Below are 72,089 nucleotides of genomic sequence, written 5' to 3'. Positions count from 1 at the left end.
TTCGTGAGTAGCGGTTTTACGTCACAGAGTCAGCTCTCCGGTGACGTCATTTTGTCTGAGTCGTGTCTAAGAGAGCAGGTCGTTTCAAAGACACCCACTCCTTCTCCCTCTTCCTCCTCCTTTTCAAAAACGTCCTGGTTACTTCTCCTCCCCAGTGCTTTCCCTCGCCTGCACTTCTCCCTTTCTTTAGACCACCCCCCCCCCCCCCCCCCCCCCCCCCCCCCCCCTTAATTCCCCCTTCTTTTTTCATTCACTTTGCTTTTGCTGTCCTCAACTCCCGCCTCCCTCTGTCTCTTTCTCTTGTCTAACATTTTTGCTATCCTTGGCCTGCAGGAAGCTAGTCGGTCAGGCGCCGTCTAAAAATAGTCCCCACCGAAAGACCGAAAGCAGATTAAAAAAAAAGAGAGAGAAAAGAAAAATGAGGGGTGGGAGTAAATAAGTAGAAATCAGTCAGAGGGCAGAGGCAAACCTTCACTTTGCTGCAGTCGACAGAAACATTGCTGGTCGTCGTCTTCTTTCACGTCTATTTTTATACAGTTTCCTTATCCATCCTTTAAAGCCTCTTTCATTTCTTGTGAGCACAAGCATTTACATATTTTTTTTTTTTTTTTAAAGCAGGGTTTGGGGCGAGTGCCTACAGCAAATAAGCAGGACCAGCTAAACTGTAAGCCAGGCAAGCTTATAATGTTTCCTCTCTGTAACCTGCAACCTGGCAGAGATTGTCAATCGATTAAAAAAAAAAAAAGAAAACACACACACATTACAGAGCTAATTTTCTATCGGACCGAGTATGGCCTTCATAGAAAAAAAACAAAAAACAAATCGTTGTTTTATGCATCAGATGTTGGTCTGGATGAGCAGCAGCGCGCGTGCACGAGAATCACGGGTGTTATTGGGTAATGATACTGTGATGTCAGAGACCTGATGTGATGTTCTTGAATCATTCTTCCTTAATTTCTGTGATTTCTACTGTGTTTGCTTTCGTTTCCGCCTTTTGGCTTTTGTGTCGCGACACGGTCGGTTCATGATTAAAAAGTACAAATGCACTTTATAAGATGGACATGTTACACATTGCACTTGTAAATGTCGAATGTAAAACCTTGAAGAGAAAGATTTATTTTTACTATTGTAAATAAATAAAAAGAATTTAAAAAAAGAGACTGCAAAAAAAGAAAAACTGGATAATAATTTGCCAAATAAAATTAAAAGAATAAAAAGGGGAGAACTGTTATGCTTTTTTTTTTTTCTGGAGTGGAGTAACGTCAGTGTTTGTAGGTTGTATGACATTATCTGCGTGTGGGTGTCATTTCGAGTGTGTGTGTGGGGATTATGAGTGCGTGTGAGTCAATATTGCGGGTCACTGTAGTGGAAAGGAAAGCCTGGGAATAAAAAAAGAGTGCTGCTGAATTATTAAACCACTCCCTGCTTGCGTAACAGCAGAAAAGGCGAGATATACCGGCAGGGAGAAATGGGATCGGGAAAGAAAAGGGAAGATTCCAATAAAATATGCGACACACACATACACACACACACGCACACGCACACACACACGCACGACATTACCGAAGAAGAAAACGTGAAGCCTAGAGGGAGAGGTGGACGGGAAAGGCGTGAGAAAGTGTGTGTGTGTTTGTATGTGTGACAAGTAGCCTAAAAACATAAAGAAACACCAATTTGTGTGCTCCTCGCCTCTTTAGGTGGGTATGTGTGTGTGTGTGTGTGTGTGTGTGTATTCCCTAGAGACAAAGCCAGCCGTGGAGAGGGTGCTGCGGACGTGTGTGCTGGGTGGGGTCTTAATAAATAATTAACAGCGCTGCGGAATCAGTGACGCAGGTGAGCTTGTTTATCGTTTAACCTTTAATTAAGTTTTCAATAAACACATTTGCCTGCTAGTGTGTGGGTGACAGCGTGACACTTTAAAGGTGATGCTCAAACTCCTTGACTCACCTCTATGCGGTCTCTACATGGTGGCGAAGAGCTCCACCGTGTGGCCAGAGGTGAGTACTGCAAGTCAGGTGATGAAGGGGGAAAAGACGCAGCATACGCCCACACACACACACACACACACACACACACACACACACACACACACACACACACACACACACACACACAATGCACTTCTTTTACGTCATTACAGCAGCTCTCGCAACAGGCACAAAGCAAACACCTTTTCTTATCCTTACTGTCTCCTCACTCTATGCATCCATATTCTCTGTCTCTCTCTCTCAGTGAGTCACTGCACTCTCTCCACCATCTGCTGCAGGATGCTGCAAATCACCTCTATGTGTGTGCATGTGTTCAAGGGAGAAATGAGAGCACAGAAGGTGGTGATATTCCTGCATCTGTCGTGTCTGACTCAACACACACACACACACACACCCTGACCCTGATGTAAAATTGTAATTAACATTTGATTGGAACCTGTGACGATGACTTTCGAGGAAATGATTCACGAGTGGAGATTATTAACAAGTCACTGATCTGACATGTTCAGACTTTTCCAGGAACTCTTTTCTTTTCCGTAAATGGAAACAAACTAGCATTTAATACATTTGATCCTGAAAAATGTGACGACTTAATTCTTGTTGATTAATGCTACTGTGGCATACAGAAACAATTCACCTTCGGGCTCACACGCAAAGGATTTGGTGTGATAAGCTTTAATTCTAAAAAAACAAAATGCAACTATATACCACAGAACTTTCAAAGCTTCATAAGCTACTCAGCTGCCTTCTAAATTCATGGCTGACAAGTTTATTTAAAGTGGATCTATTATGCTTTTTTCTATTTATTGTCATATATATTCTGCCACAGTGGTGGATGCGCAAAATAAACATGACCAAAATTTCAAATAACTGATCATAACTGATCAGCATATAGTTATGGTCAAAAGTTCATTGGTTCAGTACATCCACTCATCATGGGCATAAATGTGATGGTAACTTCGGGCTTTTAATGATTTCGATGAACTGTTCTTTTTCCAGGGTGGAATGATTGTACAGCACACATCTTCAATGTTTTTAGAAAATGAGAATTGGGTGCACACGTTTGGATATTCTCTAATCCACACAGGACCAAGTATGCATCCAGGCTCAAATATATACACACACCTCCACTAATATTTGGTTAAGTGTCTCTTAGCAAGTTGCACCTCAATCAGATGCTTTAGGTAGCCATCAACAAGCTTCTGGCATAATTCTGGATGGATATTTGACCAGTCTTCTTGGCAGAATTGGTGGAGTTCATTTAAATTGGTTGGTTTCCTGGCATAGACTCAGGTTTTAAGTATAGTCTACAAATTTTCAACAGGGCTGAGGTCGTGGTTTTGGGAAGACCATTCTGGAAGCTTAATGTTAGCCTGCTTCATTCATTCCAGAGACAGTTTTGATGTGTGTTTGGGATCATGGTCCTGTCAGAACACCCAGTTCTGTTTACCTGCACCCAGTTGAGTGCTGGTGAACGTGTCCAATTCAAACATTTTCCTGTTGATTTGAGGTGAAGCTGAAGAATTTGGAGGTAGTCCTCCTTCTGTATTATTCCATCCACTATGTGCAATGTACTGTACCAGTACCACTGGCAGCTAATCAGGCCCAGAGTATGATGCTTCCACCATCATGCTTGACAGTTGGTACAGTGTTCTTAGGTTTGAAAGCCTCACCTTTACTCCTCCAAACATATCTCTTCTCATTTTGGCCAAATAGCCCAATCTTTCATTTATTGATGCTTCAATCTTAAGTATGATCAATCTGTCTTTATTAGTTTGCTATGTACCACAGTCTTTTAAGGTGGAAGTAATTAAACCATTACTTAAAAAGCCATCACTTGACCCAGCTGTCTTAGCTAATTATAGTCCAATCTCCTACCTTCATTTTCTCTCAAAGATTCTTGAAAGAGTAGTTGTAAAACAGCTAACTGCTCATCTGCAGAGGAACGGTTTATTTGAAGAGTTTCAGTCAGGTTTCAGAATTCATCACAGTACAGAAACAGCATTAGTGAAGGTTACAAATGATCTTCTTACAGACTCTGACAGTGGACTCATCTCTGTTCTTGTCCTGTTAGACCTCAGTGCACCTTTTGATACTGCTGACCATAACATTTTATTACAGAGATTAGCGCATACCATAGGTATTAAAGGTACTGCACTGCAGTGGTTTGAATCATATTTATCTAATAGACTCCAATTTGTTCATGTAAACAAACTGTTCATAACTCCTCCTTGCAGTCCATTTATGAAGAGTCTGTGCTCAGACTTGCTCGGAGGGTATTGTCCGACCCCGCTCACATCCTCAACCCGCAATACGAACTGTTACCATCTGGCAAACGGTTTAGAACCCCGGCTTGTAGACTTAATAGATTTAAAAACTCATTTGTTCCTACATCAATTAGATTATTAAATAAAGTAGGCATATCATTTTTGTCATGCTCTGATGCTCTAGCTAACTGATTTGTTGGCTCGCTCACTGTAGGAATGTATGTGGGAATGCAACATGTGCAATATGTGTTCTATTGTTTTAGTGTTTCTGACTGTTTTTATTGAATTTATATATTTTTTTTTAGGGGGGGGTATTTATGCACTTTTGAAATTACTTTTATTGTTATACTGTATTATTGTGGTAGCAGCTTTTTTTTTTGTACGATGTCCAAGACAAATTTCCCTGTGGGGACAATAAAGTATATTTGATTGATTGATTGATAAATGGGGAGTCTTCTTCAGACAGTAAGGTTAATTATGGAGTTCCACAGGGTTCTGTGCTAGGACCAATTTTATTTACATTATACATGCTTCCCTTAGTCAGTATTATTAGAGAGCATGGCATACATTTTCATTGTTATGTAGATGATACTCAGCTTTACCTATCAATGAAGCTAGACGACACATATCAATTAGTTAAACTGCAGGAATGTCTGAAGACATTAAGGCCTGGATGACCTCTAATTTCCTGCTTCTAAATTCAGATAAAACTGAAGTTCTTCTGCTTGGCTCCACAAATCTTAGAAACATGGTGTCGAACCAGAGACTTACTCTGGATGGCATTACTTTGGCCTCCAGTAACACTGTGAGAAATCCTGGAGTCATTTTTGACCAGGATATGTCCTTCAATGCACATATTAAACAAATATGTAGGACCGCTTTTTTGCATTTGTGCAATATTTCTAAAATTTGAAACATACTTTCTCAGAGTGATGCTGAAAAGCTAATTCATGCATTTATTACTCCTAGGCTGGATTATTGCAATTAATTTTATTCTTTTTTGTTTCATTCAGGTCATCCTTCTTCGCTGTACTTGAGCTGCTGTAATGCAAAAATTTCCCCATCATGGGATCAATAAAGTTTTATCCTATCATTATCAGGCTGTCCTAAAAGCTCCCTGAAAAGCCTTCAGCTGATATAAAATGCTGCAGCAGGAGTACTGACAAGGTCTTGAATAATCAGGCCCCATCTTACCTTAAAGACCTCATATTACTGTATCACCCCAACAGAGCACTTCACTCTCAGACTGCTGGCTTACTTGTGGTTCCTAGGATACTTAAGAGTAGAATGGGAGGCAGAGCCTTCAGCTTTCAGGGGCCTCTTCTGTGGAACCAGCTTCCAGCTTGGATTCGGGAGACAGACACCCTTTCTATTTTTAAGATTAGGCCTAAAACTTTCCTTTTTGATCAAGCTTATAGTTAGGGCTGGATCAGGTGACCCTGAACCTTCCCTTAGTTATGCTGCAATAGGCTTAGGCTGCTGGGGGGTTCCCATGATGTGTTCCCATGAGTGTTTCTTCTTATTCACCTCTTTTTACTCTGTTTATACTCTTCTCTGCATGTAATCATTAGTTGTTATTAATCACTGGCTCTTTTCCACAGCATGCCTTTTGTCCTGTCTCTCTCCCCTCAGCCCCAACCAGTCGCGGCAGATGACTGCCCCTCCCTGAGCCTGGTTCTGCTGGAGGTTTCTTCCTGTTAAAAGGGAGTTTTTCCTTCCCACTGCTGGCAAATGCTTGCTCATAGGGGGTCATTTTGATTGTTGGGTTTTCTGTGTAATTATTGTAGGATCTTTACCTTAAAATATAAAGCGCCTTGAGGCGACTGTTCGTTGGGATTTGGCGCCATTTAAATAAAATTGAATTTGTCTCATCTGACCATAAAAAATTTCTCCAGAGGGCATACGGCTTGTCCATGTGGGCAGCTGCAAATTTCAGTGAAGCTCAAAGGTGTCAATTTCGGAGCAATGCAAAACTCTCTTCACTGTGGACGGTGACACTGGTGTTCCAGCAGTTTCCAGTTCATGGCAGGCTTCAGTCTTGGTAGTTCCTGGGTTGTTCCTGAACACCCTAACCAATTTCCTCTCATCTGATTTGTTTGGGTCTTCTTCCAGAACCAGGGAAAGTGGTGACACATCTGAATAACTTGTAATTACGTACAATTGCTAAAACTGATAATCTTGGAATCTGCAGTTGTTTAATGGCTCCAAGAGACCTGTTTGGCATTTAAGTATTTCTGTAAAGTCAAAGTATGCAAAAGAATGAATTGTAATCACAAGTCTGTGCTGTCTCTATAGAAAAAAAAAATACTCAGGAATAACAATCCAGTCAAGTTGTTACCACTGACGTTAGTCTTTACTGGGCTTCTTAGACTTTGCTTCTGTGATCTTTACTTAACCAGCATGAATGGAGGTGTCATGGTGGGCGGTGAGACAGGCAGGGATGGGCCCGGACGCAGGACTCCAAAAGGGGTGCAACTTAAAAGGTATTTATTAAAGAATAAAATAAATAACAAAAATCCACTTGGGAGCCAGACCAGAGCAAAAGCAATGCATGGGAACAAAAACACTCCACCAAGACAAACATCAACGACACAACAACAAGCAGATGAAACACAGGACTTAAATACACCTGGGAATAACGACGGAAAGTGGAAACAGCAGGGAGCACAGCTGAACGCGACACTGATGAGACAAGGGGAAGCAAAACTAAACGCACTGCACAAGAAACAAGACTTTACCAAAATAAAGCAGGAAGTGGACACCAAGACACCAGAACTTGACAAACCTGAACCACAATTACAAAAACACTGGGCACAGCCCAGGACCGTGACAGGAGGTTCCTGGTCCTATGTGAGTATTCAGAAAATGTCCACCATTGAGAGCTGGTGAACATGTTTTGGATGCTCTCTCACTTTAGCCTTCAGTTCTGGAAATGGCATGATTTAATGCTTATTCTCCATTATTTCCTTGCCCACTTTCATCCATCCATTTTATTCCACTTATCCTGTTCAGGGTCATGGTGGAGCTGGAGCCTTCCCAGCATTCACACCTACAGCAAACATAGAATCATCAGTTAATCTAACCTAGCACATGTTCTTTGGACTGTGGGAGGAAGCTGGAGTACCCGGAGAAACTCCTCACAGACACATGGAGAACATAAAAACTCCACACAGAAAGGCCCCAGCCAGCCGGTGGATTTGAACCAAAGGACCTTCTTGCTGTGAGTTGACAGTGCCACACACTCTTCATCCACTTATAGCACAAAATACATCTTTGAGGTACAAGTATGTATGAAGGTCATGTGGTAGTAGAGGGTTAGGAGGATGATGCATGTATGTAAGGGTATGAAGATTATCTCAAGAATTCCTCAACAGCATGTTATTTTAGGTCAGCTGCTGCTTAGTGAAGTCTCATTCAGAACTCTCAAGTGGAGTGTTACTGCCATTGCCATTTTGCTGTTTTCATTATGGACACAAAGATCAAGAAGGGTGGATGTTATTGAGATCAATCACTGCTTTAGCTTCTTTTTTCACTCTAACGGAGACCGAAACTTACAAAATGAAATTCATGCTCTTATTCAAGACTTTAAACTAGTAAACAAGTCCATAAACTTACGAGATAAGGTACTGAGGTCACAGATCATAAAGCCAAATAATTGTTCTCTCATAGGCTTCTGTACAACTGGATGCATTTTTGCAACCAGAGGAGTTGCCCCCTGTTGGCCATTAGAAAGACTGCAGGTTTAAGGCATCACTTTTGAGGCCCAGAAGCTAGTCTATGAAATGAACTTTTGACATGGTTATTTATAAACCTCTGAAAAACAATAAGGAAATCTTAAGACAACGTGATTCTTGATTGTTTTAAAGATTTGTAAATAACAAGAAACAACAGAAAATTCATCTAGGATCAAATAACTATAATACTGGAGGACTCTCCTGCACTGCTACAGCTCTCAGAGTTCACAAAAACTGTTGTTCAACTAAAAAAAAATGTATTTTTTCCTGCACTGATTTAATGCCTCTTTGTCCTCTCTCTAAAATTACAAAAATATTGCAGTGACTCACATCACTACTATGTTCCCTAAAATGATTTCTTTCTGCCTTTATATCAGTTAGAGAAGGAGACGTTTTCATCACTTGTATTTATTTATCTTTGCGCAGGAAAGGAATCAAACAGCTGCCCTCTCATAAACACAGTGTGTGCAAGTCACCCAGGGAACCGGTTCCATCAAGCGCATTTTTTATTTATAGACATATCTGCCTTAGACTCCTAAATTAGATCCGGACTAAAATTAGGTTCCAAAAGGAATGAATAAAGCAAGAAAAATATCCATCACTAGGATGGATGGAATCATGGGTCAACTGTATTTTTCACTCTGAAATAAAAGATACCTCTTCACCATTACAGCGTGTCTGCAGTGCTTGTTTTTTTTACCGTTAACCTCTCTCTCTCTCTCTGGCTTTTTCTCTGTTCTCCTCACTGCTGTGTCACCATCTGTGGCCCGAAATGACTCCTCTGTTTCAACAGCACCAGTCAGTTCCTCCTCCACCCTGCCAAGGACCAGAGCAGCACGGCGCTGGGACCAAACACGCCAACAGCAGTGGGCGTGTCACAGCGCTGAAAGCATAAAGTGATGATGGCTGGATTTACGTCATTGCTCTGAAATTTTATTCTCTAAGTGAGAAGGACTGGTAAGGTTTCCTTCTGTGCAACAAAATTGAAATGCACACAATTTGTTATGACGATAAGTGAATCCTTTTACCAGAAACCATCACATCACGTGCGTCAGAGAATGCCAAACAGCCATCAGTGTCTCAATATCTCTAAACAGCCTCCACATCATTTTATTTTTTTCCTGTTATGAACGTCGACAGGTCACCATTATGGAAGCCAAAACTTCCCAAATAAATACATACATTAATGAATGTGACTTTAATTGGATCATAATGAGTATATATTAGTTTTACAACTTCCCTCTTTTCTTTTTAATTGTATTTATCAGTCCATTATGACTTGTGTATAACTGCTTGTTGATGCAAATATAATCAGCCAATCACATGGCAGCAACCCAATGCATTTAGGCATGCAGAGGTGGTCAAGGCAACCTGCTGAAGGTCAAACTGAGCACCTGAATGGGGAAGAAAGGCGATTTAAGTGACTTTGAATGGCTGTTGGTGCCAGATGGCCTGCGTATTTCAGAAACTGCTGATCTGCTGGGATTTCCCCACATAACCATGTCTAGACTTTACAGAGAACAGTTTGACAAAGAGAAAAATATCCAGTGAGCTGCAGTTCTCTGGGAGAAAATGTCTTGTTGATGTCAGAAGTCAGAGGAGAATGTGTGGACTGCTTTGACCTGATAGGAAGGCAACAGTAAGTCAGTACAACCACTCATTACAACTCAGATATGCAAAAGAGCATCTCTTGAATGCACAGAAGCAGAAGACCACACAAGAACAGGAAACAGGCTGCAGGTCACATGGGCTCACTAAAATTGGGCAATAGTAGACTGGAAAAATGTTACCTGGTCTGATGAGTCTCAGTTTCTGCTGTGACATTCAGATGGTAGGGTCAGAATTAGGTGTAAACAACATGAAAGCAGGGATCCATCCTGCCTTGTATCAGCGACTCAGGCTGCTGCTGGTGGTGGTGTAATGGTGTGGGGGATATTTTCTTGGCACACTTTGGGCCCCTTACGACCAACTGAGCCTCTGAGTATTGCTGAATATCTGAGTATTGTTGCCGACCATGTCCATCATAGCGTACCCATCTTCCAATGGCTGCTTCCGGTAGGATAACACACCACGTCACAAAGCTCACATAATTTCTTGAACATGAGTTCGCTGTACTCAAATGGCCTCCACAGTCACCAGATCTCAATCCAACAGAGCACCATCGGGATGTGGTGGAACTGGCGATTTGCATCATGGATGTGCAGCCGACACATCTGCAGCTGTGCGATATTTTACCCAATATTGTGCCCTGTTAATCTAAAGCGCTAACTTCACAATCACAAGTAAAGAAAGCATAGAAAGAAGTAAAAGAAGTAAAAGTTAGAAATCAGACTTGCACCAGGGTGGAGCCAGAATTCTGAAGACTGCACGTTTCTCAGGTGTAATGTTAACACTTTAAGACATCAACAATAAACTGTGATGTCCGCTGGTGTTTTCATCAGTGTTGCCAGATCTCGCGACAGAAACAAGCAACCAGCTCTATGAAAACAAGCCCAACGGGCAACCCACCACATTGTGTAAAACTGAGGCTGATTTTAAACAGCATAGCTCTATAGTAGTATAGCTCACTTCTTTGTTTTGTCTCATTGTGTTTTGGAGCAGTGAAACCCATGGTTCTTAGCCTCATAGAAGAGAAGGGTGCACAGTTTTGTTTTTGTGTGTGTGCTTCTCTGTATTAGCATGTTGAACTAAATCAGCATGGTGAGCACATGTTTCACACTTGCAGATTCTGGAGAATGCCTTTGATACGTCTCCCATCAGGACCGCAGCTACTTTCAGAGGTGTATGCGGGCACAATTTTATTCCCAGGGGGACAGCAGGAGGGAAGGTGAAGGAGCACAGGGGTGCCTCTGTTATTGATCATATCATATGCACAGCTGTTAAATACAGAAAATGCCCACTAGAGAAATAATTTCGTAGCATCGTTTTGGCGCACCCCTCTTGTGCGGCGCCCTTATGCACTGCATAAAGTGCATACCCACTTTTTGCACCACTGTCTCCCGTCCTAGCTCGGATCCATTCTTTAAGTGTGCTCTCTTTCTCCCACTCTTTATTATATTTTTTTCTATATTTTCCCCACTTACTGGAGCTCATTCTTGCGCTGCCTCCTCACTCTGGGCTGTTATGACTGTTTGTTTGGGTGTGCGCCCCGTCAACTTGGGCGGGAACGATAAACAGGAAACGGGGGCTTGGAAGGGACAAACTACCCACCTACCTACTTGCTTTATTATAGGGCGCCGAGTTTCACTCGGAAAGAAAGTCAAGCCCAAATAAGCAACTTCATGTTCAAAAACAAGCCCAAAAAAACCACAACCCGCGAAAGCGACTTCAGGAAAAAAACAAGCCCAAAGTCACTTATAATAAGCGGACTTGGAAACGTTGGTTTTCATGTGTGGATGAGGCAGGAAAAAAAAGTGGCATAAAAAAATGTGATTCACAAGTTTGTCTACGTTAATAGCAAGGGGACCCCCCCCCCACTGTGACTAATACATTAAATGCAAAAAAAAGTTCAGGATATACAATTTTATTCACCATTTATTAGCTATAGTTACATGCATACTTGCTTACAGTTGATTTTAGTGTGCAGTACACAATTTTATTTTGTCTCATTGTCTAGGTTATATTACCCCAAATGTATTTTACTTTACAGGCTGCCTTACCAAAAAGTCTATACAACGTAGTTCATTTCTCACATTTTCAACACATAACAAAGTTTTCTTAGAAGCTGGTAGCCATAGATACACAAGGTACGCTTGATATGAGATATCTCGTGTTTTTGTTGCCAGGACCGGAAAGCTGTCAGCACATCAAAGAAGATGGGGAGTAGCAAAATTTCGAAGTCACAGCTTTACATTCTTAGACGCTGAGCCTTTGTGAGCTACTCCGGGTAAATTTCGTGACTGAGTATATCTGTGGCTCCAGCACAACAACACAACCATAGAATAAACAATCAGACCTGGGGTCGCACTTTTCTCCAGATTTTGCATCCCGCGTTACAATGCAAACATTTTTTTTCTTTTAAATCTAAATCTTCTAAATCTCAACCAGTCGGATTGCAAATCCACTCTCTATCTCTTCATATGTGCTTTTTTTTTTTTTGCTTCAGTAATAACGACCGTAAATGCAGGCCTTGGCACAGATCCTTAAATCCTATTCCAAACAATCAGGGAGAAAACCAAGAACCTGTCGACACGTCGTCCACTCTTTATTCCAGTTGTGATTCTTCAGCAGAGTCCAGTTATATACAACAACAACAACAACAAAATAATAATAATTTTGAGCCCTGTCCCTTTCAAAATCATGCCATTACTGGGCATAATCCAATACAGTTGAAATTCTCAAATGGGCCAAATCACTAAGCAGTTTAAACAGTCTCAGATACTGAATGAGGCTAATACATCTGTATCCATGGGGGTTAGAATGAGGCCAAATGTGGTTGAAAATTTTACGTGTAAAAGCAGGATGTAATTAGACATTAAAGTTAGTGGAAGAAAATTTAATTTACAGAACGAAGATAATTTTGGTCCCACCAAGCACCTCACGTCCACGGATGTTGTTTTCTGAGCTAAATACGACCGACCAGTCATAACCGAGATGTTGAAAATTCAGCTGTGTAGTGAACAGCACTGTACAAGAGTCCTGAGCCACCCCTCATTTCTTTGTATTCTGCCTTGAAAATAGAAGTAGGTGCAGCGATTTATTGAAAAGTGCAAACAGACATGGAAATACAGCATATATAGAAAAGTCAGTTTGTAATTCTAATGAGCTTGAAGGTCAATATTTGGTGTGACCACCTTTATTCTTCTACACAGCCTGAACTCTCTTGGGCAGCTTTCTTGACATTGTCAAACAAAAAAAACATACCTCTGAAAATGGTCAGGTGCAAGGACTGAACTGAAAATGAGTGAAAAGCAGCCAATGTCAAAGAAAAGACTTTAAAAGATGTTCAGAAAGCTGGAGAACCACTACTGAAGACCACTTCAGAAAATTACAGGAAAGTCTGGAAGCAAAATATAAAGAAATGAGGGGTGTGTGTGTGTGTGTGTGTGTGTGTGTGTGTGTGTGTGTGTGTGTGTGTGTTGGCTGGGTGGGTGGGTGGGACTGTCACAATATAAGAAACTGTTCAAAGTGCATATTTTGCTCATGTGGAAAAATTAAAAACCAAATGAAATGCTATCGGGGAAAATCTTTTCTGCAGTGCTACAAATGGTTGAGTAAAACTCCACTTCCCATAATGCTTTGCTATTAAAAGTTGCATCACAAAACTCTTAAAAAAAAAAAAACTCACTCCTCTGGACAGAATATTAAAGCAAATATTAAAATCAATTTTTTGTGGGATATTTGTTTTGGCTAAATAGAAAATCAAGTTAATCTGGTAACCAAAAGTTGGAATCATCCTCTTAGTGGCTTCTGCGCTACACCTGTTTTATCTAGTACCTTAAATAAATCAAAGTGAACAACTCACTGCAGCACATTTGAAAAAGAATAAGCACATTATAAAAACACTACAGTCCAATCAGCTCATAGCGAGGATTAGCCAAACCTATACTGAAAAGAGATAAGAGAGAATATACTGTAGATTACTGCTGCAAGCCTCTTACACTTAGTATTTATAGTCTAGGGGCTGCGTTGACAGAAGCTCCACAGACAGCAGTGCTGACCCAGGGTCCTGTGAAAGAGCAGACATGACCTCTGACCCTAGGCCAGGATGACAAGCTTTGTGAGAGCTGCTCCAGCTGTGGTTAAGTGTGGAAGCGTTTATATAAGACCAAGAGCACAGCACAAAGTCACTGGCTGAAACATTAGACTTCAAGTTATGAATAAATACAAAAGACCAAAAAAAAAGAAAATATTGGTTAATGTGGTCAGATGGAGGCTCAATGAGAAGCTATGAATGAAAATCTAACAAGGCTGCTTGTTTTCCTACACCAGCTTCATCCTGGGTGGGTGGCGACTTTTATCACAGTTTCAGTATACTACTCTAACAGGAGAAGGTATGAGTTTAAGAAATGCACTGCCTCCTTTTTTTTTTTTTTTTTTTTGAGAGTTTGGCTTTTCAATTACTTTTATACCCAAAACTTCACCAGAGAACCAGCGTTAACATTTCTCAGTGTAGATTTTGCCTGATGCAGGTCCACTAATAGCATACTGCAGGCTTAAACAGAGACATCTTCAAATTGGTCATACAATATTATTCTCAGCATTTTGAATGCTACTGTAAACCACACGTTCACTGTGAATATCCATATACACCCTCTTTAAAAAGACATTTTTTGATCTCTATCAGTTCAGGTGTTCTCAAACTGTTTGGGGCCAGTGGAAATTTTCCAAAGAAACCCCTCACAGTCAAAGAGCCATTATGCTTCCAACCACCTCACAGCTCACAGATAATGCGTTGTTGGTAAAGGATGTCTTACGCTTTTTTTTTCCTAAATATGGCCCTTTTTTAATATTAAAGCACATTATTTGGCTTAAAGAACCACTGAATTAAATGATCAGTTGCAAATGAAAGCTTAAATGCTAACTTAAATGCATCAACTTATAGAACAAACAGTACTGTAAACTCAGTTGTCAGCCAACAACACTGGGAAGGTATGCTACTCCCCTCCATAACTGTTTTATGATGTTTATAAAGTTTTGTTTACATGTAATAGATTTTTAAATGTCATATCAGGATAATCTAGTTTGTCTGAAAAATGAAGCCAATATGGGAGTGCATGAAACCAGCATTCTTTCTAATGGCCAGCAGGGGGAGACTCCTCTGGTTATGAAAAGCCCTCCAGTTGTACTTAAGTCTATGGGAAATGGCTCTCATTTCCCTTCCTTTGTGACCTAAAGAAACATTTTCCTGATGACTTTATGGGCTCAATCGCTAGCTTTAGGCATGGTGGTGCCACCATAGCGGCCTCTTTCCCACCAACAGTGTTCCGGAGCCCGTGCCGTAATTTGAACCGTTAGGCGGGTTTTCCACCGCTGAAGCACTCGGTGCTCGGCCGAAAAACGGGTTCAATTCCGGCCCCACAAACTAGCTGGTCTGGAACCAGGAATGCGTACTGAAAGCGGCAGAGGGGCGTGACTCTGCCATCTCAACATCAAGTTTTCTACCATATTAAATGTGTATTACATGAGAAAAGCGAAACGATTTTCACGGCTGTGAATTAGGTTGGGCTCTAAGGCTGAACTTGCTGCTTTGTATCAGTTCATATCACAGATAAAAGGACACAAAGTGCGTACTTGTCGTCTTGCTCTAATCGGTGTCTGTGTTTACCTCTGTGCTGCACACAGATGCTGCAGTAGTTTGGTTTGGACCGTAAAACGTATTTGCAGCACAAGAAAGGAGAGCGTGTTCTCCCACGTTTGTGCGCTTCGGCTTCCGTGTCCAGACGAGGACCCGCCCACACTCATACGTAAAGGAGCAGTTCACAGAAACGTGGTGGGAACGCGGGCCCGTTCTTAATCGTTTCGTCGGTTCCTTGGGATCAGCATGGGAACTTGCTCCGGCTCTGGAACCTCGGCGGTGGGAAAGTAGCAAGCATCATAGCAAAAAGGTCCTGGGTTCAAATCCACTGTCTGGCTGGGGCCTTTCTATGTGGAGTTTACATGCTCTTCCTGTGCCATTATTACAGTCAGAAAGGATGACTGTCCAAAGACTTGATAATCACGAGTCGTGATGTTACCCTTGGCAAAAACTCCTCAGCTCTAGGCTTCATGATGGGACTTCACTAACCAATGATACTTCCATATATTATATAGAGTGTACATGTCCAGCATTGCTAACTAGAACTTGTTTATTGCTGTGTAGCTTTGAAATCATTTCGTAATAATGTGTTTCATAAGCCCTTTATAAATCAAAAAGAAAAAGCCATTCGTTTTACCTCAGTATGCTAACGCGTCAGTGACACTAGAGTGAAAAAGAATAGCAACCTCCTTGTGGCTGGGGGTAAACAAAACAAAACAAAAAAAGCAGGTGGTTGCCCGATAATTGCATTGAAATCTTTTTGTATTCAGAAACAGACTGCAAGTGTTGCAGTGACCAATTTGTGGCCTAGAGGTTAAGCATGCAACACCCTCAACCTCTGGTTGACCATTTTCAATTGATGACTGCAGAGGTCGCCAGGTGGGAGGCAACCTGCCTCCAAACAAATGCAGGCTGACGTGGACTGACTGCAATCACTCAGACAGATTGGCAAAGGTTTACTGCCCTCTAATTTATAAACACAGACAGATCGACAACATGCTGGAATCAATCTCAGTTTGCACCAATGAGGGTAACTCATCTATGACGCGTCTCTTTGCAGTAGGGGACTCGACTCAACAGTCTGCCAACGAGTTTTAAAACACGTTGAGGGGACGGTCGTTGTGAACTGGCGCTATATAAATAAAACTGAATTAAACTGGTTAAATACTGGTTATATTCCCATATAAAAGCAAGGTTTCTGAGCAATAAATGTCATTTTGCAGTTAAATCACCATCGTGCAGCAACTACATCACTATTTGTGGAGGAATTTCTGGATTTCTGTTTCAAATCTGGACTCTGAATGCAAGTAGTAAATGTGAGTTCCTGTTTAATGTGAATTTCTGTGCATACTGTATAGGCAGCAACAGGTTTGTAATTTTACCACTTTGCCAAACTTTTGTATTACCACAGATTGCATGTAATTGCAATTGACCCCATTCAATAGCAGACTGATAGCTGACTGACTGCACGTTGTTGGCGTCTCTACGCACCAAAGTTGCTTTGAAGATGGCAACCGACTGTGAGTGGTTGAACACCGGGTCCCCGCCGTTGAAGCAAAGAGATCAAAGGCAGTGAGATTGCAAGTTCAATGCCCACAGTCGCACCAATTTTGGCTGCGCTGTGCTCTCAAACCTCTTTTTTCTCTAGTGTGACTGCAGCATAAACTACTGGAGATCTAGACAAGATCTTCTCCAGCTTTACGCACCTCCACGGAGAAGCTTTATCCCTGATTTTATATATTTTGTAAAAAATACCCAGCAGCTTCAATTCTGTTAGCTAGAGCTACATTACCATCTCCACTGTTAGCATGCATGACAGTTCACTACACAGAGATAATGTTCATTCTGTTGTCTCATGCTTAAGATGAGCCAAACTCCCAAAAGGTCAGTGTCTCTTAAGGAGGGTGTGCATGTTTCATAAACAGACATGACCCAGAAAGCTAGCGAGTTATTTGCTAATAAGCTATTTTTTTTCCCTGATTATCCTTACTTATTTTCATAAATTCTTTCTCATCATTTGGCAGAGACGTTAGGATTGCACTATAATTAGTTTGTCTTGTGCTATACCATGTGTTTTGTAAACACATCACCCCCACACTCACCAGGGGCCCACCTACATACAGAGCCTGTAATATTGCTAAAAGAACGTGTAGGGGAGTTGCTGCATTCTGAGTGTTGTTAATGGTTAAAAATGAGCAGATAGGGGAGGCCGGGAGCTAAAATAGTGTGTGTGTTTATTGTGCCAAACACCCTGGGTGGTCAGACACAAAAGTTCACAAACAGGCATCTCCGAGGGCAACTGAGCAAGCTTTACGTTAAACCCGCTGCTCAGTGTTCAGAGAGGCAGTGTGCAAAATGTATGACTGACCTTTTTTTTTTTTAAATAAAACATTTTAGTTGATGATTAACATTAAAACTAACCAAATCCCTTAAGTTCCAACTTAACATCACATTTCTCCCCCTTTAAGTCTCCCCGCTTCATCTCTCCCCTTTTTTTTTCTTTTTAGTCAGACCACTCGTTCTCGTCGAGCTCGGAGTCATCGTCAGACTCGCTGTACTCCACAGCAATACGGCGCGATAGGATCGTGGCCACGTCATTACCAACGGGTTCCCTCTTCGCCTCCTGCTCCCTCTGCTCCTGCACCTTCCTCAGCTGGATACCTGGAGGGGAGGAGGAAGGGCGAGTGTGGAAGGGAAACCAGATATTTAACGAGTACCACATGAAAAGTGTCTGAATTTTAATAAATAAAAATGATCATTTCTATAGCAGCATGTAACCTGTAAAGCTTTTAGATGATGTCACATATTTGTTTCAGCAAAAATCAGACTTCCAAATTCAAACAATTTTTGGTACAGAGGCATTCTTCACTTATTAGAGCTCATACATGAACACACTCACAGAAATGGGCTGTTAATACTACATTACCCTGTGCATCTGTTCCTCACATAGACACACATACCTCTACGTATGGCGGCCAGCAGGTCGGAGCGGGCGTCGCTCATCGGGATCATGCCCAGCATGGTGGACTTCCTCGTCGAGGGTGCAGCGTCCACAGCTGACTGACCGATGGCGGCGTGTGGCGGGGAGGGGTGCGCCTGGTGGCCCACGGGGGCTCCGGGAGGAGGAGGAGGAGGGGCTGCCGGGGGCGCGCCTGAAGGCGGGTGGGAGGGGGAGGGCACGTAGTTGGCCGGGGGAGGAGGAGGAGAGGGTGAGTAGGGACGGGAGAGGGTGGAAGAGGTCGGTGGGACAGCGGAGGTGGCAGAGGGTGGGGCGTTGGTGGAGTCGAAGGCTGTCTGGGCAGAAGGGATGGTTGGAGGGGGTGGGGGAGGGGCCGGCGGGATATAGTACTCGGGGATAGTGGAGGGCTGACCTCTGGCGAAGGAGAGGGAGGAAGTAAATAAAAGATTTTGAATGTGTAGAAACAGACTAAACATAACCAAAGCCAAACAAAACCAAAAGAAAACCAAGGAATACAGTTAACCATTCAATAAGTCTAATGCAGTAAACATACCCATGTCCGGCCCGGTAGTCCTTAACTGACTGCTGCCTTGGCCCGTTGACTGTTGGATCTCCTCCAGCCTGGACTCCATGTCCCGAGGGGGTCCTGCCCAGGGAGGCTACATGTCGACCTGTTGCTGCCGCTCCACCTGCTCCCAGGGGCTGGTTGGCTGGCCTCAGGCCCCGATCCAGTGACTGCGTCTGGGCTGTGGCACTGAGGTGATCCCTGGTGTGGTGGTCAGTGGGGTGGGCAGTGCTGGGGGCCTGGGTGGAGGGGTGGTTGGGGCTGGCTGGGTAGGAGTCGGACGCCATTGATCTGTTGGAGGGAATGTGAGTGTGTAGGTAACTGAAAGGTGCAGGCCAGGTAAGAATAACAGTGAATTATGATAATAATAGAAACACATCATAAAAAAAGTAGGCCCTGATGACATCAGTCCAATTTTGTATTCCTTGTATTATTTCCTGCTCTGCAACAACAGAGACTTCTGAAGTTTGATCTCATCTTTTCCTACAGCCTGCTGCAAAGTAAGTCCATGTGCTCTGAATTACATTTTCCAGAAGAGGGCAGCATAGAGCCATAAACGATACAGTAAGCTGGTACTTAAATCTCTGTGTTTAGCAGGTATGGGCTTAATTTAACTGACGCTTACAGTGGCTGTGTAAGAATACCAGCTTGCTATGTAATATTTATAGAATACCAATAGTATTTATAGCTTTTTTAAGGCTGAGAGAAATACTCTCATCCCAATGCATGACTCTCATCCTCAAATAAACTGTGATGTGTGCGCTGTTTAAGGTAGATTCTGTCAAGGAAACAAGGCCTCAGGAAAACCTCACATATATACTAGTGTGTGTGTGTGTGTGTGTGTGTGTGTGTGTGTGTGTGTGTGTGTGTGTGTGTGTGTGTGTGTGTGTGTGTGTGAGTATACCTGCTATCAGGGGACAGTGAGCCTTCAGAGGACATGCCGTGGTAAGGGGAGGGAGCGAGTCTGGGGTCTGGTCTGAACTCTTTGTCATAGGCCAAGACATTCCATTCCTGACGCCGGTTACGAGCCTTGCGCACCTTCGATGGTAAACCAGGAGAAATGCACACGTTACACTGCCGTAACAGGTAAACATAACTGTAGCTTTAGGAGTTTGTCGTTTGGCATTTTAGAGCTCTTACTTACTGATCAATTGCAGAGATGGTGTTTAGAAAGAATAAGCTGCTTTATAACATCACCTTTAGTATGGAGAATTACAACAGCTAATAGAAACTGGAGAGCATATTCCCATCACTACTCCTGTAAATTTGCATTCACTGAAGATGCTTTTAAAAGTGATTAAGACCTCTCCATACTGACAATGTGGCCTCTGCTCTTTTTTCCACTTTTATTGACTCTTTTAACACCAGTGCCTCATTTGTTTAGCTCTTAAGCAGCTTTGTGATTAGGATTAATGTATGAGTCCAACTTAGAAATTACACGTATCCCCATCAGCTAATGTGCAGCATCAGTGTAAAATCAGAGTAGCAGATATTTAATAATTATGAGCCCAGCGTATACGTGATTCACCATTGGGATCTTTCGCTGCAGGATCAGGGAAAATTGAACATTTCATGTCATAGCTTCACAAATAGATATCAACATCAAAATAAGAGAACTTGAGAAACACTCTTTTGATGTTCTCAAGTAAATGTCACAAAGTAGTCCAGATCCTGATCCATTTGGATCCAGAGAGGCATGGAGATCAGATTCAGCTGATATTAAATATGAGTGGAGGCATGCAGTATTGGACTGCTATTGTTAATTAGAAAAAACTGTGGTTAAAGGTCAGATAAAGCAATATTAATATATACACGAGGATATCAGCCCCTCCCTATGAAAATGTCTGTTAAACAGAGCAAGGAATCTTTAATGCAGCTTTTCCAAACATCCTAGTTTTATTTTGGATGATTACCTTATTTTACTTTACAAAATTATTTAAAAAAAAAACAAAAACTACCAAGGTCCAAATTATTGGCTCCCCTGAGCCAGCCAGATGTGTATCTTTCTGGCTGGATAACAGCTTGCTGACGAGTAATCCCAGCCCATTCTTCAGTGAATCTCACAAAGCTTTTCCAGATTTGATGGTCTTCTGGGATGGACCCTAGTCTTCAGTTTTCCCCACAGATTTTCAATGGGGTTCAAGTCAGGGCTTCGTGTAGGCAGTCAGTAACATTCTCTTTGGTCTTCTGGAGGTAGTTGTTCACCAGGACCGACAGACTGCGTGTTTTGGGTCGTTGTCGTGTTGGAAAACAAAGTGACGACCCAGACCCAGTTTTGCTGCTGACTGCTTGAGGTTTTCTTTCATAATCTTCACATATCCTTCATTCTTCATGATTCCGTCCACCTTGACGAGATTCCCAGTTCCAGACGCACTGAAACAACCCCACAGCATAATACTCCCACCGCCATGTTTCACTTATAGGTCGATCTATATCCCTAACCTCACCTATGGTCACAAGCTCTGGGTAGGTCTGAAAGATATAAGCGGAGGAAATTCCTCGGAAGGGTATATCAACTGAGGTAGTCTGGGCCTGTCCAACCGGGAGGAGACCCCAGGACATGATGGAGAGATTACATCTCTTGGATGGGTTGGGAACACCTCGGTGTCTCCCTGGAAAAGCTAGAGTAGGAGGCTAGAAAATGAGAGGTTCGGGCATATTTGCTTAGACTGCTACTCCTGTGAGCTGGATCCAGATAACAGGCAGGAAATGGATGAATGGAAGTTGGACCAAGCCCCAAGTAGGGTTAAAATTCCAGGTTGACAAGGATGTTACATGGCTGGTTTGGCTTTGTTTATATATTTGTGTGTCCAGCTAATCTAGGCACTCTACATGTACGACAGCTAACATTCACAACCCAGTACCATACATACTATCAGCTGCTATGGAAATAAATCATTAAGAACAAACATTTCCTTTGATCCACGATGTTTCTGCCTATACTGGCCGACATTAATGACCCATCAAGTTGTGTACCAAAAAATTTTCCAACATTTCAATTTATTGTTCTGGTTTAAGGGGGTTCATGCCCTATAAGTTCCCCCTTCTTAATGTTTGCAAGCAGCAAATATTTATTAAATTCAATTGTAAGTCAACATAAAGACGTTATTATTATTATCATCTGCAGCAGTTATTCTTTCTGTCATGAAGCTATAGTAGAATTATGATCTACTTTAAACTGTGTTATAAACTGTTCTTTAAATGCTTGTATAGTGGATTTAATTGGAGGTTTTCTTTTTTTTTTTTTTAAAGGAGGATGATAAATAGTTATTAAATGATCATTAACAATGATTTGAGTAACTTATTACTGACCTTCTTCACCTCTCTGCTCGGGTCTTCAACCTGCTTCTGCTGCTCCTACGATTGAGACGCAAGCAGACACACACAGACAGAGTGGAGACAAACTCAGCTGTGGGTTACTTTATTTATGTTGTGTAGAGGGAAATAAAAAAGCTCAACCCCATCACCAGCTCCTTCACCGCAGGGTCAGTTCACACTGACCCAGCTCCACACACACACACACACACACACACACACACACACACACACACACACACACTAGTCTAAGGAGCACCCAGTCACTATTAGGCAACACCAAAACACTGGTACACAACAGATGACAGAGCCAAACTTGTGGGAACACAGGACAGCAACCAAACCAAACACGGAGGGTTAGAGAGACGGTGAGGTGGCAAGCTAAGGCAACATTACACACACGGACACAAACAGGAGGGAGTGTGAGTGTGTCTGTGTCTTTTGACAATATGTATCTGTGTCTTAATGGTGTTAGGACACATCCTCTTTGATAGGTGAGTCTGTAATGTGTACTAGTGGGATGTATGTGCGTGTGTGTGTGTGTGGGGGGGGGGGGGGGGGGGGGGGGGGGCAGAATGGGGCAGGTTAGGGGTCAGGGTTGTCTTACAGAGATGGACAGGGGGCTCCTGGGTTGGGCCTGTCTGGAGTGGGGCCTGTCAGGGTGGGCCGGACAGCCCTATGGAAACATGGGAGAAAGACAAGCTGGTGCGTTAGACTGAGCAGAGGAGGAAGGGGTGGGGGGTGGGGGGGGGGTGTCGAAGGCTGGGAAACTAAAGATAAAGATTGAAGGAGGAGGTACTGTGGGAGGAAAGGATGGAGATGGAAGAGCCATCCTCCTGCAGCTTCCTCGGGCTCTCAAACCTGTTGAGTAATAATCCAAACTTTGTTGATATGAGGATATTTTTTTTTCCTTTCTGCACAGATTCCAGGTTGAAGGAAGGGGACAGAAAAATATGAGCAGCATTAAATTCAACAGAAATATTGACAGAATGCAGCAAACACATACAGCAGCAGCTGCTCAGCAGTTAAAAAACAAAAAAAACAATTGAAGAGCTTGCTAATGGAGAGCGGTACAGGTAGATGTACGCATACTGAATGCACTACCTCTAAACAGCAGCACACAGTTCAGTTAAAGGCAACAGGAACAACAGGACATCTAAATTTAGCATGTTGAGTGAAGCTAGTTATACAGTATTTATAACTTAAGTTCTCTCACTGTAGCAGTAGTGTGCAAAAAATCTTCATCCTCCTCTGGTTTCTTTTTATTTTGTTAAAAAAAAAAAAAAAGAGAGGAGGAAATAGCTGCAGTGATTTATTGAAACATGTGCAAAGACGCATGGAAAAACAGGATATAAGGCAAAAGCAGAGTCTGTATAATTCTAAGGAGCTTGAAAGTCAGCACAGCCTGAACTGTCTGAGGAAGCTTTCTTCTCATTTCTTTAAGTAGTCTTCAGGAATAGTTCTCCAGGCTTCTTGAAGGACATTCAAAGCTCTTCTTTAAAAAAATAAAATAAATAAAAAAGAAGCCTCCACTGTTTTACAGATGGTTGTAGACACTCACGGTTGTAGCTCTCTCCTGATCTCCTCCATACATACTAACGACGATTTGAACTAAAAATGTCAAATGTGGATTCATCACTCCATCAGATCAGCTGTCACTGATTTTCAGTCCAGTTCTTGGGTAGCTGGCATACCTCAGCCTTTTCTCCCTGTTTCCCTTCCTTAAGAATGGCTTCCTGACAGCCACCCACTGAGACCATTTCTGATGAGGCTCCAGTGAACAGTAGATGGATCAGCTGAAAGGTCAGATGCATCTCTCAGGTCCTGTGTTGGTTCTTTCTTAAGGTCATGACTTTCAGATACTGTTAATCTGCTGTAGATATTTTTTAAGCCTGACACGTCTTTTGTAGTCTACCTGTCCATTTTCCTCAGATGTTTGAAGGACACGCGGCACACCACGCTGAGAAACAAAGTGACTAAAGATACAATTTAAAACAGGTTCTTTACTAAGTTGTCTGTTAGGTGTACACACAACACTGCCTCGTCCCTTGAGTTAGGTGCATTTTTTATGATGAACGACTCATACGTCAGTGTTAAGTGGCTGAACAAACAAACACAAGTTCCTCTGAAAATGGTCAGGTACAAAGACCGGACTGAAAATGAGTGAAAAAGCAGCCAATGTCCAAAGAAAAGCTCCTTCAGAAAGCTGGGGAACTATTACTCAAGACCACTTAAAAAAATTACAAGAAAGTCTGGAAGCAAAATATAAAGAAATGAGGGGAGACTCGAGAGTTTTGCACAGTACTGTACGCTTGGATGACTGATATAGCCAAACAAGAAGTCTGAAAACGCTGTAGTCCCCTCGATCACTTCTTTGCCCCGGGATAAACGGCCTGCCCAACTGCTGCTGTATCGATAACCAAACAACCAAGCAAAGCTAAATGGTGAGTACAGTCAGATAGGAATGCATCAACTGAAATAACAACATAAAAATGACACCACTAGGCAGGAAAATAAAGATTAGCAAAATAAAGCAGAAGATGAATTTCGTAACCGTTTCTGTTGCACTCTCCGGCTCCAGATCCACAATGACATACAACCAAACACACAGCGCATACATCCGTTTCCCAGCTTACGCTCACACATACACATTTACATCCAGGTGGACTCCACCAGTGCGCACACTGTACCTTCTGCCGTCTCTTCTCTTTGCGCTTGTCCTCTGTGGCCTGCAGCATCTTTTCCTTCCACAGGTTGAAGAAGTAGGAGGGGTCAGTGTAGAACTTCAGGGCATCCTTCTTGTCATCCCTGCATGGAAGACGAGGAGGAGGTGAAACAGAGAAAAAAAAAGAAAAGCAAACAGAGGGAGCTTGGTAGATTGCCAGTAGCAGGCAAACAGGTGAAAAAGACCAACCTGTAGGGGGTGAGAATATTGAGCGGTGGAGGTTTGTCGCAGCGGTGGTACATCTCCACCACAGGGTTGGGCACAGAGGTCCTTGACACCACCTGCTGGTCCTGAATGGTGCTGCTCTTAAAGGCCTTTCTCATGTTGATGTCCTGCAGGGAGACTGGAAACAGAGGAGGAGGAGGAGGAGGACAGTATTAAATTATGATAAGCAAACAGAACAGAAAACAACACAGTGATTAAGCCGGGAGAGTCACACACTGGTATTTGACAACATAATCCTTCAAAACAGATGTTTTTAGCCACTAATTCCTTCATATGCATCACTCTCCTCTGCCCCCCTCCTTTTTTTTTTTTTTTTTTTTACTGGCATAGATCAAGTCAGGATTTGTGGTATTAAAGGAAAAAGAGCCTAATCTCTTGTTAGAGCTTTTAGTGGAAATTAACACAACAAATTTAACAAAGTTTAATGCCAATTAATTCATCCGTCAGTCTGATGAAATGACCAAAGTCAAAAACAACATTAAACTGGACAAAACCTTCTAGATTTGCATTTAAGGAATCATTTGCATTTCTCATTTTGTACCTGGAATATCATTATGGACGATTCGACTGAAAAATAAACGCACATTTTCATCGGAAAGGAATTCATTTTCCTCTTTTTTTATTTTCCTACAGTGGCGTTAACCATTCTTGTGTCACTGCTCTAATTGCTTCCCATTTATAATACCCACTGCTCATTCTGAGATCCTCATCACGCACCAAATACTCTGAACTGAACAACAGCGTGTGTCTGATAGAGTTCTTCATTCTAAATAGATTATCTGGTTTTTATGACTTTTACACCTCCTTCCACATGGAAAAATCTAGAATCTGTTAATATGCAAACATCTGTCATTCTCAGTGTATGTGCAGTTTAGGACTGGGCATGGATAGCATGGCCCAAAAGTGCCTACCCCTGTTAGCACATGCTAACAGGGTTGATAACAAGCCAGATGCTCCCTCTCCTCTTTAGTTCAGAGGACGGAAAAATAATTTCAAATGTTGATTTGTCTGACCACAGAATAGTTTTCCACTTTGTCTCAGTCCATCTTAAATGAGCTCTGGCTCAGAGAAGACAGCGATGTTTCTGGATCATGGTCACATATGGCTTCTTCTTAGCAATTTAACCTGCATTTGTGGATGGCACAATGAACTGTGTTCACAGACAGTGATTTTTGGAAGTGTTCCTGAGCCCATGCAGTGATTTCCACGACAGAATCACACCTGTCTTTAATGCAGTGCTGCCTGACGCCTGATCCAGGATTGATTTTTGGCCTCGTCCATTGCACACAGAGATTTCTGCAGCTTCTCTGAATCTTGTGATGATATTATGTACTGCAGATCATGAAAGTCCTCACACTTTTACATTGATGAACATTACTCTGAAACTGTTCCACAGTTTGTAGATGCAGTTTTTTTGCACATTGGTGAACCTCTGTCTATTTTTACTTCTGAGAAACTCTGCCCCATTAAGATGCTCTTTTTATAGGATAGGATAAACTTTATTGATATTATACATACAACATACATTATACATATAACGAAATTTCATTCAGAACAACCATCCAGAGAAGAACAGACAAGACTAACATAGGGAGATAGGTGTCTGCAGCTGCAGCCACACTGGCGCCGCCAGAACAATCAGTCCCCACAAAAAGGAAACAAACACACATCATGAGGTAGTTAGGTTAAAAAAAAAGTCACCTTAGCAAAGCATATTTGCACATTTAAAGCCAGGATAGCAATATGGTGGGGTAGGGTGGGCGGGAGGGGATGCAGACGGAGACGAGATGGTTAGGGCATTGTGGAGTCAGATGCCAGCTCCTGGCCAGAACAGTTCGCTGATAGTGATGGAGGTTTATCAGCGGCCGTGGTACACCAGATCCAGCTCATGCAAATCACATATATACTCAATCATGTTACTGACCTGTTGCCAATTAACCTAATTAGTTGCAAAATGTTCCTCTAGCTGTTTATTTGCTTCAAAACAAGCAAGTATTTTTCTCAGTTTAAATATTTGATATATTAATATTTAATATATTATGTTCTACTGTGAATAAAATGTGGGCTTATGAGATTTACAATTCATTGCATTGTGTTTTTATTTACAATTTACACAGTGTCCCAACATTTTTTGTAATTAGGGTTATATTTGCCCAAATTAGTTTTGTCCAAAACAAAAACCAAAAAAAAAAGGCAGGAAATATGATTTTAGAAATTGGTTAATAGAATAAAAACTATTGCAATTCATTGATTCTGTGTTACTTGAGTTAACTCCTCAACCTTCCCATCGACAAATAAATAAATTAAACAGCATATGCTGCTTAAGTAGAAGCCATAAAATACTTTGAGTTGGCAATTTGTAGAGCCTCAATGGCAACCTTACACATGTAGTGTTGACCTTCAGATTTATGTGTTTGTGGCTTTCGTTTCATTCTGGTAAATGCAGGAAACTGCTGAGGGAGGCAGAAGTGCAGGAGATTATATCCTACAAGGCAAAACCATCTAATTAGAACACTTCATTATGAGGTAATTCCTGGAGTGCACTTATCAGCGAGTGCTTCTTTAACAGACAATGTCTGGGTATGTGTACACTTGTTTGCTATGATTTCACAATCCATAGAAGATAATTATAGAGATAAAAGGATCAAACCAAATTAAAAGCATCGCTCTAGTCTATGAGCCTGTAATTCCTTCAAAAAATACACCCAAATCATATGCATATCGACTAATACGTAATATACAGCTTACACAGCGTTTGAACTCAAACACATACATATGCATGCGCGCACAAAGGGGGCGATAATAGGACAGCAGGGACAGATTAGTCTTGAAGCTTGTTGCATCAGCTTAACAAACATCTTACGTGAGCACGCACACACACACAAATGCAAACTGTGGCTGCAATAACAACAGGAGGCTGGCATTGTGTTGTTTTTGTGCGAGTAAGTGCCAAAAAAGTGAAAGGGAGAGTGAGAGAGAGCGCAAAATACGACACGTATGTGTGTAAGTCCCTTAACCCCGTAAGAGATTTAACACTGCTGCAGTGCTATCCAGGATCTAGCAGATGGCTAAACACACACACGAGCGCAATCAGGGCCCATCAGCCTCATGTATAATAAGTTTAAGCCATGCCAGTGTGACGTATGTTCCTATCAGTGATCTACTTACAGAAACTTTGTGTACTGGTATAGCAGGCGTCTGTAGATGTGTTTGTAAGGACACATTTTACTGCAGTAAAAACCGGGTTAAAAAAATATCAGCCTGCAAAGACTTCTTCAAAAACCAAAGGGCGATTGGCCGTTTGATCTGTGTGTGTGTGTGTGCGTGTGTGTGTGTGTGTGCAGACCGTGCAGTTGGCGCACGCTCCTGTCTGCTCGCTGTTTGATCATTCCTCCCTAAGCTTCCGTCCCTGCGGCCAAATGAATAATCCACAAAAGTAGCTGCTAATGCAACTTTCATTCAGACACATCTTCAAAGAGACCTCTCGCTCTTTCTCAGCTCTGCTTCTTCTCCTTTTTCTTTCTCCTCTACAGCCTCATTTTAACATTCATCTCCCGCTCTGCAAATAAACGTGTGCAAACTATGTTAAATAGCATTAATAACCGGATTAATGTAATACACACACACACGATTAAGGAACTCTGCCGTGACCTAACCTCTAAATTTTGATTTACTCGGATTTACATGAACGGTTTATAATCATTTATATAATCATGTCTGGAGGGATGTGCAGCTTTCTATAGGAGTGCTATTTTAGTGACCTCCAAATCAAACTGTTCAATACATGGACAGGAGAGCTTAATTTAAACAGGACCTATTACCCTCAATTCCAGCTCCATTTGTTTTCTTGAATCCTGTTCGAGCAGCTTTGCATGATTCACTGTTCAAAATAATCCTTATTTATCTTATACTGGGTCTTGGTGCCACCCCTTCATTCATCTGGTGTCTGAAACAAGCCACCTGCTCAATTTCCTTCCTTCCTTCCTTCCTTTTCCCCTCACCTCTTTTTCCCTTTTCTTCCTTTTTTTCCTCCCTTACTTCCTTCTTTTATGCAGGAAAAATAAAATCACATCACACAACTATCCTTCCTTTCTTCCTCCCTTCCCTGTGTTACCTGTCTTTCCTTCCTTCCTCCCTCTCTTACCTTCATTTAATCCTTCCTTTCATTTTCTGCCTTCCTCACTACCTTCTTTCTTTCCTTTTTTCATGTATGCTCAAAAACGAGTCACATGTAAAATATTGTCCTTTTTTCCTTCTTACTTTGTGTCATGTGTCCTTGCCTCCACCCTCCTTCTCCCTTAATTTATTATTTTCTTGTTTCCTTCCTTCCTTTATTCATGTACATAATACTGTCCTGTCCTTCCTTCCTTCTTTCCTTCCTCCCTCCCCTACCTTCAATTCATACATCCCTCTTTCCCTCTTTCCTTATGTTACCTGTCCTTCCTTCCTCTTCCCTTCATTTCTTATTTTCTTCCTTCCTTTATTTATGATAGAAAAAAAATCATATTGTCAAATATTGCCAAATGTCCTTCTTTCCTTCTCTCAATCCTTCCTTCCTTCCTCCATGTATGCCAGAGAAAAGTCATACTAATAACGTTTTCAGCAGTCCTGTCAGTTTTGAGGTAGTGTGCAAAAAGGACAACGAAGAAGTGAGGAATGAGAAAGGCAGTAGAGGAAAGAGGAATGGGACATCGTGAGACAGAAGAGAAATATGAGCGAATGTGTGGCAGGAAACTGAGGACCGACAAATGGTTTGTGAGTAGGAGGAAGAGGAGGAGGAGGAGGCGGCACAGAGGTGAAAAGAGAGACAGCAAGGCAGCGAGAGAAGATAAAAAGTGTGAGGGGGCGAGGAGGAGGCCAGGCCAGGCGAGGGAGGAAAGGAAGGATAAGACAGAAGACTGCTGAGCTTTTCCTTTTCATCCCCGTCTGTGCTGCTCTGACGCTGTCTGAGGCCGCCGTGCTGCAGAATGACTCGGCAGTATCAGCACGAGAGAGAGAGAGAGAGAGAGAGAGAGAGAGAGAGAGAGAGAGAGAGCATTAAAGAAAAATATACAGAGAAAAATGGGAGGAAGATGAGGATGAACTCAAGTGATGGAAAGTGGAAAAAAGAGAGAAAAGGGGGCAGAGAGGAAAAAAGAGGGAAGAAACAGTAAGGTGGGGGAACGAGTGCTGTACAACCTGAAGAAAAGAAGAAGAGGGAGAAAGGACTGAGAGATACAGAGAAGGAGGAATAGAAATTAGATATAAAGAAACAGGAAATGGGAAAAGGGGGGGAAAGGAATTAGAAAAAGAAAAAACAAGTAGGATAACAGGGAGATACCGGACTAAGAAGGGAAGACAACAAGAAAACAAAAGAAAAGAAGGGGATAAGAGAGAGTAAAACACTTCTGAGAGAGTGATGATGAGGAAGAGACCACAGGAACGACAGGGAAAGGATAGAAAGAAGAGTAAATGGAGCCCAATCAAAAGGAAACGTGGCAGATGTGAGAGAAGGACAGCAGAGTGTGAAGGAAGAAGAAAGGATGAGAAGGAAAAGGGTTAGCAGCATGGAAGGAAAAACAAAAGGGGAGAGAAAGATTTTAAAGAGAACAGAAACAAAAGAGAGAGAAAGCGAAGGAATGATCGAGGGAAGAGTCTGCTGGGAGGGTCTGAGCCTCTGTGGCTGCTGCGTGCAGCTCTGTGAGCATCCAAACCCAGCCTGACTGTATGTGTATGAAGGCCTATCAATTACTGCATTAAGAGAATTGACCTTCAGAGACAGACTAAAGCTTAATGATGGAGATAAAGATCCTGACTCACACTGTGCAAGCCACAAGCACTCACTCACACGCACACACAGACACACACACACACACACACACACACACAACACACACACACACAGACACACACACACACACACACACACACGGGTGTAAAAGCCTTTTAGAGACGCACGCATCTATGAGAGTGTTTATTCTTCCAGGCTGTTCCCTAAACACACTCAGATGGCATTCAAACACATGGATGCAGGGGCCAGCACGAAGCAGATAGACACAAAGAAAGCAAAACAGGTTGTTGATGCATGCCAAGCATACGGGCGCACACGTGCGTGCTTTGCAGTTCTATCTTGGCGTGGACTCACCGAGCCCCTTACCCCTCACCTGAACTGAGGACTAACTCTAGTCCCTAAAAATCAAGCCTTAATGGCTATTTTGAAATGAGAATCCACCACACATTTACAAAATCCCGGGACCTCAAATCCGAACCGGTCCCCACAAAGAGAGATATCCAAGAGCGCACGCAGAAAATAATGTGACGGCCTAGAGACCTCTCATCAATAAATCATCAGCACAGCCATTAGAGATGCTGCAGGGCAGTTTGAGTGAAAAGCACACATGCAAACACACGCGCACTAGTCACAATAGCAGCTCACATAAACACTTCTAAACTCATAGAAACAGTCGGTGCTCTCTAACAACATAGTTAATAATCTATAGTGTGGGAAAAACACACACAAAAGAGCATAAAATACAGTCACACACACCTGAATAAAAACTCTGCCCACCAGTTAATTCTAGTTTTTGTTCATGAATAAATTCCTGTTTAAACCACACACATCCCCACACCCACACCCACACACACCTTCCTCCACTGTAGAGTCGAGCTGGGTGACTTTCACAGCCAGCTGGTCCACCCTCTCCTGCAGGCTGCTCATCCTCAGGTAGAAGCTGTTGGCTTCATTAAACAGTTCTCCAAAAATGTCCTCTGCATGACGACCTGGAAAGAAACACCCACACACACACACACGCATGCACGCACACACACACACACACAGTTAGGTTTGCGATAATATCTTGAATGTCTTTCATCCAGGGATATTTAAACAGGCTACATTCACACTTTCACGTTCACCAGCTGAGCTCTGCCTCACATCACAGGAATAAAATATGCACCAAGAGTTAAAATAGGCAGGGAAAGTCAAACTCTTTGGAAAAGAAGAAAAAGCTGATGTTTTTTTCTTTTTACAGGCACAGTTAAAAGATGTTCAAATTTACTGCAGCTTGTCCTTGAAATAACTGCGATAATGATCTTTATCTGGAACTAACGCTACAAACTGTCCCATTGGGCTGCTTGATGTGGGCAACATAAATTACTATGACTCCCCTGATTGTCAAATAAACATTTAGCAATAACAAAAAAAGTTCAAACAGACCTATCATGCTCATTTATAGGTCCATATTTGCAGTTCACAATAATCATTATTTATCTTGTACTGGCACTTTAAGCAGCTCCTTCGTTCATCCTTTCTGAAACAAGCTATTTCCCCCTTTTCTCTCTTTCTGATTGGCTACCCTTCATCTGGCTTCCACAAACAGAACCCAGCAGTTCATAAAGCGTGAGCTTTTGGTGCACATAAGCAGACCTCTTTATTTACAGCTTTGGCCATGTTTCTCAGTGTGTATAATAGGTGCTGGCATAAGGAACCTGCATGAACTGTGCACCCTTAAAACTTGTGGCATTCTTATGAATCATACACAGTATGACATGGCAAAAATTAATATAAAATCACACAGCAGAATAGCATGCTAGGTAATTTTAGCTAGGCAGTCTGTTCTATAGAAAGATCAACTTGTGCAAAAATTATAATAATGAAAATGATACTCTTATATACCATAAATTGATCATAATCACCTTTCCAGGCTGGCTTCTAGAGGTCTAGAAAAATGAAATGGATCCACGACTCTCGTGGATTCATCTTTGAAATCAGGCACCTTGTACCGTGCTTTGCAAAAGTCTTCAGCTACCCCTCATTTCTTTATGTTTTGCTTCTCAGGAGCCAGATTTCTAATATTTAAAGTGGTCTTGAGCAATAGTTCACCAGCTTTCTGAAGGTCTTTCAAAGTGTTTGTTTAGACATTGGCTGCTTTTTCACTCATTTTCAGTCCTTGTACCTGACCTTTTTCAGAGGAATGTTTTTTGTTTGTTAAGCCACTTAACACTAATCTATGAATCATTCAAGCATAAAAAGGCTCCTCTGTTATGTGTTGTGTCTACACATAAGAGACAACTTAGCACCAGCTGACCAACTGAATTTGTATCTTTAGGCACTTTGTTACAGCCTGCCGCAAAAATACATAATTTGTTCCCATTTCTTTGGTTGAATCTGTGAAAAATTCCAAAGATAACAGAGCTTGATGGTATAAAATTGTATTTTCGCACCAACGAGGTGCAAAAGGTTCTCAAAGAGATATTAGCTGGCATAGTATGCAGTGTGTCCTTAAAGCAAATCCAGCAAAGACCTGACACAGGACCTGAGAGATGCACCTGAACCTTCAGCTGATCCATCTACTGTTCACTGAAGCCTCATCAGAAATGTCTCAGTGGAAGGGTGGCTGTCAGGAAGCCATTCTTATGGAAGGGAAAGAGGGAGAAAAGGCTGAGGTATGCCAAACTACACAAGAACTGGACTGAAAATCAGTGGCAACAGGTCTGACGGAGTGACGAATCCAAATTAGAAATTTTTCGTCACTGTGTACGGAGGAGGTCAGGAGAGAGGAACAACGGTGAGTGTTTACAGCCATCTGTAAAACATGGCTGTCATGGTTTGGAGCTGCATTCCAGCCAGTGGTGTTGGCAATCTTGTCAAAATTAATGGACTTTTGAAAACAGAAATGTACAGTCAGATTTGATTTGACATGGCATCTGATTGACAACAGCTTCATTTTTCACACTGCCATTGCAGTAAGAGCATACCTAGATAGCAAAACACACAATGGAACACTATCAGTGATGCACTGGCCTCCCCAGAGCCCAGACCTCAACATTACTGAAGCAGAACAAAAGGCAGCCAACATCCAAAGAAGAGCTTTGAATGTCCTTCAAGAAGCCTGGAGAACTATTCCTGAAGACTGCTTAAAGAAATTACAGAGCAGCTGCCTCAGAGAGTTCAGGCTGTGTTGAAGAATAAAGGTGGGCACACTAAATATTGACTTTCAAGCTTGTTAGAATTGTAAAAACTCGTTTTCTGTATACTACACTTTCTATGCGCATTTATACATGTTTAAATAACTTGCTGCACCTATTTCCAATTTTTGTAGGAAAACAGCAAAATGAGGAATCAATGCCAACCCCCCCCTCACGGCGTCTGCCTCAGCAGGACCAGCCGCCTCCTGCTGCGCACCTGTCAGACTGAATATTTAAAAAGGCCTATCGGCCTGTGAGCATGTTTGTGCGTCCATGACAGAGTGGCACAAATATTCAAATGCATTTACTGAGACGCAGAATTGCAGCCTTCCTCAATAACACTGTCACCTTCAAACCAAATAACATGCACACTCATTCAGTATCTTGCCACCTCTTTCGCTCTCTTCTCGCGTCCTGATGTCTCCGTCTCTCAGCCCACAACGTGACAGATGGAGCAGAGGCAGAGCGCTCACTCATTTGCAGTGAGCTGTCGCTGAATATAATCCATCCCCTAACTGTTATTTGAGTTTAAATAGCCTTTTTTTACCCTCAGCTCATTTTTATTGAAGTATGTCTTTTCTGGTATAGAATACATCAGGTATGAATGACCTCATTGCTTTCAAAGGAAGCATGCATTTAGCCGTTCAGAGTGAAATATTTCAATAAAAGAAATACAGAGGAGAGGACGCTAAGCTGTAAAATACAGATGCATTTCAGAAAACTTGACCTCTGACCTTTACCCTCAGATCAAGGTCACCAGGATTCTACGTCATCTGAGAGTTTTAATAGATGCATCTATGGCGTGAGTCTTTATACTCTAGGTCACAACATTCTTGAATTATGGCCAACGTTAAAGTTTTTGTGGCACAGACGCCGACGCCGAGGCTATGACAATAGCTCGACTTTTTTCTTCGAAACAGCCGAGCTAAAAATCACCTTGGACTCACCTTACTAAACAAGCTCTTCCAAATCAATCCATCAATTACTATGACAACTGTACTCATCAACAAGCAACTGCTGATGTACACACTGATCAGCACATGCACACATAGCCTTGATCACCCTCAACACATCACTACTGGTCTGCTTTAAGGAACACAGCTCTGAATTCATTACTTATGGTGTGACTGCATTTAAAAGGTTTAAGCAGCAGCCAGGTGCTGATAATCAAATGCACTTGATTAACTGATCATCAGCATGTGTGAGCACCTCTATAAAAGCAGCCATTTTGGCAGTTTGCTGGTCTGAAGCATTCACATGCGTTTTAACACAATGGAGTGGATGCCCCAACAAATTCACTCCAAGGTCAGACTGTGCAACGCTCAGAGAAACTGCAAAAAACTGCAAAAAAACAAAAAAAAACAAGAGCTCCATCTCAGACTCTACAGGCCTCAGTTAGCATGGTAAATGTTGACATTCACGACAGTACAATTAGAAAAGGATTGAACAAGTGTGACTTGTTTGGAAAGGTTGCTGGGAGAAATCCTTTTCTCTCTAAAAAGAACATGGCAACAGGGCTTAGCTTTGCAAAATTATAAAATACCACACTATCATCAGCAAATTGGGGAGAAGGACTTTGGTTCTACTCAGGGGTGAAAGTAGTTTTAAATTCTTGCCGGTACTATGGCACACACACACACACACACACACACACACACACACACACACACACACACACACACACACACATATATATATATATATATATATATATATATATATATATATATATATATATATATATATATATATATATATATATATATATCCTGCCTTGATAAGGTAGAAATTAGAATCATTTGACAGTGTGGAATATATTTTTGTTGTTAAGGAACTGAAATGTTTGCACACAATTCACACTTAACACAATTGATGACCACCTCCATGCATTCTGTCCACCAATACAAAATTTCTGGACAGAAGTAACCACCAAACTTTCACAAACCTCAGTCCTATTGGCAACCACTGTGTTTTGGAGCTGAATGCGCTCTCATGTAGCGTAAATGAAATCTCTGGTCATAAGCAGTGTTTTTGAGCTGTTGTTGAAATTGAGCAGAATAACATCTCAATTTGCTTTTAATTGAGAGAGTTTGTAAAAAGCAGACCAACATTAAACATAGCGGTGAACGTTTTAACCTGTTAACTGGCCGAACCAAAATCACCTGAAAAAACTACGCCCTGGTTATTATTGGCTCTGGAAAACCCCTGTTGTCCGTTAACTGGCCGTGTCCTGTCCTCCGGGATGTAGTGCATTTTATATGAAAGGTTAGACCCTCCCATTTTGATTGACACTTCATTCGGCCAATCATATTAAGAAATGGGGTTTCCAGAGCCAATAATAACCAGGAGGTGTCACGTAGCTTTTCGGTTGATTTTGGTGCAGCCAATTACATGATTGTCCAAACGAGGTGTCAATCAAAATAGGAGGGTCTAGCCGGCCATATAAAATGCGCTGCATCCGTTCCGCTGACGGGACGTGGCTGTCCTCGATCTCTGAGGGGAAAGAAGCTAGAGACTTGAGGCGCCAGCATAGCACGAACAGTTCAGAAACAATTTGAAATGAGAAAAAAAAGCAATTTATTAACTGATTAAGTCGTGTTTTAGACTGTTTATTGCTAGCGGATCTATTCTGACCCAAAGTGCAGCCGTGATGTTCTGAATGACGGCTTTACAGCAGACAGCCGCTCCAACTTTTGCCGGTACTGCGTACCAGCACAGAATCTTTTAGTGGTACACAGTACCGGACCGTACCGGCTTACTTTCACCCCTGGTTCTACTCTAATGCTACGACACAAACATCAGATATCAGATCATGCTAAAACCCCACGCTACCAAACTAATGTTAAAATGCCTGAATGAAAACTGTCTAAATGTTACAGGATGTTCTTACTCTGAGCGATGGTATACTCACTTAGACTGCCCAGCTGCTTGATGATGGCTGCAAGTGTAGTGTTGGTGACGCACTCCAGCTCACTGGTCACCCCATCTGGTAGCGCCCCACGGCACAAGTGCCGGGGCTCAATGTTCCTCTTCACCAATGGCATGCTGGCCTATACCTGAAGAAGACATGGAGACAATGAGAGAGAGAGATATTAACTGTTATGCACTTTTCCCTCGAAAGTTTCAACCGACTTCTTGATTTGTACTCTTCAATACAGTACATGACATCCGCTATATGAGCTGACATCTCCAAAACCATGTCTGAAACAGCTTGCTTGAAGTCTGCTGAATATTTTCTAATATTAACCAACATGCTGTGGCTCTTTATTTAAATCCCCTGTGGGAAATACAGCTGACATTACAGCCGCATCCTGGCAGACAAGGAAGAAAGAAGAAAGCTAAGGAAAAATGGGCTGATGTTCAGCTGTGAGTGCTGATGGAAACAGAGGTGTCATGTCCGCTGAGGGGCACAGTCACTCACACTGTTTAATGTCAATGTGGCTGGAATAAGCCAAGAGCCCAATGAGCCAGAAAGAAGTTTTTAAATGGTGCTAATGAGCAGCAACCGTGGTCAGAGAAGCCACGAGGGAAAGACAGAATGACAGAGGGAGAGACGAGCTGAATATGAAAGAAGAAAGACTAGACAGGAAGTCAGGGCAGGTCACAAAGATGAGCTCCATATATTTTAGATCCTGCCTTGTATGACGAGGAAAGCTAGACATCCTTGTGCTGGGTGAAACCAGCAAGATGGACATATACGGGAGTCCGTGTCATTCAAAAATTAGGTGGAAGTGTGATAATTGTCTCCAATGTAAACCTCAGTTATTTAATATTGTTGACATTAACACTCAACCAAAACAAAAACATTATAGTCCAAATCATGGAGAACTAACAGAGCTTCTGGCCATTTTAGATCACTGTTTTAATTTTGCATCCAAATTCATATGCATATGCACATGTTATTAATTGAAAGTTACTTTGGGCACTAAAAGAAAGCTATGCTACTGTTGGATATAAAAAGTTTTGTTTGTGCTTCAGTATTGAGAGTGTATATAAGATTTAATGAAGTGCTAATACCATCAGACATGAACAACATTAAAGTTACGTTTAGACTTTTAATGGGGAAGTGCAATGTGGGCATGAAATGTGTTAGTAGTTTACTTTCGCATTTTTGGATTTTCCATGTTAAAAACATGACTCCACCAAACAAACCGACTAATCAACTAGTCCGTCCAACTAACCAACCAACCAACCAACCGGCCAGCCAGTCAACCAGACCAACCAATCAAATGAACAAGAAGACTAATCAACCAGCAAACCAACCAACAGACAGATGAACCAAACAGACAGGCTGTCCAACCAACCAGACCAACCAAATGAAAAAGAAAACAGACAAATGAACCAGCCAGCCAACCAACTAGACCAACTGACAGACAGATGAACCAAAAAGACTAACCAACTAACCAACCAGACAGGCAGCAAACCAACCACTGAACCAGACCAACCAACCAAACGAATAAGAAGAGAGACTAATCAACCAGCCAACCGACCAACCAACAGACTGACCAACCAAACAAAGAAACAAATAAAAAGACAGACCAATCAACAAGCCAACTGACCCAACCGACCATACAGTAAGAACCTTAAAATGGAGTACAAGAATGAGAATGACTTTAGAAGATTTGCATTTTGTGTTCAGTGATTATCACATTAGTGACCAAATGGGATCCAGTAAAAGTACATTTATCATTTAATGCTTTAACAGTACAGTGTAATTTAGCTCAACTCTTCCAAAGAGGCTGTCATTAGAAACATACAGTATAGAAAGAAAGGAAGTTGGAAAATAAGTGTGATAGAGCTCCCAACAGAGTCAAACACGTGAGAGGAAGCTGCTTGGCTTGTCTCCATTTGGAGTGAACTCTCAATGTGGGACACTCTTGTTATTTTTGGGCCAGGGCTTTGTGTAAGTGTGTGTGTGTGTGTGTGTGTGTGTGTGTGTGTGTGTGTGCGCGTGTGTGTGTGTATTCATATGTGTGTTTGCACATGTGGGACGTCTGTGTATGGTGTGTATGTTTTCACATTGTGCATACTGGAGTGTGTGTCCATACAGTATGCAGATGTGGGAGTTCTAATATATTCAATGACACAATTAACATTGCCAGACCGAGACAATGGAGGTAAACAAAAATACTGCCAAAATGTGTGAATCTGTGAGTGTGTGTGATACAAACTTAATGATGACATGCATGATAATCCCTTTTTGCTGAATTAATCTTGAAATCAATTTCTGTCCTTATAAGATACAAAATGTCTATCTGTTCACATGCTCCTTAATTTGTTTGTCCTGCTCACATGCCAGCTTTAATAAAAAGTGACTGGTTTGTCCTCTTTACGTCTCTCACAGTCTCTCCTGCTCTTCCTCGTACTAATAGCCTCTGACATTCAGTTACAAAAACCACCTCAGATTGTGCCGTCAGCTTGTCCTAAGAGTGCAATTGAGCGTCCCTACAAGTGTGTGGGTGAGACAATATTGACCTCTTCCCCCTCCTCCTCCTCCAGCTGTTGTAAATAATCTAACACCCTGGGTGTTTAATAATATATAAACACTTCTCCTCATCCTCCTTTGCTGCCTCAATAGCTGTTCTTCATCTCTTATTTGTCTCATCTCTCTGAGCCCCCCCCTTCTTTTTCTGCACATTCCTGACGATTTTCTTGCTCTACATCTTCTCTCTATCTCTGCCAGGTTTCATTAATAAACCAGCAAGGGTGAATATCTCTTCCTCTGACTCCCCAGTGTCCAACACTGAATGGGTTTCCCCATCTCTGTGTGTTTTTAAATTGGTAAGGGTGCGTTCAGTGCAGGATAAACAGGGAGACTGAGTGTGTGTGCGTGAGTAAAAATGGTGTTTGTACGACATCTGAAGGCCTGTTACTCTTAGATATTATATACATGAAATGATGTGGATCTTGCCTCTGTCTGACACGCAGCAACACACAGACACAGACACACACTGACTACATTTTGACCCAAAGGCACTTAGCCTTTTCCCACAAGTGCATTCCGGTCAGCAGTGGGGCAAAATGGCATCAGTCTGGTGTGCTACACCACTAACAGAAAGACACCAAAACAAATGAGAAGCTCCTTCTTTGCAACCAATTTCATATAGCAACAGCCAGAAACCTCCAGGAACCACTGCCAACCAGTCTGCAACCAGTCGTTCCCTAGCAACCAGTGGTTGTCACGTCCCATATGACAGATGATCCTTGAGCAATATGCACTGCTGTCACCTGAGAAATAGCGGCAGAATAGCGGCAAAAAGCCTGTCAATTTTTTGTTAACAAACTGCAAAAGGTTTCGCCATTTGTGAACCACATACTAGAACACCAGACAAATAATTTCAGCCAGTACTAAACAGTAAATTCCCTGCCAGAACTCACGTTCGGCTGTGTTGCATCCATCTTGTGGAGAATCCCTTCCTTTATACCGCTGCTAGGTTGCAAAAGTAAAGCCAGTCCTATGTAAAGTGGTTCTAGATGGGTCAATTATTCAGAAGATTGTGAAATGAATGACAAGAAGGTCTGTACTGTCAAAGCAAAGGTGAGAGCTAATTAGCTAACTCCAACTGTCAACCCTGATCCATTTGTAAGTCAACGTTATGAGATAGTAATGACAAGACAGTAGCATCTTGAAACGGTCATACTGTATCACCTCAATGCAATTAAAACCTGCTCCCAAAAAAGTATAAATGACCCACCATTGATAACATGGGTTGCTTGAAAGTTGATGAAAACGAGACGATAGCTAAATAAAAACTACCTAAAAGGATAAAAACGATGACAAAATTAATTGGCACTTTCGTCAACGAATGAAAATGAGACGAAAATGCTTGGCGGGGATGACATCCAATCCGAAGTTATTTAAATTTGTGACAGGGCGGGACAAGATAGGAAAACATCCAATCAAACGCACAGTTGCACAAATTTGATCTAAACCCGGGAAGGCCGCACTAGCCTGTGAATTTTTCAGGCAGAGCAGGCCTACTCCTCAATATTTTATTGTTAATAAACAAGGTCAGGTAAATAAAGATGCTGTTTGTTCAATATGTTTGTGTGTATTGGTCTTTTAACCCCTTAACTGGCAAGGGCCCGGTGACGGGCCGTTTGTAGTCCCTTTATATGGCAGGCTAGACCCTCCCATTTTTATTGACACGTCATTCGGCCAATCATGTAACTGGCTGCACCAAATCACCTGACAAAGCTACGTGACGCCCTCTGAGTATTATTGGCTCTGGGAAACCCATTTCTTAACATGATTGGCCGAATGAGGTGTCAATCAAAATGGGCGGGTCTAGCCTGCCATATAAATGCGCTTCATTGGCCTGCGGACCAGACGCGGCCGGTTAATAGGCTATGAAATGGGTTGTTCAGAGCCAATAATAACCAGAGGGTGTTGTGTAGTTGTTTCAGGTGATTCTTTTGCTGCCAGTTAAGGGGTTAAGCATTAATAATATCCCATAACTTTTAATAAACGTTTAATTTTGTGTGTGTATAACGACTTATTCAAGGGAAATGAAGAAAAAGCATTTACATTTTACACCTTTTATATTTTAGTCGACTGAACTGACTGTAGATTTAGTCGAATATATTCTTATGATAATTCGTCGACTAAAACTAAAACTATTCAGATGACTAAATTATGACTAAAACTGAATTACATTTTCATCAAAAGACTGTGACTAAAACTAAATCAAAATTTGCTGTCAAAATTAACACTGATTTGTCCTCGTGTAAATAAAAAAGTCCTCTTTGCATGCAGTGCTAAACTACACACTACATGAGTTGCAGGTGGTTTGTGCACAAGAACCCTGAATAGAAACTTGGCTCGAGTCTGAAGTAAAATGGAATGAATGTAAATGTCACACAAAGCTCTGTTAAGCCAAAAGAGCTTTTCCAGGATCAGACCACACAATATTTCTGTACTGGCTCAGACACAACATCACTAAACAGGACAAGAACGCTTTTTTATTATTACGATCATTCCTCATCATTTATCAGCTATCATCAGAGTCCTCACATCATAGCTACACATAAAGTTGGTCAGAAGTGTTTGCACCAGTTTTACTGAGTGATCACACTAAAAAAAAACAAACAAAAAAACTCCAACAGATTACCAACAGTGCTTGAAGCAACCACAACGCTATAAAGACCTACATGAGCGTTTTTGGTCCTACGATGACGCGTTTCAGCACGAGTGCAAGTTTGGATTAAATCACTTGAAACATTTTAAAAGTTTTCTGGGAGAGGATGGAAGAAAGAGAAAATTAGCATGATAAGAAGAAGGAAGAAGAAGAGGAGGAGGAAAAGTGTGTCGGGGAGCCATGGGAGCGTTGCCATGGCAATGTGGCGAGGAATCCACTCCGCTGCTGAAAAGTGGAACTCGGCATGACTCCCAAAATAGTACGAAAGAGAAATGACCAGAAGGGGATGGGACGAGACGAGGAAAGGAGGGGGAAAGAGAGACGGCCGACCTGCCTGTGCAAAGTAAAAGGAGAAACTTTGACATGTAGGACTCCAAAGGGATTTACCGCACTCTGACACTCTGTGTGATAAGATGAAAAATGTCTGAGGACTCTGCAGAGATGAGTTGGAGTTGCACGAACCACCCCATCACAGGTCGTTAAGCTGTTGGCTTTAGTGCCTTAAAAGAAAAAGAAAATCTAGCATCCTAGGTCATCTTCAGACTTCTCTGCATCCATTAGCGAAAACAGCTTAAACTGTAAAAAAAAGTCAAGCATGAAAGTACTTGATAGAAGCCTTGAGATAAAAAATGATCAACAGCTTCTCACCTGTGAATAATATAGTTCCATAATGGCCATGACAGATATGTGATTTTTCATGTCTGGAATTAATAATATTTCTCTTTACAAAAGGCAAATGGTAAATCAGCAGCATTTCTCAGGGTTTGTCCAGACTGAGCCTTTCAAGGACAAATACACATACGCATCAGTTCACATACAACATCGAGGTTCACAGAATAAGAATCCCACTCATCTTCTCCATAGGGATTTTGATGAGGAGACATAAATGTGACCATTAGAAGCGAAAAGCAGCAAGATTGTGGAATGATGGTTATGTGCTCCTGCAGCAGCCACAGTTCTGTATGATGTCAACCTCGTTTTAAAAAAAAAATAAAGAAAGAGCTGCTCTACCCACAATGCTAGACATGAACCAGCACTGTCTCTGATTGGCGGAGGTCTCTGTTACCATGGAAATGTTTAAACCTGTGACCATCAGTGAGTGCAAAACTTCAGAAACCACGTGAGAGGTGATTGCAGTCAGGAATGAAGCACTCCAGCATACTGATAATTATGCAATACACACACACACACACACACACACACACACACACACACACACACACACACACACTTATTATTATTAACCGAACAATCACTACGATGATGAAAAGAATTCATGTGGGATTTGCAATGCATTATGGGATGAGTAGTTAAAAGTAATGATGTACACAGTCTTGTACTTTTGCCTTTTTTCATTTTTCTGTTGTAACTCAAATCTTTTAATGCTCATGATTCTCAGATTGGCTTCATTCAAGGCTCAATACTTCAATGGAGAAAGTGAATGGGGAAATTCACTTCCCGAACCGGAGCCCTTAAAAGGTGGGTGGTCACCTATTAAAGGCATCTGTAATACTTGAGTAAATATAATCTTAAGGAATAAAACTGGTTAAAAAGTCTTTAGAGAAGCCTGGCTCTACCTAAAGTTCTCTTTGGGGGCATCAAAAAAAAATCTTTGACGCAGTAAAAAAACATTGTACACCAATTTTCTAGTATTATTGACCACTGAAATCACTTCACACTACGAGCCCCAGTTGCCCATTCACACAGTGCTCTTTGCTGTACACATACGGAGCTTTTAACCTTTGCGTTTGGGGAATTTTGCAGGCTCCATATCGTGCACAAGGACACTTGGCTTACTGGAGCAACCTGGAATTGTACCACTGAGCAACTGATCATCGGACATCCCGGTGTGACTCCTGAGCCAGAGCTGACCTGAAACCTCACACCAATGTTGGACTTTAAAATCTGAGCTGCAAGAAGACAAGAGTTACACCTGAGTAAAGATCCAACTTGTGACGTTTTTATTACAGGATCAACCTTCCTAACCACGAGGGCTCTTTGACACCCACTGCAGGTCCTGTGACATGACTAATGTGCTTGTTTGTGTTCAAAGTTCACATCCAGGTCACATCTCCCTTCTCTATATCTAAAACACCTCTTCATCCTCCTCCTCCTCCTCATGTTTTGAGGCCCGTGGGTTTAATTACAGCTGTACTCAGATAAGACTTTATCCTTCTGATCCAAAGCTGACTGAAGCCTGTTTGTAAGGAGGTGCTGAGATGCAGGACCAAACATCCCTCCCTCCTATTTTGGCTGCTGCACCTAAACATCTCCCGAGGGAGTAAACCAATCGATTTTGTTTAGCCTCTGCACAGAAATGAAATGACATCTTGTTTTCATTCTAAAACAATTTGCATATTTGATTTGGAAGCTCAAACAGCTTCATGTGCATTGCTTTACACAGACAGACAGATAAAGAGAAGATGGTATTAATTACTGTCCTCAACCAAACTCATCATTCCTGCAGGCAGTCAGTCAGCTAATGCTATTACTGCACCGTCTGCTCAGCCAAGTACACTTAAGCATGCACACACACACACGCACACACACACACACACACACACACACACACACTTCTCCTGCTGTGTTACACCAAGCCTGGTCTGCCTCAGTCTGTTCTGAGAAAGGTTAGCAACCTGTCCCCACCCCTTGCCCTCCCTCCCCTCCCCTGCTCCACAGGAGCCACCTGTATAAGCACAGCTAATTAGCTTTCTGCAGTAACTAATGGAAATGACAAGCACTGATTCTATATAACGATGTAATTAGAACACTTACTGCATAAGAGGCTAAGTTAGATTCCCCACTCGCGCGACAGCTAGCTGATTCTGCATAATTTTACCACATCTGAGCATGACTGTGACACACTTTATGCAAGTGCATATACACTGGAGTGGTAATGTGGATTTAAAGAACATCAGCTGCACAGTTGCTTCTCTGATTAGCAGACTGGATGAGCAAAGTCCCACTGATGCTGTAGAAAACAAGCCTGAATGGAGAAAATGTAACAAAAAGAATGTGAAAGAAATTATATTAAAACATATTAAAAAAAATACTAAATTAATAACATGACTGTTGCCATATCATATTAATTTTTGCCTAATACTTTTATATTACACTGTATAATACTGTAATCTCGCCATATCAGTGATATAGTGACATAACGTGTATAGTGACATGCTCCCTAGTACGCACAACAACACAAGCCCAGACATGTCTGAGAGCGAGAGCAGCGTGACCATTCAGAATCTAAAAGAGTACTAGGGTTTGTTATGCTTTGTTGTCAAAGCACAGCAAAGCATAACAGCTTGCAAATGACGACTGTCCCCACTGACGGAGGAAACCAATAAATGAGTCAAAAACACACCACGGAGTCCAACCAGGCTTTGAAGGCATGCGATGAGGAGCAGCTGGTGATGTGCAACGCAAAAAGAAACAGATGACTCAACCCGAGTGTTTCCATATGACAGGAAGAGCCAACTCTGGATGGAAATTACTGACGTGGTGAAAAAGCAGGGCTTTTCACTGGAAAAGACCCCTTCATTTTGTTTGCACCAATAAATGCTGCTGCCTGGAAGCTGTGATCACCAATAAAACATTCAACATTTTTTTTTAAAATCATTAAATATCATTACTGCAAATTCCCTTGAAATACTGTAATATAATTTTAAGGCTATATAAGTATACACTTTGGGTGTCTTAAAATTTAAAGCAACATCAGTTCACTGGACCCATGACACACAGCATTTCAGACAAATTCTTTTTAAATTCTTTGGTTAGGTTTAGGGAAAGAAAATCGTTTGGATTAGAATACAAGAACACCAACCACGTCAAAGCATAAATCATTTTAGAGCAGCAAAGAGTAAAAATAATCCATGAGCTTACACGGCCCAGCACCTATATTTGCAGGGATGTTTTTGCAGGCAACTCCTCTTTAACTGAACTTGGAATGTGGAAAGTAAACAGATGACAGCCATGCTGACCTGCCATATTCTGCAATACTGTGATTTAAAAAAAAAAAAAAAGAATAGAAAATAAGAGCAACTCTATGTCAGCCAGAATAAACTAGATGTAACCAAGCAAACAAAGCCAGGTGTAACCACATTCTGCATCGGGATGTGGATGCTAGCATGGAAGAAACCAAAGCTACTGCTGCTAGCACTGCTAAGGATAACCAAATTCTTCTAGCTAATCTGACACTCTGCATGTTTGCAACATTATACACGGCACAGTGCCGCACATTTTAGCTACATTTAAAACATGATTTGATGAACGAGGAACATGATTTACAGACTAGTTATTTTGTTCTCTTGTTTAAATGACTAACAAATTAGTCGCCAGGAACATCCCTACATGCTAAATCTGTTTTAATTAGCTCTTTCAAGATCCAGATGCTTCAATTCCCAAAAACAAACAGATACTGTTAGTTAAAAAGTTCCACATTTTTTTCAGCTACAATAAAATGATCAGTGAGGCTTTTCTATCAGGTCTTACATTAATGAGTGACATCCAGGCAAAAAGATTTATGAGGTTTAGCCGAATTAGCAGTTAGCAGCAATGTAGCTAAGTAGTGGATATATAAATATCATATACCGTGTTGTAACTAAAGTATTACTAAAAAGCAAAGATGTAAACGAGTGCTAAAACTTACACTAACTGGTAAAAAAAAAAAAAAAGGTTGTTACAATTACTGACTGTTGCAGTTTCCCCCTGCAAGCTTTTGTTTTGGCAAACTTGGCAGATTTCTTTATTTTTATGTACAGGTAAATGTAAAGTAACACAGCAACAATTTGGATAATATCTTTGGATGGAAAGGTGGAGATGGAAAAGTTGGTCATGTTCCACATGGAATGCATAACATTTCATTAACAAGTACACACTAATAAATGAAAGTTTACTGAACATCAGTTTATTTGTACTTTTAAAATAATTTTTTTTTTAAATGACAGATAATTGAGTAAAAAGATATCAAAATATTTCTCATTTATCTATATTAACATGTTGCATATAAGCCCTATAGTGTATGTCATTTACTGTTATGTACAGTACAGTCTGCAACATGCTGCGCAAAAGTTGTCACAGAATTTTCCTTATGCCTGCAGAAATATATGCATGGGATATAGTTATAAACAATTAAGTATGGTAAAGTCATGTTTATATTTACTGTTACATAATGATTGTAGTCCAGTGATCTTCATACATATAAGCTCTAAGCAGATTCATATAATAAAAAGATATTCTCAGTAATTACAGGCCTTATATCATTGTAAGCCCAGTTTTGTGTTTGTGGCTGTAGGATGAGAGTTAAAAGTCCATGTTGAGCGTTCCCGACGGGCACAGACATACCATCATATGGCAAGAAGAAAATGCCAAAAATGGGAAACTGTCAGCCAAGAGAATGTCTGAGATGAGCCCACGCACAACACAAGATTAATCTTTAATATGCTGATATGTGGTTTAGATTACTTGATTACTATGAAAAAGTCTCGATCCTGAGCTTAATGTCCACGCTTAAGTCTTAGTTGATTAGTGCATGTGAAAAGCCAGAGAGAACTAACAAGACATCGGAGTTGTGTTTTGGAGCTCGGGTTTGTTCAAAAAACAAGAGACAAAGAGCCTCATCCCATGCATGAGACACTTGGATCCAAAAACAGGGTTGTTATGTCATCGCCTAACAAGCTGATTAGTGTTTCTTACTGCTTCCCTATTTACAAAGATGAAATACAAAGGTGTATTAGGTTGATTAGTTCTGCACAGTACAAAGCTCAAAGTAATTCACAGAGCAAGAATACAACAAAATAACATGCTACTAAAAACATTACTGTGTGTAATGCATCATGATCTGTATTATCTTTCTCTGTCATGTTGTGTAAAACATGCAGGCTGGTCAGAACAAGCAGTGCAGCTCATGTGTGAATGAAGTGGTGAAGCTTATGGCTGCAAAGATTAATGCCGGAAGGACAACGTATAATTAAGAATGTTATGAGGGCATGTGCTAATGTAAATGAATTAAAGGCCGGGGTGCAAAAGCTTAATAGCGGGTTGTGTGTGCTGTGAAATCAAGTGTAAATTGAGGGAATGAGTTGCATAAGCACACATTTGTTATTTTTAATACATATCTCATTAGTCCAGAGTGTTCATATGTGCTAATTTGCAAGGTAACACCCCGACTGTGAAACAATATGAACAGAAAATATGCTGTTTTTGTAAAAAAAAAAAAAAAAAAAAAAAAAGTTTTCAAAAGTAGCACTGTTATGCAAATATAAGCAGATATGATTATGAAAATTATAATTAAGTCTTGTTCCAAACTATGCAGTGAAGGAACATCCAACCACTCCCCATGAAAGCTAATCAATAATCACTACTAAGATATTTAAAAGGCTCCTCCTGTGATTGATAAGGCTGATGGCAAACTAAAAATGCGGAAAAAAAGCCCAAATGATCAATTTCAATGCACGTGAGCTAAAAACTGTTTAACTGCCAGGATATTTTGTCTCAAGACCTACAGAAGCAAGTTGTGCCATGAACTAGCTCTCTTAATAATGCCTCTAGGGAGCTAAACCAAGTTATTTAAATAGAGAGTGACCTCAATGGTAACCAGGACTATAAAAACAAATCAGTAGTCAAATCTATTTAAAAAAAAACTTCAAAAGTTTGCTGACGATCTAAAATCCTTTTAAAAGGCCCTTCTTTCCCCTGCAGGTTGTAGTGCAGTTTCATATCATTATGACTTCATTAATGGCTCAGTGCAGAAGAAAAACAGTGAGTCCTCTTACCAAAATCTCTTACAATTAGAGATATCCATGATCACACACTTGAAACTGTTGTGAACCTGTGCTGAGTGCTTGTGGCCAATGTGATTTCCAGTTCAGCTGGGGGCATGGTCAGGCCATGTTTAGCAATATGTAAGTCTCCCATATGTTTCTATTCTCTTATATATTCTTTAAGTGCTTTTTATCTAACATTAACACACACACACACACACACACACACACACACGCACACACTGATGGATGCACTGGGGGCAACACAGGGTTCAGTATCTTGCCCAAGGATATTTCAACACATGGACTGGGGAAGCCAGGGATTGATCCACTGAGCCGCAGCCACCCCTAAGCTGTGGTTTTAAAAGCTATTTAAAACCCTGTACAGTGAACTCACTGTACAAAAACCAGTTTGAGATGATTTGAGCTTTGTGACATGATGCGTTATCCTGCTGGAAGCAGGGTATACTGTGGGGTACACTGTGGTCATAAAGGGGATGGACATGGTCAGTGGTGATGTTCAAATAATGTACAGTTTGTACTAAGGGGCAGAAAGAGTGCTAATGTCACGCCATTACACCATCACTACCAGCCTGAAATGTCCAGGCATCAGACCAGGCAACGATTTTCCAATCATTGTCCAGCCTGTGAGAATTGTAGCCTCAGCTTCCTGTTCTTAGCTGACAAGGGTGACACCCAGTGTGGTCTTCTGCTGCTGAAGCCCATCTGCGTCAAGCCTCGGTGTGTTGTGTATTCAGAGGTGCTCTTCTGCATACCCTGGTTGTAATGAGTGCTTATTTGAGTTACTGTTGTCATTCTCCTCTGACCTCTGGCATCAACAAGGCATTTTCACCCAGAGAACCTGAATATTCTCTCTTTTTTGGACCATTCTCTGTAAACCCTAGAGATGTTTGTGTGATAAAATCCCAGCAGATCAGCGGTTTCTAAAGTGGGACCAACAACAATGCTACAATCAAAGTCACTTAAATGACCTTTCTTCCTCATTCTGATGCTCAGTTGGAACTGCAGCAGGTTGTCTTGACTGTCTACATGACTAACTACATTAATTTACTGCCATTAAACTAGACATTTGCATTACTGAGCAGGTGAACAGGTGTATGTAATGAAGTGACCAATGGTTCTAAGAGCCCAGAGGCATTTCAAGGTGGCTGCTAAGTGGTGAGACTTGCTTCTCTATCACTATCAAATCTTCAGTACCACAGAGTAAAACAGTGGAGTTCCCTTTAATTATTTAAGTGTAAGTGACAAGTCAGTTTACAAAATTACTGCTAATCCACACTTAAAAGGCACTAAAGAGACACACTTATTATGTATAAAATCCACAGACAAAAATATTTTGAACTAATAGATGAACATTTGCAAAACATGCTTTTGATTCCTCGTGGATTTTGACAAACCAGAAAACTGGAATAGTTTTGGAGCCACATGAATATATCATAAGATGTCTCAACTCATTTTCTTTATATGACTATGATAATTTAATGCTGTTTGCCTGGATGAAGAAATGCGCAGTTCTTCTGTAGCCCGCAAACCCCCCCCCAAAAAAACAGCAATAACTGTGTAATGTAACAGCTAGAATTGTAAAGCCAAGCCTGATTGACAGTCCGGGAGCACACAGCTATGAAAACGGAAAAGCGAGCCAATGCGGAGAAACAGAGCTAATGTTTTATTCTGAGTCAGGATTACTCTGGTTTTGCTCTGCAGGCCTGGGAAGCTCTCTGCTTGGTGGAACGCCAAATGTCAGCTAACAAAGGCATCAGCGAATGTGAAGCAGAACAAAGAACTAAATAAACATTAAAAAAAAAGTAGATAGATAGATAGATAGATAGACAGATAGACAGATAGACAGACAGATAGATAGATATGAATGGCTCTAGGGTGTATGAAAGAGCAGAAGCGTTTCTGTTTTTAATGCTGCATAAGCCACACTGAATCTCAACAGCAGCGATGTCAGTTACAGCTTCATTATAACCCCCCACACCCACCCCCAACCCCCAAAACGCTGACTCTTGCTTCCTTCCTCCTCCTCTCTTCCTTCATCCTTTAACTCTATATCCCTTATGCCCCCTCTCTGCTCAGGCTTTGGTCTCTTTGATGTCTGCATTTGTTGATGCTCTTGGGTGAGGAGCCATTGTACAAAAATGATCGCAATTACAGCGGTACCCCCCCACACACATCCCCTCCCCCCACCCTTTTCACTAATCCTTGCTAAAAAACAAATTATGGAAAAAAAGAGGAGAGGAACAGAGAGGAGCGGCCAATTTAATGCTCTCTCTCTTTACTTCCTCTCATTCTTTTTCTTCTCTGGGAAGAAGCAGCAGACTCTGGAGTTGTTGTCATGGTTTCTTTGGAAGCATTTTCATTTTTGGCTGAATAATGAGGCGATCAGAGCAGGACTGCGAGAGACAGACGAGAGTTTACACTGAGGCAAATGAAGTTCTGCAAGGGATCTCAGTCACTTCGTTGTTTCCAGTATCTGTGTGTGTGTGTTGTGTGTGTGTGTGTGTGTGTGTGTGTGTGTGTGTGTGTGTGTGTGTGTGTGTGTGTGTGTGTGTGTGTACTGTGAACTGAGGTTGAATGCACATGAACTGTTATGAAAGAATGACTTTAAAGGAGAGTGAACACAATATGTCAGATAAACACACAGTGATACAGTACATGCACACCAACACTTTCCAGCATATCCAGTATATGCAATAAAATTCACAAACAGGGTGGGTCAGGTTTTGGAATGTGAATTCTTAAATTCATCATAGTATTTTATTTGCTACACAAATAATTTGAAAAAGGGACAGTTTATTAAGTTGAAGGTCTGGATATAAAAGATGAAGCTTAAAAGATCAATAATGTGCCGCCCTATTTATAATCACTCCCCTCCAAACACGTTCAAACTCTCCACAAACACGGGTCAAACACGTTTTACTCATAGACTGTAGATAAAAGATGAATGTAGCCACTGTGATGTAACCTAGTTAGTTTATGGACATATTTTGAAGCCCTGTTTTTAGCATTCTTCTTGGCTATCTTAGTTTTATTGGAGCCAGAAGTAGATACATTTAGATGAGATGGTGGAGTGCATAGTTATCAGCTAATGTTATCAGCTAATGCTAGCTAGTTTGGCTTGGCACACAGGACTAGACAGTGGTCGGGAAAAAAATGTATATTCCCCAGCCAGCTGGCCAGTTGTTGCTGGAGGTTACTGGCAGCAGCTAGGGGATGCTACACCAAAAACCTTCTTGCAATTGCTTTGGTTATTGCCACACAAACTGCATGCAAACGTAGCCATCTGCTAGTGACCAAAGCAGTCACAAGGAAGGTTATGGTTCAGCACTGTATACCTCTGTATACAACGACTTGCCAAATGGTCAGGAAACAGTCATTTTCCCTAGTCACTGGTGGTTACCAGGAGGGTCACTGACCTGTCTCTAGGCCTGACTAGGGCTTTAGCAATCAATTTCACAGTGATTGCCAGCAACCTCCCGCAATCACTTGCCAACCAGTCTCAAGGCCTGTGTGACGTAAGGGCCTAAGGGAGAAGGGTGCTGCTTAATTAATATACCTAAACAAAACAAAAGATGGACTTCCCATTCAGGAGCAAAGGAAACTTACCTGGTCTAATCTCCCACTGAAAAAAATACAAAATTAAGCCTGTGATACTTAAACCTACAATTGTCAAACACAAGTTGGTTACAGAACCAAAAAAATAAGCAAGCACCTAGCCTAAGTGAATTACAGAAACAAAGCTTGTTAGATAACCAAAAACAAACCAAATAAATCTAACAAACTATCAACAACCTCTAGTTAGATCATCCAGGAGAATGAAACAGAGAGAAGAGAGCTGCTCACACTAGGGGTTTACTCATACTCTGTGATCCCCAGACAGCTGATCCCTGAAGTTCAGTTTGTTTGACTAGTGTGATTGCTGCACCTTTTCAAGTGGGCTGGGGTCTGAGTTCAGTTGAATTTGTATATGGTACGCTACATATAAAATAAACCTTACTGTGGTCTGCATGAGTGCTTTTGAAAAAGCACTTATACACTCTTTTAAAGAGAAAGAGAGTGAGTTTGAGAGGAAGGAATTGAGATGCTGAAACAAAGTGAAGGGCCTGGATGGCATTGTGAGTGCAGGCCAGCGGAGGAGACGGGGAGGAGGGGAGGCAACTGTGCTCGAGCACGGTGTGAGGTAACCATTCCTACTGCGAATTCACCATAAATCACTGCCCTTCTTAAGGCAGATGATTGGTGGTGGAGCCTGACCGGATTGCAGAACTAGGGCACCGCTCCAATCAGTGATAGCTGAAGGTGAGACAAAGGCAGAGAAGTGAGGATGAAAGGCAAGATGAGAGACAAGTACAGGCACCAATCTAATCAGCAAGACACAAGGATGTAACAGTCTGGTTCATGCAGGCCTGCAGGGACAGCTTTTATAAGTTTTCCTTGCTGGCGTGTTTAACTGTGGTCATATACGTAACTGATCAATAAACTAACCACCTGATGAACCCAATTAACCACTTAATAAATATTGAGACCCAATATATGAATTTGTCTTTTAGTTAATGAGTGAAAATACTTAAATGGGCTCTTAAAAAGCAGCTATTCCAAAGATATCACCACAACATAGTAGATTCCAGCCACTTCGGTCGTATAATCATTTCCATTATACCCTCTTTTATTCTCTGCTAATGTGGTTAGTAAACAGGTCAGCCACAGAATGAATGCAATGAGTGCAGTGTTTCTGAGCTGCATTCAGTCCCCAGCTCTGTGTGTGTGTATGTGTGTGTGTTGTGAGAATTCCCCTCGCGCCCCTCTGCAACCCCGTCTCTCACAATTAAATGTGCTGACCTCAGCTCGATTGCAACAAGTCATCCAGCAGAACCATGTGACCTGACAATGTCACACATACAGTAGAGGCAAACTGGGCCTGCTGGTGCAGAGTTAGTGGGCGGTAAGGCCTGGATACTGGGATGAAGGCGAAGGAAGACAGGTCGCATTAAAGCAAGGAGGTGATGCATCACAGTGTCCCAGTTTCACTGCTCCCAGTTCAGACTGGGGAGGCGGAACACAGAGATGCAGAGAAATCAGCATGCTGGCCTGTAAAGATGCAGGAGTTTACATTTAAAACTGCTGTTCAAGCTTGCCCCCATAGTTCGCTGATGAGTTTTGGGGGAATATTAATACAATTTAAAAAAGTGTTAACAGAATTGGGAAAAAAAAAAAAACTCCACAGGCAAAATTACATTGATTAGAGGTTCTGAATGTTGGTTTTGATTCATTTTCAATCAACTGCATCCAATATTCTTTTTCTTAAATATTTCCATCAATGCCACAAAGGCAGAGCTGCGGTATTATAAATGATATGGAATCTGTTAAACATTAAACAAACTTCAGAAGAAAAGAAATTTCTCTGTTTATTACATCATTACGATCTTCTACATGTGGTAGCAGCAGCACAGCTTTTAAAAGGAGACGCTGCATTTATTTCTTGTATATCTCACTCACTGCCTTTCATGTTGTCTGTCAAAACATGGATGGAATGACTTATACTGACCAAGTCTCATAATTTTAATCGAGGGAAAGTTATTTTCATCTTTTTTTTTTTTTAATCGCCCAGCCCTAAATGCAGCACTATTAACTATTGCAGCTTCACTGACAAACTGCTCGTTCCTTAATGATGTGTGACAAGTTCACAGTTACTTTAACATGACGTCAAAGACGTTCATGTAAAAAGATTTCAGTGAAAACCATCTAAATTAAAAATCAGAGCTGCACCAGAGGAGACCATCCATCCTACACAGATATGCTTTTCCTGGCCAAATGAAATGCGGCTGCACAGCAGCACACTGTTAAACTCACAGGAAGCGGGGAATTGAGTGAAATCCAAGCTGTCTGTCGAGCAGCAGTGTGCAAGTCTCAGCCCACAGAAAGCTTCACTTTATAACCTTATATTTTTCTTTTTTTTTTTTTGGTGAACTCTGGTAAAAAGCACCTCAGACATGCTGAGCTGGAGAACATGAGCCTCTTCTGTTGAGCTGAAAGGCTACATGTTGTCCCTGAATCAATTTCATAACTATTTTGATGAATAACAGGTCATACGACTAAAAAAAAAGCCCAAGTGCTGGTTCTTAAATTTGATTTAATAAAGAAAGTGATTACAAAGTATTGCAGAAAGCATTTTTTTAAATCTTAAAAATAAAAGATTAATTCATAAATGGCATTAAAAAACAAATTTTCCTCAGTGAACTGAAAGAAGAGTGGGCCAAAATTGGAGAGACTGATAAAGTTGTGACCCTGACCTACTGATTATCAGTGTCATTGTCTCATGTAACGCCCACATCAATATGTCATCAGTTGGCTTTGCTGGCATCTTCCCACTGAGAATAGAAGCACCCAGTTCAGACGACCTGGTGAGAGAACAATAACACATTCTGCAGGAAAACGCAGCCTGGAAATGCATCCAGCTGCAAGAGACAAAAAGTAAAATTTTCCTGGCAACAATTCTTAATAATTTCCCCAAAGAACTGTGCATCACATGTAACCTAATAATAAATGGACTCTGACAGTGCAGCCAGCAGGATAAATCAGGTAAGAAATGGAAAATGTGAAGGTTTGTGCACACAGAATACAGCAGAAAGAGACTGCATCTCTAACATGCAATTCAATAATAAATGTATTTTCAACCACTTTGGGCTTGGTTTATATTTTACATACAGTCATTAGGACATCCATCCATCCATCCATCCATCCATCCATCCATCCATCCATCCATCCATCCATCCATCTTCTTCTGGGTCACAGTTGAGTAGGAGCCTCTCCCGGATGTTATAGGGTGAGAGGTGGGGTAGACCCTGGACACTCACGTTCACGCCAATTTAGAGTCACCAGTCACCCTAAAATGCATGTCTCTGCACTGTTGGAGGAAGCTGGAGTACCTGGAGAGAATCCACACATGTACGGGGAGAACCACCAAGTCCCACACCAAAAGCCCCCAGCCGGCCAGTGGATCTGACACAACGGTGCTAAATGCCGTGCTGCCATCATTAAAGGTAATTGCTACTTGTGTAATATTTCTTCTGACTTCTGCATTCTTAAATTAATCTGAAATGGTACATCTAATCTGCAAATACTGACACAGCTTGCTTTGTCCCCCCCTACTCTGCCTGTTTGTATACAGAAGAGCATTTTAAATCTGATCCTGGTTTTTATCATGTATGGATATCATGTTTAATGAGCAGTAAGCAGGCTGAAAAGCTAAGCAAACACTGGAAATTTCAAAAAATAGCTGCAGTTCTTCTAGCGGCCACAGCGACAGATTCCCACGTTAAAAACCCAATTTCAAATCAGAAATGAAAACATTAACAGCCTGGCACAAAAAAAAAAGTTTAGATCTCTACTGACAATTATCTCCTTTAACTTTAAGTGCTTAAAACATGACTTTAGCAGATCAGAGAACTATCCCCAAAAAACGACCTTTAATCCAGACTATTCAAGTTAGATTATCCACACATTTAATGCTCAAATAAACCCTGCTTTCTGTCTTTAAAGTTACCACAGAAACTATTTTTATCTGATCAGAGCACTGTTTGTGTTTTCAGAGACGTAATGAATAAGAGACTTCTAAGAAAAAATTGGCTGGCAGTGGGTCGATGTAAATATAACGACATAACCACCTTTAAGTGAGAACGGAGTAAAATGCATGGAAAATTCACGGCAGACATGATCCCACTCAACATGTCGGATGGTTATTCAAACTATGAAAATCCCTAGAGTGCATCTCTAAGTGGCCACATCACTCAGTGTGAGTGCACCCTAAAGAGGCTGCTGTGTATCTTCAGAGGTAATTCAAACCATTAACCACAACTGAACACGTGTTCAAGGGAAAATCCAAGGAAGGCAGAGATCTGTTGCAATAATACAATAAAAATCCCACTTCCTGTCACCTGGAAATGTTTAAGCTGACCAGCTCTGGTTCAAAGGCAGAGAAACAGGCTGGAGGTTCAATACCAGAACAGGCTCCTCGGGGAGGAAGAACAGCAAACGTGTGTCTGGAAATCATATAATCTGCCTTCTGCCTGGGAAAAAGAGGCTCCCCTGAATGGCTGAGTCCTGAAATCCAGATTTCTGTGATCCAGGGCACTTATGGAATCCTAATCATCCTCTGAGACAAACACTGAGACTGGGGGTTAAATCTCTCACATAGGGAAAAAAAACAAAAAAAAACAAACATACAGAACACATCCAAGATGGAAGGTTTATTTGAGCTGGCAGCTATCCATTTATTTTTGTGGGGATGATACTGAGAGCTCAAGCATCAACATTACTGAGTCTGAGCTAATAAGCACTCAAATTTCACTTTAGGTCAACAAAAACTGAGGAAGCACACAAACCTTGATTTCACACAAAGAGGAAGAGAGGTCTCACAAAGACCAGAAACTGAGAGGAGTGAGGCACAAACAAAGGGATCGAGCTATATTTGATCCTTGTCCTGAAAAGAAAGCTCATAAACACAGGCCTGGTACTGAAGATAAACACAGCCTTCCCCACAAAGCATGTGTAAGATATGAGTCAAACTAAGCTGTTGTAACTAAAGGAAAGCTGTCACGAGATGGCCACGAGTCATCCAATCACAGATATAACCGTACAGGCAGAAGCGTGCCAATAATTTTACTGTGTGTGTTCTCCTAAAGGGATGGACATGGTCAGCAACAATACTCAGGTAGGCTGTGGTGTTTAAATGATGCTAAGTTGCTACTAAGGGGTCCAAAGTGTGCCAAGAAAATATACCACACCATTACACCACCACTACCAGCCTGAGCCACTGATACAAGGGAGGATGGATCCCTGCTTTCATGGTGTTTGCACCAAATTCTGACCCTACCATCTGAATGTCGCAGCAGAAAGCGAGACTCCTCAGACCGGGTGACATTTTTACAATCTTCTGTTGTCCAGTTTTGGTGAGCTCATGCAAACTGTAGCCTCTGTTTCCTGTTCTTAGCTGACAGAGTGGCACTAGGTGTGGTCTTCTGCTGCTGTAGTCCATCTCCTTCAAGGTTCGAGATGCTCTTCTGTATATCTTGTTTGTAACAAGTCACTAGTTGAGTTAATGTTGCCTTCCAATCAGCTCAAAGCAGTCTGGCAATAAACAAGGCATAAACAAGGCCTCTGGCATAAACAAGGCATTTTCATCCAGAGAGCTGCTGCTCACTGGATTATTTTCTCTCTTTCGGACCATTCTCTGTAAAGCCTAGAGATGGTTGTGTGGGAAAATCCCAGCAGCTCATCAGTTTCTCAGACTAGCCGGTCTGGCACAACAACCACACCATGTTTAAAGTCCCTCATCTTGACCATGTCTACAAGCATAGATGCTTCAAGTTGCTGCGATGTGATTGGCTGATTAGATATTTGCATTAATGAGCAGTTGAACAGGTGCACCTAATAAAGTGGCTGGTGAGTGTACGTATTTTCTTAAAGAATACTGGTTGATATAGAAGTGTCAGAATTTTTATTAATTAGAAATAGGTATCAGCTTTTACCCCCAAAATCCAGTGTGTGTCTGGTTTTGTTTTGGGCTATTGGTCAGACCAAGTGGGAAAGATGAAGATGTTACAGTGGTGCAGCTAACATGGACAACAATGAAAAATGTCAGAAAAAATGAAATGAAATGATTATTTTAAAAAAACAAAACAGCGGGAGTATTTACTTGATCTGCAAGCAAACGGAAGTAAAACAAAGAACTGGATGGATGGATGGATATATTTTTGCTAAATAAACTTAGCAACTCTGAATGGCTGTTTCTCAGGGGGTAGAGCAGGTTGTGATGTCTTTAAGTAATAGCACAATAATTCGTTAAGTATATAATATTTAGGAAGTGACTACCTCAAAATAGGCCTTAGTTCAGAGTCTCTACACATTAATAAAGCATTTTCACTAGTGATATGTAATTGGCTGTGGTTAAGGCATCAGTAACAGTAAGTGGACTTGAAATACCTTTGGGGAAAAATGGGGGATTATGCACGTAAAAAGGTCTTGAAAACCAGAAAACTAGCCTCTGTGCCCACAGCAGAGAACATGCCTTTGTCAACCAGCACAACATAGCCCCTCCTTTGTCTTTGCCTCAACCCCTGAAGTGAAGTCACTCTGTGCGCAAGCGTGTGTGTGTGTGTGTGCGTGTGTGTGTGTGTGTGTGTGTACAGTTATGCATCTGTGTATGTGTTGTGCTGTGTCCCTGTTGGAGCGTTTATGCTTATTTAGCGCTCACCGTTCTTCGCCCTTATTCTTCGATGATTCGCTTATGTAAGGAATCAGCGCAAGCTTCTCTGAGCACTGCCTCCCATGAATACAGCTGCTACACAAACTCACATAAAAGAAGCCTATTATCTAATCGCCATTCACCCAGGCTGGAGTCTAGACTTGAAAGGATTCACAGAACTGGACTTGCTACATTAGTTCATAACAGAGCAGTTATTTTGAGTGGCCAAATCTTGAAATAATTCTACTTCCTGGATTGTTTGCACTGGCAGAGCCCTCACATTTAATCTCCCATCCAATTTGTCCAGTTATTAGTGTTGCAGCAGAATCACTTGGTAAATCAATGCTTGTTTCCACCTCCATGTTTGTTCTCAGACTCTTCTAGAGTTGCTTTGGACTATTTCAGTAGTGCAAAGCTACTCTAGCAGTAGTTTAAGTCACTACTTAAAAAAATCGTTCTTTATCTTATACTGGGCCTTGGTGCACCCATTAGCTCATCCTCTGCCTGAAACAAGCCACTTGAGCTCTACCCCTGTTAAGAATCATTTTTAAAATGGTGGCATCACCTTATCCATTAGAGCAGGCCCAAGTCAGTTGTTTACAATACAATCAGCGCTGTCGGTGTATGTACAGCTCATGTAGCCACCGTGACATCGCCCACGAGCTCATGAAGTCCTGCGTTGAAGCCATTATTTACAAAACTGACAAAATTTTGGATTCGTTAAGATTTGAAACTAGAGACTGACACAATGAACTCACTAGTAAAGTGTTTACTGAGTTCATAAATCATGGAAGCTGATGGTTTTTCTATAGATTTTTATACAGTCAGATTTCTGTTTGCAATCAGGACAGCTGCCCCCTGCTGGACATTAGCAAGGATGGAGATTTATGGCACTTACGCACTGGCTTCACCTTTTAGATCTGGAAGCTATATTTATCTTTTCTAAACAGTCTATGATACATATGCACTTACTGGCCACTTTGTAAGGGACACTTTTTTCAACAGCTCATTAATACAAACATTGAATCAGCCAATCACATGGCGGCAACCCAGTGCATTTAGGCAGACAGACATACATAAGACAGCCTGCTGAAGTTCAAACTGAGCATCACAATGGGGAAGAAAAGTGATTTAAGTGATTTTGAATGTAGCATGGTTGTTGTGTCAGATGAGCTGGTCTGGGTATTTCAGAAACTGCTGATATACTGGGATTTTCCCTTACAACCATGTCTAGTGTTTACAGAGAATGGTCCAAAAGAGAGAAAATATACAGTGAGCAGCAGCTCTGTGGGGAAATTGCATGTTGATGTCAGTGGAGAATGTCCAGACTGCCACAAACTGATAGGCAATAACTCAAATAACCACTCGTTACAACCAATGTATACAGCAGAGCATCTCTGAATGCAAGTTGAACCTTGAAGCAGATGGGCTACAGCAACAGAAGACCACACTGGGTACCACTCCTGTCAGCGAAAAGCAGGAAATGATGAGTTTATGGCACTCAAATGGCCTCCACAGTCACCAGATCTCAATCCAATACAGAACCTTTGGGATGTGGTGGAACGGGAGACTGGAGAGGATGGGAGTGTGGCGAACAAATCTGCAGCAGCTGTGCTATACTATCATGTCAATATGGACCAAAATCTCTGAGGCATTACCCAGCACTAGCAAACTGTACCTAATAAAGTGTCTGGTGCACATATAGGCTGCATATATAGCATATGTAAAATAACTTACCCTGAAATTCCAGTTACAATCATCACTCTGTGCTACAGGTATCAGTTGAGCTGTCACAATATCCATCATATCACTGCACCAGCAAAAAGAGTTCAGGACAGTCACCAATGATCATTTTTATAGTCAATCTTTCCTGCTGATAATTATTTTGAACAACCGATCAGCCTGTCGGAAACGTGGTTCATGTTAATATAAAATGGTTACAGATTACTTTTAATCAACAAACCGATGAGTCTTTACTGAATCCCATTTTGGATGACAAAGAGACAAGCAGCTAATCTCTCTGCCCCACCCCATTTTTTTTTAAATGTTTGTACCATTATTAACGACCTCTTGCTTATGTAAAACATAGTATAGAGACAATAATCTGCACAAATCCTCCAAGTGGCTGGATTCACGCTGCAGCAGGCCTCCATCCAAGAAATCTGTGTATCCATATATTTATAATTACCGGAGCAACAGGAGCAGCCTCAGCAGCAGAAGTAGCAAGAGTCACAGTAATAAAACTTAGTCATTTGGGTCGCTTTATGGTCTATCTGAGGCCTGTTCCATATCCAATGACATCAACTACAGCATAAATGGTCAATTTAATGCAGCATTTCTGTCCAGATATTTAATTATCTGCAATAAATCCAAGATCATGTATATAGAGACAGAAAAAAAAATGAACCAAAAAAGGTTATTTTAGCATTACGGACAGACAAAAGTGGATCCGTGGCACACACTAATCCCCCTGCACACCTCCAGCATAAGCCCCAGTGCTCTTTTTCTAGACGCCACAAGCTTGTTTGCAGCCAAATCCTACGACAAATTCTCCCAACTGCTGACATTTTGTTGTAAGCGGAGAGGAGGATAGGCACCTGACCAGCGCGTTGGGAGACAAACAGAGAGAGCGAGAGAAAAAAAAAAAAAAAACGACGATCACGATTACTGGAAGGAGAAAATGGTGTGAAAACGGCAGCAAGCCTGCAGAAAAACAGACTCTAATAAATAAGCACGCAGCTCAAAACGCTTCCTCTCGATTACTGAAGTGCGGGCGCATTTGTGTTTTGTGCGTGTGCAGCCGTACGATGGAACAACAACAACAAATGCGCCCTCCCTTTGCCCCATACGTGCTCCCACAAGCAGCGGGCATGTGTCCACACCATTGCAGCCACATGCAAAGCCGATTTTAACCCCCTCTTTTACCTGGCTGCGGGCTCTCCCGTCACCTTCTCCTCCCTGCTGCTCTCTCGGTTATTTAAACGCCTCTTGCCGTTTTCTTCTCTCCCGGTCCCGCATTTCATTTTGGACCGACCATGATCAAGGATCGGAGCGGAGGGGCCGTATCGATGGATGGGTGGATGGATGGACAGATAGATGGAGGAGGAAGAGGAGTGGAAGCCTTTGAAGTGGAGAAATCTGGGTCCCCTGCTCGCGTGGACTGGATTTATGTCGTTTCCAAGGCAGCGTCTGCCGACCCGATGATCGTCAAGCTGCAGCCTGTTGTACAGAGAAACCACTTCCGATTTCAGCTTCAAAATAAAAGTCTGACGTATTCTTATTCTTATTATTAACGCTTCTTAAAGAACCCACTTTGTGCCATCTGATCTGAGAGCTAAAAGCATAAACTACATCTTTTTAAACTTTTATTTTACCAGGTAAAATGTTTGAGAGCCAGTTCTCACTTACAAACATTCTGGCTAACCCGTGTCATCACATTAGTTTATCTGTTTTTATACTTACCCCCCACCTCCTCTTTTGTGCCAGGAATACTCATCCAATATGGACTGTGATGTCTGCAGACATCACTGTGACCTGTCGTGAGAGTCAGGAAAAGGTGCAAGACAGACTGGAGAGGTGAAGGTATATTCTGGAGAGAAGAGGAATGAAAGCCAAGTGAAGTAAGGCAGAATTCATAAAACAGGTGGAAAGATGAACATGCAGAGAGCAAAGATAGTGAACATGGATGAGTTTAAATACCTGGGATCAACCATCCAAAGCAACGGACAGGGAACAGGAGAGGTGAAGAAAAGAATGCAGGCAGGCTGGAGCGGGTAGAGATGAGTGTCAGCAAGAGCGATAGGGAAGGGTTAGAAGACGTTAGTGAGACCTGCTATGACGTATGGTTTGGAGACGGTAGCACTGACAAAAAGACAAGAGGCTGAGCTGAAGGCCACAAAGTTGAAGATTTCACTGGGAGTGACCAGGATGGACAGGATTACAAATGAGTACATTAGAGGGACAGCTCAGATTGAGCGGTTTGGAGACAAAGTTAGAGAGGCAGGGCTGAGATGGTTTGGACATCCAGGCAGGAAGAAAAGAGGAAGACCACAGAGGCGCTTCATGGATTTAGTGAATCAGGACATCCAGAGAGTTGGTGTGACAGAGGAGGGTGGCAGGGATAGGGTGAGATGGAGGCAGATGATCACCTTGAGGCAGATGATCCACTATGGTGACCCCTGAAGGGAGCAGCTGAAAGAAGAAGATAGTCAGTGAAGACTATCATTTCCCTCCTTTAGATAGATATGATATTTGCATATTTCCATTGATATGCAAGCTATGTAGAGTGTGATAAGTCTACACTTTATATGAATTTGATACAGATATGGACTAGGACACTATGACAAGCATGGCTGTTTCTTGAAGTAAGGCTTTAAGGTACACATCTCCAAAGAACAATAAAACTCTCCTGTAACACACACAGAAGTGCACGATAGCTTTAAAGCAGGGAACAAAAGCAACAATATAGCTGCAGTCTTAAAGACAGAAAAAACATGCCGTCATATATACTGACATTTTTGAACTTTAATGTCTAAGTACTATCGAACAGTCGTTTTAATATATTTACGTTAAAAGCCAAAGCTCTCAACAGCAGCCATTTCTCGCTGCTACCTTTCGCTGGCTTGACGCAGCTGTCAGCTCAAACAAACCCAAGGGCTGCAGCAGATTGGCGAAAGGGCGCATGCGCCGTCCGAAGCGTTCCGGCATTCGCCGGCGATGACCGAGGAGCAACACCAACACTCCGCGGAGCAGCATGGGGATGAGCAGGCACGGGGCTCCGCGCCAGGGAGGCAGAGCCGCTGCAGGCCTGTGGGAATACGACACTTCCGTTTAAATACACGAGCACTGGAAGCTCGTTTGGTTTTAATTAATGAACCAGAGCCAGAAAGTATAATCACTATAAAAGTCCAACCAAATAAGCTGCTGCTTCTTCTTTTATATCAATGTTCTATTATTAGATAGTAGAAATTTTAAATGCACAATCTCCTGTAATTAGTACACATTAAAGTTCACTTGGCGTTTGAGATCTTTCATTTTCAGATATTCTGTTAGGAAATAATATACTGAAAATTAAGGTTGATTGTTACGAGAAAAACGCACTTTATATTTGCATCAATTAAATATTTTTATATTTTAAAAAATAATAAAGATAGTGTCTGGACCTTATATTTTATAAATGTTTATGTCCAAAATCAGCAAATTGTTATGTGTTATTAGCTCCTGACTGGTGATTGTCGTGTGAATAGCATATAGTGTGAAGGGACAGGCTTGAAACAGTCGATTAATTTACATCAAGGAACCACCTCCCTAGAGTTTTAACTTAAGCGAAAAGGCAGTTGCATCATCAGTTGACCGGTTTGACCGATATGTAAATTGATATGGGTCCAGGGAGGCGGGGATGATGGATTCATGATGATGGGTGGGTCAGTTCAACAGAGTGGTAGTCACTGAAACAGGATGGAGATGCCGTCTGTGGTCCCGGTATTATGGTGGTGGCTTTGAAGCACCTGGGGACAACTGCCTGGCTCAGAGAGGTGTGGCTCAGAGAGTTGTTGAAGCTCGCCACCAGGTATGTTGTCTGGACCACATTGATCCTGGAGCGTGTTTATGGCACCCTACAGCTCTACCCATCTGTTACCAAACTGCAAAGCCACCTCTGGATAAGAATCAGCTATCCGCTGGAGCAACTTTGCGGTCCTTATAAATAACCTCACACAGTGCTGCTGTATCCTTTTTTGCCCACTGAGCGGCGCTGTTGTTTCATGTTTCACCTTTTCGGCAGGTTTGCGGCTCCTCGGCGTCTGTCTCTGTCCCCGGTGCTGACTTCAGTGACGCCGCAAACAAAGCGCCGCTGTGTCGCTGTCCGTGGTGCTGAGGTGCCACCCGGAAAGAAGCTCAAGAGGTCAGCTGCTTACTTTAGTTTAGTTTAGGTAACAATGGCACATCACTGCCTGCAATGAAATTCTTAGGCCCAGGCCCCTCAATACAACTGCACTACCACTAAAAACAAAACAAAAATAAAAAACCAAAGCAACAACAGCAAAACACACACACACACACACACACACACACACACACACACACACACACACACACACACACACACACACACACACACACACATACACACAAAACTATGATTAATCCTATAAAATTACCCACATGTAATTTTTTTTTTTTTATGTAACCGTCTTTTATATCTTTCAAGCTTTCAACAAGCGTCACAAAGCAGAAAAACACCACTATAAACTCACCGGTGTGAATCACGGTCGCTTCAGCTCTCTGTAGGCGGATTTATGGGGTTCATTTAGTATTTAGAACGAGTCCACTTTTATTTACAGCTGCAGTGTCGCAGCTAGTTGGCTCCATTATGCTTCCCCGCTGTGTAATTCTGTTTAATGGCCTGTAGTAATATAATCAAGAGTCTGAGGGATATACAGGGGACAACTTGCTGTATGAAGTGTGTTTCACGTATTCTGTCGTGATATTCAAGAAAAAAACGGATTTGGAAAATCTAGACTTTCACAGAATGCTTGAAATAACAGATAAACACAGACAGGTGGAAAGTGTCACGCCGCGGTTCTTTCTCATTGCTTGTTGTACTTTGTGGAGTTTGATGGGATGTTTTAAGGTAGTTCGCTACCACTCTGATTACATTCTTTGGGTTGCTCTGCTGCCACCTTGTGGCTTACTATGAGAATGGCACGATAAACCGTGTGAAGATACAGAGACTGTTAATTGTGATGGCCGGTATTCAACTTGAATTCCTTCTTATTGTAACAGGCAAATAAAAGTTGCGGGGTGTGATTTTTTTTTCAGTGTATTTCAATACATATAAATATTGTATACCAGAAAATGTTCCAGAACTGCAGGGCTACACAGAACGTGATTTCTGCATTTAAAAAAAAAAAAAAAAAAGTTTTTGTAGACTCTTTTTCCAATAACTTGAGCACAAACCTGTGAGAAGTGATGATGAGCACAGAGAAAGGAGCATATTTCTTAAATGGAGCGAGATAAATTTGCTTGTGGGTGGAGGTGCTACCTTAAACAAATCAGCAATTATGTTTCTTATGCTACAGTCACAGGAGAAAAAACAATGGTTGGAGCTCCAGCACAACCAGAATCATTGCAAGTGTGTGCAATCGGTGTGTGATTTTGTTGCCTTTGAAACAGTAGCCTCAATGACAGGGACCAGGTCTGCAACCACTCACAGTCAGTTCCCTTCTTCAAAGCAAATTTGGTGCATCAAGATGGCAATAAAATAATGGACTCGGTCTGCTCTCAGTTTGCAACTAAATGGAGTCAGGCTGACAATTGCATGCTGTTGTTAGCCTGACACAGTTATTTGCCATATTTGCCATATTATCAAACCAACAGCTTTGATAATATGGCAAATAACTGTAATAAATAGCAAATCTATGACATAGTTGCTGCAGGACAGTGATTCAACTGCAAAATGACATAGGTGCTCAAAAATCTTGCTTTAATATAGGAATATAACCAGAACAGGCAACTGGCAACCAATTGAGTCAAGTCTGTTAGTGCAAAGAAATGTGTTGCAGACAAGCCGCACTCATCAGTGCACACTGACTCACGTTGATTGCAATGTGTTGGCAATCTGTGCTCATAAGTTATTTGCAAACATTTGCCAATCAGTTTGATGACTGCAGTCAGGACTGAACTTGTTTGGAGATAGGTTGCTTCCTGTCAAGTGATCTATGCACTCACCTTGAGACTGAAAGTGGTTGCCCGGAGGTATTGCATCCAACCCCTGAGTGACCAATTGGACACCCACAACTTGCAATCAATCACTCAATGCAAAAAAAAAAAATAATTCAATGCAATCCCTGGAAAACCACTCATTTTTCCAAGTCACAAGGAGGTTTCCCTGTTAAATCTAGCTCCACCCTCGATACATTAGTTTTGAGTAATTCACAGATCAGTATTATAAACTAAGAATGAGTGGTTGGAGCTGTGTTCACAACCACAGCTATATTAGAGATATCCACTCGTGCTATCGACATACAGAGCCAAGAGTAGAAAAACATCCAAAATGGAGAGTACAAGTTACAAGTACAAGTTATTAACTCGCCCACTGATACGTGGAATTGAAGTTATGCTTTTGGTGGTGTTGGTCTGTCTGTATGTCTGTTAACAGGATAACTTGGAAAATTATGAAAGGAATTCAATGAAAATGTCTGGAGTTGTTGAGGGTGTTACGAGGAACTTTTTGGTGGTGATCTGGATCCAGGATTTTGTAAAAATATTCTTATTAGGAGTATTAGGAGAAGTCAGAATCCTCTAAACAGAGGGTGTAACATGACCACTCTACTGAGCGCTCTTCTAGTTTGGATGTGTCACCACTTTGCTAAGGTCTGGGAGAAGACTCAAACTGTTACCCTCAGATGAGAGGAAATTAATTAGGATGTTCAGAAAGAAACCTGGAACCACAAAGAAATCATTAAACCCCTCCAAATTACCACGACATTCATGCCCATGATGAGTAGATGTAAACTTCTGACCACAACTGTATGCTGGCACGGTAATTGTGTGGACCCTTTCAGCAAATAATACTACAACTTTATCAACCAGGAAAAGACACTTTTCAGTGGACTGTTAATAGGGTCACATTTTCGCTATAGAGTCGAGCATAAGTGGTTTGAAGTCCCATTCAGAGCACCAGCATCCATCACCAAACAGCTTGAAGCCTCTTTAAAATTGAGTACAGTGTGCTTTGTAAGAAATCTCAGCACAAGATCAGGTAATCACTGAGGATTTGATTAGCAGCACTATACCAACCCTGCATAGACCCGGAAGCTTATCCACAATCATGTTTTGTGCTCCTAGTTCTCAAGAGCTTGTTCCCATTATAAAAGCTACAGAACACACCTAATTCTTTTGTAATGTAAAAAAATAAAATGGTGTGCTTGACCACTCCAGGTTTACCATAGGTTCATGAAACCAAGCGGGCTACACTATACTTATGCCAGCATGCGTATAGTACTCATATCATGATGGGTTTCACTACATGGCTCACTGCGTGGAGTGTGACACTAAAGCCAAGAGTTTAATTATCTCCAGGTTCAACTCTGTTCATGAAACACTTTGGATAAAAGCTTCCACTGATTGGCAGAGGTTTGCAGCAGAATTAGCATAATACTAGAGCAGAGTGAGATGCCAGAACAGGGGGGGTGGGCCCTGTATTGTTATTATCAAATTCCCCACATTACATAGCTAGGTGTTAATCATAAGAGAGGAGGGACGATTGTAGTTTGATGACAGAAAAAAGAAAGAAATTCAATTTAAATTCATCTCAGTCACCTCGTTCAAAGTAGTATTTTGGGGGTTTTGTTTCTCTGTTTCTTTTTTTTTTTTGGCTTTTCTTGTTGTCACTGTTTTTTGAACACTGTATTTGTGGTGCAAGTTCAAAAGAGGACTTGTGGCTCAACCAGGTCCAAACAAGACTTATAGGAAAGTGTAAAGTACAAAACAAAGCCTGCTTTCCATGAAGAGAATGGACTCAAATGTGGAAAATGTACAAATGAGACAGCTGTCCACACATTAGAATAATATTTTAATAAATAAATAGCAGCATCACACAGAAAAAAACATCATATGGATGGTGACATAAATCATTGTATAAACTCATAAAAATGTGTCATAGACAAACATTCACAATTAAAATGGTATTAAAAAAACAAAGAAAACAACCACTGTGTAACACAAAAAAGTTCAACGCATAAAAAAAGTTCAAACCTACAAGCGCCAGATCATACAAGAATGAGACAAACCAGATTTGTGTTGATGCAAAACAGCATCAAAGGGTGTTTAAACTTTGGGGCTCAAGAGTGAATGTTGGTCGCGATGACGTTGGATTTGGAGTCGCTGGGTTTGTCAGACTCTTGATCATCCTGCTGCTCTGGCCACGTTCTGAGCCGTTCAGTGACAGAGTTGTTGGTTTGGGAAGATCAACAAGAGTGTCTTTCAAGAAGCTCTACTGAAAAGTGTAATCAGCATAATTTCCACTGCATTTTAATCTGAAAACCATAACATATCGTGAGCTCTTGGATTCTTTTACATTTTTTAACCTCCCTCCAAATGGTCAGGAAATTACAGAAATTATTTTGTATTTAACTGCAGCAATTTATTGCTAATTTTGCAAGCTAGAAAAGTAGATTATGACATTCTCAGCAATATGCCTATTTGACTTCTTGCTAAGTCAGGCTTCTCTCCTTTTGCTCCTGCTTAATGGTGAACAGGCTGTGTTACCAAACTAAATTATGGATCGGTTGCTTTGCTAAGGTTGCTGAGAAGAGTGGAAAAAAGTAAATTTTTTAAAAACTTTTAACAGCCACTAGATCATCAACAACCTATCGATGCTAAGGGTAAAATTTGAAATGGGTTAAAGTCGCCCACTTTTTATAGAATTTCTACCTGTTTGGAAGATATGGAAAAGCTTTTAACAAACAATACATACAGTGCCAACATGAATGTAATATCTGACCATAACATAAGTCACCAGTGACCTGTTCAGGCCTGGAGTAGAGTTAGGTTTACATTTATCCCTCTGATCAAAAAGCATGCATGCGATTTGATTTGAAAGCATGTGGTTATGATGCAACCCTAACCCTACCCTTTGAAGAATTGCTGGGGACCAGTTGGATGCTAAGAGACTGTGGTCTTGATTGACCATTGCAGACTACACTTAAAAGCAGGCCGAGTAGTCGTTCCTGTTATGCCTCTTTAGAGTCTGCTTGAAATCCAGCACCTGGGGATTATGCATGGTTGGTGCACTGCAGTCTCAATTCTCAGTAGAGAAGTCTGCATGGTTACAAAAAGCAGGCAGACATGTGGACATTCACATGGACCCTCCCACTCACTGTCTGATGATGAAATTTATGTCACTTGGACCTGAGCAGACCTGAGCAGACCTGCAGACGTGTAAAGTATAATCCCGGCTCAAGTGCCAATGCAGATGCCAGTCTGCAAGGTTTTATTCTATTCTATTCAATTCAATTCAATTTTATTTATATAGCGCCAAATCACAACAAACAGTCACCTCAAGGTGCTTTGTATTGTGGGTAAAGACCCTACAATAGAGAAACAGAGAAAACCCAACAGTCAAAACGACCCCCTATGAGCAAGCACTTGGCGACAGTGGGAAGGAAAAGCTCCCTTTCAAATATACTATCTAAACCAATTGTGTTAGAAATTATACATTTAAAGGATGAAAACACCATTTTTTAAAAAAATGGCTTTTGGGTTACTTATGTTATGTATTATTTATTTCAGGGCAGCACGGTGGCGTGGTGGTTAGCATTGCTGCTTCACAGTTAGAATACCATCTGGAAGGCCTGGGTTTGAATCCACCTTGGCCTGGGCCCCTCCCTCTCTCCCTGTGTGTGGAGTTTGCATGTTCTCCCCGTCTCTGAGTGGGTTTCCTCCGGGTACTCCAGTTTCCTCCCACAGTCCAAAGACATGCACTTACTGGGGTTAGGTTAATTGGAAACTCTAAATTGCCCATAGGTGTGAATGAGAGAATGAATGTGAGTGTGAAAGGTTGTCTGTCTCTCTGTGTGAGCCCTGTGACAGGCTGGCGACCTGTACAGGGTGTACCCTGCCTCTCGCCCTATGTCAGCTGGGATAGGCTCCAGCCCCCTGCAACCAGGATAAGCGGAAGTGGATGAATGGATTATTTATTTCAACCAACTTTGTATCATTTAAAGTTTTTTGCAAGCAATTTTTTTTTCATCTGAATTGAGCCGTCTGCTACAAAAATGTAAAAACCCCACCGCCACGTTGATGACGTATTACCATGTAACCAAGCCGTGATCCTTCATCTTGTTAGTGTATTCAATAGTGGATCTCAGAATATATCATAGCCCAATTTCTTGTGTTTTTGCGATATCTATTCGATTACACTTATTTGAAAATGTCTAAGTGGGCAAGGAAAGATAGGGGCACACGTTGTGCTGCTTGGAATTCCGACAAGTCAAAGCCAAAGGACAATATTGGGGTATTTGAGTTCCCAAATCCAGTGAGGTCACTGGAGCAGCATCCGGTTTGGTGCGACCAAGTGAAAAGTGCCTGGTACTAAGGTTGTGTTTAAGCCAGGGACGTCAAGGTTTTGTGCTGCACATTTTGACACATCTGCAGTATCGAGCCTGCATTACATACAGTACTCACATACAAAAAAACCCAGAGGCTGCAAAAAAAAACCTTGCTGGTTGAAAAAGCTTGTTCAAACCTGGAACTGATGCCAAAAAATCCAGTGGATGGGACATTAAGGGTACTTCGAATGCAGCACAACCACCCAGGCCAAGCAAGTCAGCTCCACAGCTGTCAGATCACTGTTTAGCTCATAATGCTGGGTGTGGAGCATCCACATAGCATTACTCAGGAGGAAGCTGTGAAACTTTGTGATGCTGAGGTGAGTTGCTGAAGATTTCCAGTCAGTAATTGTTACCGTTGTTGTAAATGTTGTTAGCCAGTGTTGCTGAAACTGGATCTACTCTGAGGCTTAGTGAATAAACTCTCATACGATGTGAGAATGTAAAATGTGAAACTGTTTATCAGAGGGAAAGTGTGATTTTTAGGACACTCAAGGCTAATATTAGCTGGCATAATGTTAGTTTATAACCAGCTGTTGTTGGTTAGCCAGTCCTTGGCTGTTTCTCAATATGCATACTTGTGTACTTGTGAAACATCATCAGTCTCAGTACATCCTTCTATTGAGGATGCATTGGTGGTGACTTGTGTGCACTTTTCTCAACACTCAAATACACAAGTTTGAACTTGGGGACTTGACAAGTACGTACTTCCCAAGTACGGGGGATTATTTTTCAGCTGGAACACCAGCAGACTTGATGACATCACAGCTCAGCTCCTGTGTTTCTATCGCCTTCCAGCCTAAATTTACTGAATGCTTGGCTTAAAAACTTCATCTGTGAATATAAACACTA

General features: G+C 41.6%; 1 protein-coding gene across 2 annotated transcripts; it reads right to left on the bottom strand.

Annotated features, from left to right (window-relative positions):
• Nucleotides 1–15,325: 15,325 nt before the first annotated feature.
• LOC115797456 (wiskott-Aldrich syndrome protein family member 3) lies at nucleotides 15,326–62,332 on the bottom strand. Of its 2 annotated transcripts, XM_030754037.1 has the most exons (11): nucleotides 62,053–62,332; nucleotides 36,873–37,017; nucleotides 31,640–31,774; nucleotides 24,980–25,133; nucleotides 24,756–24,873; nucleotides 22,673–22,741; nucleotides 22,063–22,107; nucleotides 19,655–19,788; nucleotides 18,739–19,041; nucleotides 18,187–18,599; nucleotides 15,326–17,887 (listed from the first exon to the last, which is right to left on the bottom strand). In XM_030754037.1, the coding sequence occupies exons 2-11, from the start codon at nucleotides 37,003–37,005 to the stop codon at nucleotides 17,730–17,732; spliced, it is 1,662 nt and encodes a 553-aa protein (XP_030609897.1). In that variant the 5' UTR covers nucleotides 37,006–37,017; nucleotides 62,053–62,332; the 3' UTR covers nucleotides 15,326–17,729. The 2 variants fall into 2 exon arrangements, with proteins under 2 accessions (XP_030609897.1, XP_030609898.1); XM_030754038.1 differs by lacking the exon at nucleotides 22,673–22,741.
• Between the last annotated feature and the right edge of the window lie 9,757 nt (nucleotides 62,333–72,089).

Source organism: Archocentrus centrarchus, chromosome 18 (assembly GCF_007364275.1).
Source record: "Archocentrus centrarchus isolate MPI-CPG fArcCen1 chromosome 18, fArcCen1, whole genome shotgun sequence".
Taxonomy (NCBI): domain Eukaryota; kingdom Metazoa; phylum Chordata; class Actinopteri; order Cichliformes; family Cichlidae; genus Archocentrus; species Archocentrus centrarchus.
Note: the sequence above shows the minus strand (reverse complement) of the source record. Positions and strands in the feature narration are given on the sequence as shown.

Coding starts and splice junctions, on each gene's coding strand:
- LOC115797456 (XM_030754037.1), bottom strand. CDS start 37,005: ATGCCATTGGTGAAGAGGAACATTGAGCCCCGGCACTTGTGCCGTGGG. Junction 31,775..36,872: donor CAAGCAGCTGGGCAGTCTAA/GTGAGTATACCA, acceptor GTTTCTTTCCAG/GTCGTCATGCAGAGGACATT. Junction 25,134..31,639: donor CGACTCTACAGTGGAGGAAG/GTGTGTGTGGGT, acceptor CTCTGTTTCCAG/TCTCCCTGCAGGACATCAAC.